This window comes from Bidens hawaiensis, unplaced genomic scaffold, assembly GCF_021521415.1.
Source record: "Bidens hawaiensis isolate Kalapana, Puna unplaced genomic scaffold, B.hawaiensis_p1.1 tig00001087_1, whole genome shotgun sequence".
Taxonomy (NCBI): Eukaryota; Viridiplantae; Streptophyta; class Magnoliopsida; order Asterales; family Asteraceae; genus Bidens; species Bidens hawaiensis.
Genome location: NW_027491062.1, coordinates 2,233,762 through 2,305,850, shown reverse-complemented (window position 1 = coordinate 2,305,850; position 72,089 = coordinate 2,233,762). Strand labels below are relative to the sequence as shown.

Here is a 72,089-nt window from a genome sequence, read left to right as displayed (position 1 = left end):
AGCAAATAAAGGGTGCATCATTATCGAATAATTTGGATTTGTATGGTAAACTACAAATTGTTTTTTAAACTGGGATTCGAGCAACAATGCGTAATTTAAATTCAGGAAAATGCGTTTTTTCTTAATTTTCTCCAAACGTTTTGTATAAATATTGTAAACATGGAGAATACTATTATATATATCTTGTTGTTTAGCATTAAATTATTAAAGTTGATTATGATAATTATAATCTATATGTATACCGATTCACTATATATCATGTCATTTTATTTATATAATTTTTTTTGCTTAGTATAAAGGGTTTTAGCAATAAGAAAATCAATATTTAGTTTTCAATATTTTCATCTAAAACTCAGACCAAAATACTTACGAAACATATATATTCACATTAATATAAAAAAATAGTTGACCCGGTTAAAAATCATTTACCATGCTTCCAACAAATCTGAAATCTCTGTTTTTTTTTTCTATAAGCTATTAAAATATACATTTCGATTAATTAAATCTTCCAACAACTCCCATAATGTTAACTAATAACACAGGATTAGAATTTAAAATTTAAACAAATCTTATCCAATACTTTCAACTATTCTAATGAAGAATTAAGAAATTCACTTTATGTAACTTTAAATCTTCTAATATCATGCTAACTTAGAATAATCAATTTCATATGAACATGGCTTTAAGGTCAGTATTTTTTATTTTTTTTTTCATTTTCCACTAACATGAAATGAAAAAAAAAAATAAGTTATATTTTAATTTCCGGTTTTATATGTTGTTTGATTATATAATTATTAATTGTCAAATATAAATCAAGTAAAAATCTGTCATACACAGAATATTAATGACACAAAATTTATCATGATCAATCAGTTTCAAATTACAAAGTTTATAAGGATGACTATATCATCAAAGTTCAGGTAATCTGTTTTTTTTTATAATCATGTTTTTGAAATAAACATGAGTAAATGATCTCAAATGACATTAATTGATTAAAATGTATGGTATTTTTATGTGTATGAATATTTTTTGTGGTAGTTTTATGGATATTTTATTATTTATCTAGGGTTGGTATGTACTTGAAGAATTTTATTTGTCACACTCACAACTATATGTAGCTATATCAAGAGTTACAAGTAGGCATAGACTAAAGATTTTGATATGTGATAAACAATATATACCAACCAATACAATCACAAATATAGTGTACATGAGAGGTTTTACTTATTTATAACATATTTGTGTAATCTTAGTTATATAATTTTTGTAATTTTAATATAAATTGTAACTGTATAAAATATATGATCATTTTATTAACTATATTTCAATTAATGGTTAAAACATAAAACTTTTAACAATTACTCGTATAATACACGGGTATCAGATAAGTTATTTATAACAATTACTTACACCCCCAAAACCCTTTTAACACCACCACCTAAAACCCTAAACACCACAAAACCCTCAATCCCTGTAACAAGAAGCCAAATTGCAATGGTTGGTGCCGACAAAGGTAAGAAGCCCAAGGCCGGAGAAGAGGATGTGGGTGTGCAAATTGAACCCGAGCTTCTTCAATCCATTGAAAAACTTCAGGAGATCCAAGATCAACTCGAAAAGGTCCAAATTTTATCATAAAGTTGTTGTTTTTCCTAACACTTCATAAATTACAATCAAACTCCAATTTTTAAATTTGTATCGCCTTTTCGTTTGTGAGAATTAGATTGCGGTTAGGGATGTAAATGAGCTCGAGCTCGTATTGTTTTGAGCTATTTTTTAAAGCTCGGCTCGTGAGTTGCTTTGTTTAATAATTAATTTATATACAATTTTATATATATATATATATATAATTTGAGAAAAACCTTAATGAGCCTAAGCTCGGCCCGAGCTCTAGGGGTGCAAATGAGCCGAGCTGCTCGAGATCCGCTCGTTAAAAAGCTCGATCGAGCCGAGCTTCATCGAGTCCGAGCTCGAGCCTAAAGATAAGCTTGCTTAATAACCGAGCCCAAGCCCGAGCTTCGCTTATAGAGCTCAAGCCGGCTTGCGAGCCTAACCGAGCCTGTGATTTATATAATTTTTTTAAAATATATATTTAATAATTATTAATAATATATATTATTTTATACATAAAATTATAAAAGAAATAAACATATAAAATAGTTGTAATTATTTAATATAATTGATAAATAGTAAACGAGCCGAGCCCGAGCTGAGCTCGAGCTTCAAAATCCATTCAGGAGCCAAGCTCGAGCTTTGAAAATAGAGCTCGAAACGAGCCGAGCTCAAGCTCTGTGTAAGTTAAACTAGCCGAGCTCGAGCCTAGTCGAGCTTGTGCTTGGCTCGGCTCGTTTGCACCCCTACCGAGCTCGTGTGCAGCACCTTAAATGGGCCATAGCTTGGCTCCAGCTCGGCTGTGTAATGTAAGATTAATACATAATTACAAAAGAGTTGAAACTTTAAAATACACAGGGCTCGATGAGCTTAAACAATCTTTCAATTCAAGGCTTGAGCTTAGGCTTGATAACTATGCAAGCTTTTATTTTAAGGGTCGAGCTCGCTAAGTCTCAGATAATTTCGAGCGTTTTATCGATCCGATACTGAGTAGCTCGCGAGCAGCTCATCTCGTTTGCAGCCGTAGTTGTGGAAAGTTCTTAATAATTGTTTTTCGTAACACTTTCTATGGTCATATGCCGTAATTAATCACTGCCAAACTTCAATTTGATTGTATTTTATCTGGTGTTTTGGTTTTTAAATTCTGTTTAGCAACGTTACATGATTAAGAGAATTTGATGCAGGTTGAGCGTTTTTAGTGTTTTGTATTTGCTAACTACACTTGCAATAAAAAGCTGATTTTGTCGAGATTTAATTGAAAATACTTAGTAAAGCATCTTTTATTTTCAATCCAGATCAATGAGGAGGCAAGTGATAAGGTATTAGAAATCGAACAGAAGTACAATGAGATTCGGAAGCCTGTGTACGATAAACGTAGTGATATTATTAAATCAATTCCTGACTTTTGGTTGACTGCTGTAAGTTGTCAATAATATCTTGTTTTATCACCGTTTTATAATTATAATTTTATACAATTTTGATATAAATTTGGACTTGTTTGCAGTTCTTGAGTCACCCTGCTCTTTCTGATCTTCTAAACGAAGAAGACCAAAAGGTTATTTTTATAAATCATGAAAACATATTTACACGCCAAGTTATGTTTTGTTTTGTGACATACTGACATGTATCTTTGATTATAGATATTCAAGCATTTAACATCACTTGAAGTTGAAGATATGAAAGATGTGAAGTCGGGTTACTCTATCACATTTGTAAGTATTCCATTTATTTGATTGATTCAATTGCATGATAAAATATTATTGATCTCGATTTCATTCTTATTTCAGAACTTCAGTCCCAACCCGTATTTTGAAGACACAAAGCTCACAAAAACCATCACATTTCTTGATGAGGGATCTACAAAAACTACCGCTACATCGATCAAGTGGAAAGAGGGCATGGTAACATTTTGCTTGTTTTTATTTATGTCTAATACGTGTTTTTATAGCAGGGCTGTTCAAAAAGCTCACAGGTCGAAGCTCGGGCACATGGCTCGCTCGATAAAAGCTCGAATAAAACTAGCTAAAAAAACTTGATTTGAAACAACCTGAGCTGAGTTGGCTCATTTTTGTAAACGAGCCAAAATCGACCATGGCTCGGCTTGTTGGCTCGATCTTAGGCTCGTTTAACTTCAAAATCGAGCTCAAGCCTTGCTGAGCTAAATCGTTTAATTTCGAGCTCAAGCTCAAAATCACCTTAACTCGACTCGAGCTCGATTCGTGAACATCCCTATTTTATAGTTATATAATCGTGGGTCCTTCATTTTTTTGGTTTAGGGACTTTCTAATGGAGTTTCGCATGACAAGAACGAAAAGAACGGAAAGAAACGGCCTCATGAGGATGACAGGTTAATAAATCAATCAATCAATCAATCATACCCAGTAAAATCCCACCGACAGCAAAGCTATAGGTAGGGTTTGGGGAGGGTGGGATGTAGGCACACCGTACCTCTATCCAAAGGAATAAAGAGGTGGCTTCCAGAGAGACCCTCGGCTCTAAGTACATGTGTATGAAGCAAAATAAAGGAAATCAAAGTTTAACAGTTATATAAAAACTACTACTAATTATAATAATATTAATAATAAGGTCACAGTTTAACAGCTATATAAAAGCTAATAATAATAATAATATATGTAAGGGAAATACCATTATGGTATGTGACCTAAATAAGTCAAGTCTAAGCCCTAAGATATTCAATTCTCTCTAAAAATCCTTAACTTTAATTCTACTTCTCCACGAATTCCTATCCTCAACCATGTCCTCGGAGAGGTTTAGGTCTATCAAATCATGCCTAATCCTCTCATCCCAAGTCAATTTCGGTCGTCCTCTACCCCTCCTCCCCTCTATAGTAATGTTTTCTACGGATCTAACAGGATTCGTCGTCTGTCTTCTCTTTACATGTCCAAACCATCTCAATCTCCACTCTCTTATCTTGTCTGCTATGTTCGCCACCCCTAATCTCTCGCGAAACACAACGTTTCTTATTCGGTCTAGCCTTGTGTGCCCACACATCCAACGTAGCATTCTCATTTCGGCTACCTCCATCTTCCGCACTTGTGCCTTCTTGATGGCCCAACAATCTGTTCCATATAGCATTGCAGGTCTAACTGCCACTCTATAGAATTTTCCCTTTAGTTTAGTCTGGAAACTCTTGTCGCACAATATACCTGTGGCTGCTTTCCATCTACACCATCCTACCTGAACTCGGTGGGTCACATCACTGTCTAATTCCCCATCGCTCTGTACAAATGATCCTAAATACTTGAACTTCGTTACCTGCGGGACCACCTGCCCTTCAATTGTGATGTGTGCGTCTTCATTGTCGTTTATCCCACCAAAATCACAGTGTAGGTACTCCGTCTTAGATCGGCTAATCTTTAAACCTTTTGTCTCTAAGGTTGTTCGCCACTCCTCAAGCCTCATGTTTAGATCTTGTTTTTTCTCAGCAAGTAACACAATATCGTCTGCGAACATCATGCACCACGGGAGAGCCCCCTGAATCGACTTTGACAACTCATCCAAGACTACTGCAAAAAGAAACGGGCTCAACGCTGACCCCTGGTGAAGACCTACCTCTACAGGAAAGAAATCAGTATCCCCCACTGGCGCACGGACACTTGTTTCACTCCTGGTATACATATCCATAATTATCTCTATGTATTTCCTGGGCACTCTTCTACCCTCCAAGCATTCCCAGAGCACCTGTCGTGGCACACTGTCGTAGGCCTTTTCTAGGTCAATAAACACCATATGTAGATCACGCTTCTTCTCCCTATACTTTTCCATTAATCTTCTTATAAGGTGTATTGCCTCTGTGGTGGAACGCCCCGGCATGAAGCCAAATTGGTTGACCGTAACCTGAGTTTCTCGTCTAAGTCTAACCTCAATCACTCTTTCCCATAGCTTCATAGTATGACTTAGTAGTTTGATTCCTCGGTAGTTACCACAACATTGGGCGTCTCCTTTGTTCTTATAGATAGGAACTACAACGCTGCTCCTCCACTGGTCTGGCATCTTACCTGATTTGAGAATACTATTGAACAGAGTAGTTAACCACATGACTCCTTCCTCCCCCAGACACTTTCACACCTCGATGGGTATGTTGTCTGGGCCAACCGCCTTAGACCTTCCCATCCTCCTAAGTGCGTCCTTCACCTCTTCTCGTGTGATCCGTCGGCAGTAGCAGTTATTCGATTGTTGTCGTTGAAAGTTTGTGTTGTCATGTTCTTCTTGGTAAGCTCTCCCATTGTTAAAAAGATTGTGGAAGTAGGTTTGCCATCTTAGCTTGACAGGTTAATAAATATGATTTTATTTTTTTCTATGTGTTTTTAACGCCTGTGATTTATGTTTTGATGAACGTTTTAAATGCAGCTTCTTTAGCTGGTTTAGTGGGACCCAACCGAACGATGATGCCATTTTGGGTGAAATTCACGATGGAGTACGTTCGTTCACGTTATCTTTTGATTGCACTTACAGCGAACCGTTTTTGACTTACAGTGTTTAATCATGTTTTGCAGGCTGCTGAGATGATTAAAGAGGATTTATGGGTTAATCCTCTTTCATATTTCAACAATGTAATCTTTTTATTTTCTTTTGAAATTTTCATCTTTTATATAATTTCTACTGATCTTTTTATAAAATTTCTTGATTAATAGGACGCTGATGAAGAGGACTTTGGTGACAATGATGATGAAGAGGTAAACAATAATCAAGATAAACACATGAGTAACCGCGTTCAAGATTTATTTTTAAGGTTTTAGGTATCGATTTGATTGGGGTTACTTTTGCAGGATATTGGTACAGATGACACCGATGAAGATGAGGAGTGGTAAGTGAACTGAATGTGTGCAACATTTAACCGATTTACCAGTCGGTAGGTTAATAGTTAAATTTGCTGTTTTGAAGTTTTTAATCTATTTTAAAATATTTCTGTCAAACTATGTTCATCCGTTGAATCAAATCTTTAAGCATTGAAGTGATTAGCATTTCATTTATCCGATAACAGTTGGCTTTTATACACCTTAAATTATATACGTCTGATGAGAATTGATCATTTTCTATTGACGGTTAGAGTGGAGTGTATTCGGTTGTTTATGGTTAAGCGAACTCTTTTTAGTTGTGGAGTGTATTCGGTTTGTTAATACATCTGTATTGCTTTCATATGGCAATCGTCCCTATGCTATGTTAAAGTTCAACCGTTTTCCAAAGCAAAAAATCAGAAAGTTAATAATAGTTATAAACTTAGTTATGTCATTCACGCCTTTGTTAAATCTAGCTCATCGCCAGTTACATGTGAACTTTGACAGCTCGTCCTCGATCAGTAAACCTTTTTAACCTTGTAATAGATTATCTTCATCCGGTCTCATCTTCTAACCACCAAGCATGGTGACGAGCCATGCCACTGCCACCTAGGCACCGACTTGGGGTTTATTGCTAGGTTGTCTATATCCATTTCCAGTTCTAAAGTTAAATAGAACTTGGGGTCTGTTGGCTTGTTTGTGGATAAAATTAGTTGCCCAGAAAACATGATGAATACTGGTTTTCGTTAAGATAAAGAGTATTCTCATTTGGAAAAACGATAGGCGTAAGTATATAAAAAAAAAGCAAACAATTTTAATACCTGAGTACTAAATGTGAATTATTTACATACCATAAAGATGATTATATAAATTATCTTTTTATTGTTCTTGAAATATCTAGTGTGAATTGTTTGGTATAGCTTATTGAGGAACGATTAAATAAAAAGAGAAAATTTTATGGAAGTGTCACACTATAGATAATTGATTACACTAATTTTATAAAGTGTCACCATGGGACACCACTTGATGTGAAACATGACGTACATATCTTGATACCGTCTGACTAGAAGCCATTTAGTATTTATTTAATATATGAAATTACGACAGTAGTTGTATCGTAAAGGACGAACTTAAATTATATATCGAAGTGAAAAAAAAAATCAGTCGTGACATTTTTTTCATTTTAAATCCAGTTTCACAATTTGTTATTTTTTTGGTGGTGTTTGTATATTTAGTTCACTATTAAATAAAACATAAACAAATATAGTTAAATTAAAATCTGTATTTACTTTTATTTGTGTATATACACCTTAAAGTATATGCTCGGTGACAAAACATTCGAAGCGAAAGCCATGACCTTAAAGGAAAGGGTTATTAGTAATGTGGAGGAAGGTGTTAGTGTGAAATAATCATGCATACAATAGGGTTGTGCAAGTGTAACATATAATGGCATAGTGATGTTAAATATCATGCTTTTACCATACATCATGTTTTTGAGTTTAGCTCAGTAAAATGTCATATGAACAACACAAGTCATGATTTACTTGATTTTGTTGGTTAAAATGGCATTAACGGGTGTTTTCAAGCGGTTCTAAGTGATACATGACCACTTTCAATAATTTATTTTTTTTTCAAATCAGTATTATAAAACTGAAAAGCAGTGATTACATCAAAACAGAAGCCAATCGAACAACAAGCTGTGTAGCATTTGTCTTTAAATGGCTAGGAGTCGTCTATCATAGTTCAACAAGCCCGACAAGGATCTCGTTCGTTTCTAGCACTCCATATAGAGTATCCATGCATCGGTTGGGTCCTTGAGGTTTAAGTGCTAGCTCGTCCGAGTGTCCTAACCAGAACTCAGCTAAATAAATTTAATATCGTAAGTGATACCCTTTTCTCATTAGAATTCAAGCAAGTCACAAATTTCTAGTTTAGTTAGTTTAAGTTATATGCTCAATTAAATCATCCTCCAAGTTACTAGCTAGATGAAACATTGATAAATGTCTAGTATTAGTAGCTGGACACACGGTATCATTGAATCGATATTTGGTTCTCATCCTAACTATATTACACTGTAATTGGTGCCCTTTTGCCTATACGTGTTGTTAGTTGGTTAATTATCATGTTAAAAAATTCTAACACGACTACGCATTATTTGCTATAATCTTATGTACCATCCAACACACATCAAATTTTTGGCACTGTTGCGAGGATACTTTAGGCATTGCTTAGTTTTAAGTATAAACAACAAAAAAAAATCCCAAAAATATTTTCCTTTTAGTTTAGTACCTTGTGTTCGCCCGTCCTACTGGTGATCTTGTTCATCCAATTACGATTCTGAGAGCGAGAGAATTTGAAGTTGAGATGGAAGCTGATAGAGCAACCCCAAGCTTCTTGACAAGACTACTACGAGGAGGACTAGCACGATGACAATGCAACACCCACCGTGGGTGGTGTACAACCGACGGGCATGGTTAGGCCTACCATCCACGCTAACAATTTTGAGATCAAGTCGGGCACAATATGACAATGGAAAATGTAGCTCATTTTGATGGAGCAACCGACGACATAAAGAAGAACTACACAAATATCGGTTGACATCATGCATCTATATATCAAACTACAATGCATTTCAAAATGTTATAGATGATAATAATTTACATTACATTAATTTGCAGTTGTGATATTTAGAACTTTATACAACACCAACGTACTTGCGCAATTTATTTACTATTTGAATAATATCCAAAACTTCTTGTCATATTTCAATCTGTTATAATGACTCGCTAACGTGTTCTCTCGACAGATTATGTATATACCACGCCCAATAATTTGACATTTATAGGTTTATTATTTCTGACGTGTACAATGTTGGCTATTTATAGAAAATTAACACTTGTCTTTGTTTGCGGATTTTAGAAACAAACTAAGATTGATATTAACATAGGACATTACTGGTGTAATTTCCGATGGATTTCCGTTGAAAAATGTTAAATAACAAATAATAGGAATAGTTTTGGAACAAGTTAACTTTCTGTGGGTGATTGTGTTTTTTGGTAAGTGTTCAGTCTCCGTTTAATTATCTGTCATACACAATTATGGGACAGTTGATCAGGAATCAAACCTAGAAAAAGGCGGACAAAGACAATTGTTGGCTTCTTATTATCGACGGACTATCAAATCGTTGTAGATTTCTGATGGATCACCGACGACTCATTATAAATTAAAATAAAGTTAGTAATGAATTTTTACGATATCCGTTCGGTAATATCAGATGAGTGTTTTTTTTTGTATTGTGTTGTAGTGACCTGCTTTTGTCTTGATTTCCCTTGTGTTTTGGGATGCTTTGGATTTTTGTTATCTTTTTTTGTTTGAAATAAGTTGACTTATTTAAAAAAAAAGGAATGTACATGTAATACGAAGAAGGATAATAGCGAACAGAACACTTCAGGCAACAAATACATGTCAGGACACTGGCATGGGGCAAGTTATGCCTAGAGAGTAACATGGTTTCATTTAAATATGATTACTGCATGTTATTGGAAAACTTACGAGACCCATCAATACCCTGCTTAACGAAATTGGATAAAGTTGCAACTTTGTTGGATATGTGGCCTTAAAAAGGTTATACAATCAAGATTTGAACCAACGACCTCTGTTAAAAGTTAAAAGGGAATCAAGTGCGTTCCAATGCTATCCTCAAAGGTTAACGGGGTTCCTTTTTAAGGTTTAATGATTCAAAATTCTTAACACACAGTTAAAATTTCTGTTGGGTTAATCGGGTTTTTAACGTGTTCACGGGTTACTAGGTTAACGGGTCATGGACTCATGGTTCAACGGGACTCAAATTGGTTGCTGGAGTTGGGATAATTTTAACACATTTATTTTATGTTTTACTGGGCCATGAATCATTCATGGGATGTATTTACTAGTTTGTAATATAAAAGGTAAAAAAAGAAAATTCTTGCTTGTTACAGGTTTCAAACTCGTGACCTACCACTTAGCAACAATCAAGTTTGTCACCAAAACCAGTACATAACTTTAAGCCTAAAGCCATTGCTTGATTTCGCTTTCGCTAGCCCCTAGTAGAGTGGTAAGTGAGTTCCAGTAAACAATCTTCTATCGTTTATATCTATCTATCTTGTTATTGGAGCTTACCCCTAACAATTTCATCACTCCGTGGGCCAGCATAATGCAAAGGCTTTAGGCTCACACTTAATTAAGCTGGCCTCTAAATAAAAAAAATCATTATATATTAATATATTATAATGGACAAAGTAAACTTAAAATTTATTTATTGTCCTGGTGACAAGCTTGATTGTTGCTAAATTGTCAGTCCCAAGTTCTAAACTTGTAGTTAGCGTTTTTTATTTAATTTTTTCACAATGATCATTAAAGAGCCATAAATTTCATTTCGATTTAGGCCTCCAAACTCGTTGAGCCGGTCCTATACATCGGTCACCTCCACATTAAACTTCTATGAATATTTGTTTTAGATAATAGTTAGTTTTAGATAGGTTAAAAAAATGAAGCCATATAGTGTCGATCTTTCACCTAAATCGGCTACAGAAAGAACCTCCAATCCTTCTAACTGTTGATGTCAATATTCAACATGGGAACAATAACAACGAAGGTAACTGTACGCTTTTGATGTATGTTATCCGTTGTTAGTTTGTGTATTGAGAGTCCTTTGTTGCATGATTGTTCTCGAATCTGAAGCTGATTGTTGTAATTTGTGATGGTTTTTGTGTATTATATTAGAGCTATGCAAGTTAGAAGATTTATCCAAATTAAGAATCCTTTTGGGGACTACAAATATCAAGAATGCTGCTAAGAAACATAAGGGAAATTCTTGCATATGGTGAGGATCTTCATTGATTCAAATTGACGACCCTAAAAAACTAAGGTAACAAATTGTCCCAAATTTCATGTAACTCATGAAGATTTGTCGTAATATGTATTTAGTTTCAAGTTTTGAATGATATAAGTTATTGCTGATAGTTGAATATGATTAAGAATGGATATTGTTTATTATCAATATCCACTACAACTAATATATATATCTTCATGCAGACAACTCTCCTCCTAAATCTTAGTTATCAAAGGGTTTGACAAGCACCGTCGTCGGTTCCTTTTCTCCTCAGATCGTGGTCACGTGTTAAATAATTCAGAGTTGTTTAATGGATTGATTGAGCTAAGATGTAAGATGTTCAGGTGAGTCATTTTTTTATTTACTAATTACTAATTGTTCCTCTTTAAAGCGGGTATATAATAAATTATCCTCAGTTTGTTAATAGGTTAACATTGTTGTTCTGATTCTACTATGCGCAACTGTTATATCTTTTTGACATTTTCTTTATTTTCAAGTACCTTTAATAACTACATTTAATAGATTTAACGGGCACAACTAAGTTTTGTTCATTGCTGGATTTCATGTCAGTTCCTTTTGTAATGTGTACGTGTTGCAACTTTATTCCATAAACATAATAAAACATCCATGTAAATAGAGGAGATGTGTTATTACTACCATGTGTTATTGCAAAAATAGGTTTCTTGCTGACATTTTTCTTTCTATTGACCGCCTCTCTCTAATCGAATGCAATGGTGAATATTAGGATATGTTGAATTATTATTTTCGTTTTTGTTTGCAGCTTTACATTATCTATGGTTAATATTGAATTTGCTATCTTTTAGTTTTCCTAGAGTGACATGCACCTATGAGAGTGCAAACATGCAAGCAATCATGTTTTAGGGGAATGCAGGAGATAATATAATTGTTGTGTTCACAAAAATGATTTTATACTCTTGAAACTAACACTGTCATTGTTACCTTTTTCAAAAGAAAACAGGCAATGAGCTCTAAAAAACTTCTGACATTAAACGAGGAGAAACTGTAGAGCCACTCGAAGTTCAGAGTCATTAGAAAGTGGAATCAGTATGCCCACAAACAACTATTTATCGTGTTAAAAGACATGCATGCAAATTTAAATCTAAGTCATCTTCTGCCGACAAATCAACAATTCGTCGAGAACCAACATACAAAAAGAAACAAATTACGTGGTGAGAGAATGTGATCAGTTAAGTGTGTTCAATATATAGTTATAATCGTGTGATGCGTCGTAAAAGTTGTAGCTATAACTGTGTGATGCGTGGAAAAAGTTGTACAGACTTTCTACTAGATTTGTAGACACTTGCTACTAAAATTTAACCATGTTTATTTGTTATTATTATTCTTATTACAAGACCCACGCGTTATTCATATTACGAGACCTCACAACTAGTTGCCATTTAATGTTGATGGAGCAAGCAACTAAAACCATATGGCCCATAATCTGTTATCTATATCTATATATATATATATATATATATATATATATATATATATATATATATATACTACACATAATACAATACTACACATAATACATGAGTAAATAACCTCTTAAATTAAATATAGAGCATTTACATTTCATCCATCATGTTTACCTTATAATTTAACTAACATTCATATTTTTCAAAATTTAATACTTATTTTAAAAAATCTCTCACAACCCATCCACCATTTTTATATATCTTTATCTTACTCATAAACAATTATTTTAAAATATTTCTCAGTTTTATACACACTCAATATTTAAAGAATGATGAATAGTAATTGTTTATATATAAAAAGTTGCTATAACAACTTTTTATAATTTAGGGTTGGGGTAAACGTATAGTGGACATGATGAGGTTAGTTTTTAGTAGATTTTTTTTATAAAATTAAAGATGGTGGAAAAGATGATGGATGAGACTAGAATACTCTAATACACGAATGAGAGACCTCAGAAATTATAAGTATAAAGTTCAATGCAAAAAGTGTAACTACATGCTCAAGATTAATAAAGTTTATGGGTCATATTGTCTTTAGTCATATACTTAGCTTTAATTTCTTAAAAAGATTGTTACAAATTTGGTTCTTTGATTTTAATCAACTTATGGTGATTTCTAAAATAGTTACACATTTACCCCTTTATTCAAAGCTAAATACGCCACAACTTTTTAATGGTTATAACCTTCTCACACATTAATAATGTTGTTAAATTTTAATATAAAAGTTACTCCATAAAAACGAACATTTTGTTCTCATCAATTTGAGTATGGTATAGTTATATTTTTTTAATTTTAAAATAGTAAAATATTATGCGATTACTAGTTAGGATCGGCAACATGTCGGGTCGGTCGAGCTCATGTCATACGTAAGACTGGATTAGGATCGTAACGAGTCGATATAAAAAAATATTGATTGGGTTTGGGTCGAGTTGGTACTGGTTCGAGTCAAAATAAGTCGTATCATAACATGTTTCAAGTTAGAGCGATACCAAGTATCGCGTATACTTCGTTGCATCATGCTAACACCCAAGTCGAATTATATAGAGAGTGGATGATGTTAATTTCAAACATACTCTCATATAATTTAAGAACTTTAGAACTCCAAAGTCCCATATGATCATATTACTTATTATTTTTATATGTTTAATATTATTTTAGGGTAATATAAGATTTTGAATCAAATATAAATGATTTTTATTGTGAGAATTGTACAGATAACTAGAGTAATTATATTAACACTAGAGTAATTATTATTACACTACCGTATTGTTTTTATAACAAAATTACTTTAGTTCAAAACTGTAATTTACTTTAGTTATTTGTATATTTAGTATGTTAATTTTAGTTGCATCGGATCTCACTCCTATGTAGTTTTATGATTATATAAATTTTTTATTACACATATATGCAACTTGGTTATTGTTACGTATGTGTAAACTGATGATCACATATATACAATCACAAAATTACATATAATACATGATAAAATTATTAGAAGAGATATATTTGAATAAATATACTACCTAAAACTACCTTTGTATATTATCTACAAAAATAAATAAATAAAATTATCGATTGTTACGAGTTTTCTAAAGTTCTTAAAATTTACAAAAACCGACTGTATAGTATTTAAGTGATAACGTTTCAACCACCAACATATGAAAGGTATAGAATAAATCAAACAAACGAGCGACAACAGAATTCTATTTATGTATAGAATAGGAGTTAACACAAGACTGACATGGATGATGTAAAAACTCTAATGGCACTACAACAAATCTGCCCTATTTTGACAACAATTTCCATACTTTTCCTGACAACATGTAGTTGGTATAAATCTAAATTTTTTATCCTGACGACATGTGGTCGGGATAGGTGTCGTCGGAGTAGCCTCGTCCCGAAAAAAAAAATGTTTCCCAACAACATGTCGTCGGCATAAGTAATGCAAAAACATTTTTAAGAAAATGTTTTATTCTTTATTAAAATGAAAAAAAATATATTTTAAATAAAATATTAAAATCTTATCCCGACAACATGTCGTCGACATAGTGATATGAATAAAATATTATTAAAATCTTATCCCTACAATATGTTGTCGGGATAGTTAACTGAATATAATAATATTAAAACCATATCCCGACAATATGTTGTCAGGATAGAGTTTTAATATTATTATATTCCCATGTATGTATGTATGTATGTATGTATATATGTTTGTACGTATGTATGTATGCAACCATATGTATGGATGTATGTATGTATGTAACCATCTCTAAAATGATTTTAAAGAAAAGAAAAATTAAAATATAAAGTTTATCCCGACAATATGTCGTTGGGATAGGGTAGTTATTTTTTATTATTTTATTTTAATTTAAGATGATTTTAAAGAAAAGAAAAAATAAAATATAAAGTCTCTGTCCCGACAATATGTCGTTGGGATAGGGTAGTTATTTTTTATTATTTTATTTTAATTTAAGATGATTTTAAAGAAAAGAAAAAATAAAATATAAAGTCACTGTCCCGACAATATGTCGTTGGGATAGGGTAGTTAATTTTTTATTTTTTTATTCTAATTCAAGATGATTTTAGAGAAAAAGAAAAATAAAATATAAACACTCTATCCCGACAACATGTCGTTGGGATTGGGTAGTTACTTTTTTATTATTTGATTCTAATTTTTAAGATGCTTTTAAAGAAAAGGAAAAATAATATAAACACTCTATCCCGACAACATGTCGTTGGCAAAATAATTGAGTCAAAATTTGGTTTGGTCAAAGTTGGTCTCGCGAATTAACGATTGACACTTGTAACGAATTCTAGGATTTTCTATCCCGACAACAAGTCGTTGGGATAGAGTTAGCTATACCGACAACATCATGTTGTCGGGATAGGTTTCGTCACAAAAAGACCAAATTCTTGTAGTGTGGTTTCTATATTCCTAATCTTAGAAATAATGTTCTTAGAATGCAACAATTAGTATTTCAAGGTTACAATTAAAACTAATATTGAAGGAGGTGTTTGTGATATGACAAACAAACATTTGGTGAATCACAGAATGTTTGCATTTGAATTTAGTAAAGGTGACACTACAAAAGTATATGTAAAAGAAAATGTTAATGAGTAGTTGGTTAATCTAGAAAATGGGTCACACCTTTTATTAAAAACATATTAAATATTAACAAAACTAAAAAAGATATTCTTTTGTATATTTGGAAAATTGTAGTATATGTGTCGTATACAAATCTAAACGAAAATAACACAAAATACAACATATATAAATACATTGATCCAAACCATGGTCTTCAACAAGAACTTGAATCGCTTCCTTTAGTATGATCTTTTGTGTAGTCTTCAACAAGAGCTTGAATCACATCTTCTTGTATGATCCTTTGTGTAGCCTTCATCTAGAACATAAAACCGTGTTTTCTTGTACGATCCTTTGCTACAAGAAAGAATAAACGAAATGTTAACAGTTGTGGTTGAGAATTCATGTTAACCACGGGCCCTTAAAACAGTTTATGGTCTCTACTAAAGAGTCGCGATCTCCCAAGGTAAAACAACCGAAGTAGTAGGTACCGCCGGAAGAGGTCACGCCCCCAAGGTTACACCGGATTAAGTTGAAGTGATTGAACTTGTAGAAAAGATTAGGATGTGAAGGTTAAATCGAATAGAGAGTACGTACTTCACTTTATGTAGTTCTCAACACATGAAGTGTTTACCTCTTCTCAAAGAATTCTTGTATCTATCATCTATTATCTATTCTTGTAACACCCCAGCCCTTTAGGGCTGACGTGTCATTAGATACGGTAAATAAAAATAAAAATTTAAAATATTCAATACCAAAAAGGTTCAATATCATTGACAACAAAAATAAAAAAAAAGATAATTAACTCAAAAGAAATTATTTAAGTCATCATTTCCAAATTCGAGACTTTTACTTTTACTTTTACTCTCTTATCACACGTTCCCCTGATCCCCTTAAGTACCTGTAACAAAGAAAAGAAAACAGAAAACAAAGAAACACGACTTAGCAAAAAATTGCCCAGTAACGGAGGAAACAATAGTAGTAACAATATACGATTGAAAACGACACGATGAATAATCAAGGAAGAAGCGATTATAGTTTGTTAAGGAACACCTACGATTTCAGTTTACCGATAACAAAGACACTATACGCTGAACTATCAATTATGAATATGAATAAGTGCAATAACAATCTATCAATGGAAATACCCATGGGATCCAACAACAATAACAATAACAGTATGTACATTAGCTCTAGACTAATGCGCCAATAATTATGTGAGATAGGAATGTGGGCACACACACCTAACCACCTCACTCTAGCAACAATTTACCTAGGATTGATCCATACGCCTCTAAGTAATCAGTTAATGCTCTCATCACACAACAATACAGAGACGTTGTGGACTAACCGCTCTCCCACAGATAGAACACTTCAAAAGTTCCTCAATTGACTCCCTATGTCCCCATAGGTGGATAAATGCTCGGGTATTGAGGTCAAATAAAAGACAATAACAATGGTCAATATCAATATAATATGTCTTAATAACAATCAGTCAATGCCACACCCCTGACTTAGGGCCTAGACGTAAATATATTAGAGTTGCGGGTTATTTAGCAGAAGACTTTGTTTATATTAAAATATTAATATATTTTGAAAACTTCTCGGATAATAATACCCGAGTGGTTGATTTACAAATCATGTTTAAATCTTGTTTATAATATTTTTATAATTTAAAATTGAGCCATCTCTACCTTGCGAGTATCTAACTCATGAATGGCTATAATTCCTTGCTACTTGTGCTAATCTGTTTCCCTGAAATGTGTGTGGGTGTGTGTGTGTGGGGGGGGGGGGGGGATACGTGAGCGATGTGTTGGTGAATCTTTGACTAACTGACAAATAGTTTTCTTGAACAATCTCAGCAGAAACGTCTCTTATTTATGGGATTTGTACCACTTGCCATACACACACAATTACGGCTCTCCGGAAACTGATACCCATTAGAGAACTTTTATTATGATTTCTTGTCTGCGGCCACGTAGCCTTGATTGATAGACTAGACAAATTATGTTTGGATCCAGACACATGTGTACTCGGTATGAGTTGCTTTTATTTTCCACCTTGTAATTTAATAGGGATCACGTAATCCCTTAAATCTTTATATGTTTGAGATCACGTAATCTCATATAAATATTTGAGTGACTTGTTAAGATAAAAAAAACTGTTTATATTAATGACTGATAAAAAGTTTGAACGTATTCACCTTTTGGCGACTTGCTCAATTAACAACTTCTATGTATTTGATGAACGATTACCTCGGACCTACAGTTCGAGAATAATAATTTAATAATTTATCTAGATCAAATGATCTAGCTTCCTGGTTAAATAGCTTTAAACTTTGATTGAATATTTTATTGTTAAAATATTACTTTAGACCTTTGGTATATAAAATTATACTTTTTAATACTGACGTTTCTTCCTGCAGAAGAAATCATGTAAATTATAAGTTTCTTCCTCTAGAAGAAATTGTGCTTTAAAAAACTTTTATGTTTCCTCCTTTAGAAGAAACATTATTTTATTCAAAATTGTTACTTTGATTACTTAAAACCGTTTAGTTTATATGACTTTTGATGTAACATGTTTTGGCCTAATAGAATTGAACACTCTCATCAAGTTCTCCAAGAAAGTAAATGGGTCCCGCGGTTGATTGAGATTTATACGAATTACTTACCTTAGACAAGAGACCCGACTACCACTATTGTCACCCTTCCGGTTATTACATGCCCGTCACATTTTTTTATTAATTATTTACAATTATCTTATATATATATATATAAATTAACGTTTATTCCTTTAGAAAAACGTTAATTGACATTTAACTTTGTATGTAAAACTTTATGTTTTTTATTGATAAAGAAACGTCTATTTTTGTATACATTTATATATAAAAAGCTTAAATATACTATAAACTTTCCAAGGTTTAGGCCATACCCTCGACTAAGATCTAAGCTATGAGGTGAAATATCTTAAACATAACTCTTACCTTAAAATGGGTATAACGCTTAAGGACGAACGAGTAATACTTTGACTATACGTAGGGTGTCGGGGTATGGAACGTCGAATTCTAGAGTGACATCGGGACTTCAACTAGGTGGCACAAACTTCGAGAAAGTGACAGTGGTTTGGTGTTTGGATGCCACAATTGATGAGCCCATGTTCACTATTTATAGCCATCCTCGGTCGGACCGTCACTCATCACCATGCGACATGTGCCATTCTTGATGATGAGCCATGCCATAAGGTGTTGACATGTGGCATTCATTTTGATTAGTCACTAGACACATGTCAATTTGTGTGGGTATGAGTTGTTATGTGTTGACATGTGTCCTTTGTGTTGCCACCATGTGACATGTGTCTTCTCAAAGTGATGAGTCATAGGACACGCGTCGTTTAGCAAAATTACTAACTAGTCCTTCAACTTCCTAAATTGACAAAATTGGTATGGATATTTTCGGGATGTTACAGTCAATTCACAATGGACTATTAGAAACATGCAATAATGAGTGCAATAAAATATATTATATCGCATGCATGACAATTTAACAATAACAATCTAACAATTTGCAATGAATAAAGAACGAAACTAATTAATAACGGTGACACGATACTATGAAACAACTTAATAATTATAACGTGATTAACGATTTAAAGACCAATATATTATGAGAGCGAAGACACGGTTTGACGCTATAAGTGAAAGGCCACGAAGTCCGTACACTATGAGATCGATGAAAACAATATTACGCTACAATTTAAATACCACATATTCCGTCCCTTATAAGCAAATGGCAATTTATATAGAGTTTTACCCAATTACAAATAAATTAACAACAAAAGCTTATGTTCAAAACGTTAAGAATAAGAAACATGTTTGAGATAAAGTTTAACTATTTTATATGAAACTTTTATTTTGATGATCAGGAGCTTCTATAGGAACAATTTAAAAGAAAATAACTACAACGGACTAAACGCCATTTGTTTGTTTTGTTTTGAAAACATCACAACTCCCTAAAAACATAACTTATTTGTTTCCATTTATTGGATCAATTGTTCAAATAGAAACAAAACTTCAAGCATGAATAGATCTTGTGTTTCCTTCATTGGTGGCTACGGCGGCACCAGAGATAGCAGATAGCAGTTAATGGAATTTGAACAAAAGACGGAACGACAAGGAGTCCTCGATTCTGGCAGCATTAGCTCTTAATCGGGTAGCAGAGAGCTGCGGTGGATAGCTTCGGCTCCGGCGAATAGGGCGACTTCTCTTCAAACAACTAACAACGCTAGCGGTGGTTTCCGGCAACTTATAGGGCGGCTGCGGTGTGAATATTGCAGGGAGATATAGATATAGATGGTTTTTGAAAGAAATAATAATCGTTTGTTATATTTATATTAGTCGAAACACCCCTCAATTGACGATGTTAGCCAACAGTTTGTTGTTGAGTCTACCACTATCTCGTCGGAAAAGTAGGGAAGAAGATGTGCACGGTTTTCAATTTTACTTCCGTTAATTAGCAAGAATAGCCCTTCACTTTATTTATTTTTTATAATATTTTAGTGTTTTAGATTTTTCATATATTTCAATTCTTTTGTTTATTCTTATCTTTTACTTTTATAAATGAAGAAACACTAATCGACCCCGGGCAGATTACGGATAATCTGGGGGTTAAATAGATGTTTCCCACGAGGGGTTAGACCCGGCAAAAATGGTTCTTCTGATAACCTGCAAAACAGACACCGTGAGCTCGTCACTGAGAAGGGGGGGTACCTCCTTGTGACCACCCTCCGGCGTGAGAATCAGACTAGATTGCTCTTGAATATAAGTGTATATTAAGAGATTGCTAGAGCAGATATCAGGTATAAGATGTAAGATACAAGATAAGATGAGATGATCATACCATTTGGGGTATTTATAGCCGAAGGTAGGTTTCCAAGAGGGTATAGCCGGTTGAATAGTATTCCTGTTCTACCAACTGTGGCCTACGCACGTGCCATGCTGGTAGTTGGTGGGTAGGCAGCGGCTGACAGTGACCAGGCCTGCTGTGTACTATTCCTTTTCCACCAACTGCAGGCTATGCACGTGGTATGACAGGAGTTGGTGAGTAGGTAGCGGCTAATAGTGACATACAGTACAAGAGCATGCTGCTCGCCATATTGTTGTCAATGGGCTGTCGTATCTCTGGTCAGATCTTTTGCCCATACCTCGTCAGGTACAGTACAAAAGATCTTCCAGTATCGTACGGACTGGCTCATTTGGGCGGGAGTATTCCCCCTCCCGCCTTTGTGCGGGATTGTTCCCGGCTTTGCTCATTCCTTCAGGTGACTACTGAATTATTGAGAGCTAAGTGCCTTGTGCGTGTAGCCTTGCTGCGCGGGTGGCCTTCCCTGATGGCTTGTATCCGCAGCTGCGGGAACCGGCGGAGTACTTCACCATTGGGAGGCATTTCCTGCGGGAACAGCTTGCGTACTGCGCGTAAGGACGTCACGTCTCTGAGCATGGTGGGTCATGCGGATCCAGTTGGTTTCTGCGCAGACGTCTCTCTTCAAGGTGAGTCCTGTGGGTCCAACTGGGCTCTGCTGGGACCTACCTCTTCAAGTCCCCCCAGTCCAATGTTCTTCTCATGAGTGTTTAATAAGTGAGGTGAACTTTTGGACTTAAGCAAAGGGTTTTTGAAAAGGGTTTAGTTTTAAGGTTTTCCATGGGGATTCTTCCCGCGGAAGTCCTTATGTCACTTGCAGAAATTCCTGACTTTCCTGCTTGATCTTTGGGTATGATGCGGGTAGGTCTGTAACCTCCTCGCAAGTCAGGAGCGTTGAGTCACATTTGTGTGGATTCTCCATGAGGTTTTGGTAGTTTTGAACATAGTGATCAATTATGTTAAAACCACCAATTCCATCTTGAAGCTTCAAACAATGTAGTTCTCGACGTTCCCGCTATGCGGGGATGTTATTCCCGTTTCCGCAAGCATTGCCCAGAAGATCCTTCTTGGTTTCAATTCCCTGCGGAGCGCTAGGTATGTGAAGGGTTTTGCCTTGACACTGTACCCGCACTCGTCTTACGGTTACTTTACTTCCAAGGTATTCCTGGCGTCAATTCCCTGCGGGTGCTAAGTATGTGAAGGGTTTTGCCTTAACACTGTACCCGCACCCGTCTTATAGTTACTTGGTCGCCGAGGTATTCTTGGCTTCAATTCCCTGCAGGTGCTAAGTATGTGAAGGGTTTTGCCTTAACACTGTACTCGCACCTGTCTTACAGTTACTTGGTTGCCAAGGTAAGGGGTATTTTCCCGCTTACTTTTGAATCTTTTTGAAATTTTGAAATTCGAAGAGTTGGTGAAAGGATAAGAACAGTCCAAACTGTTGAAACGTCGTCCGACGGTTTCTTCTGACTGTGTCAGGACGTGCAGGAAGTTATGGTGACGTGACAGTACATGGTCATTCCAGATGCTTTTTCAGACGCGTGGGAGCGATTTTTCGGGCGCGTGGCCGCGAAATTAATGGCACGCGTCCTTTCAACAGCTGTTGCCAGCTTGCACTTTGCCACGTGTCATAGTTTCATTGCACCTGCGATTTCTTTCTCTTCCGCATTAAATTCATCGCATTAATTGCGATGAGTATATAAAGGGGGAGAGGGTCTCTTGTAATTCACACTTTCACTCTTCTCTTCTTGTAAACGATTTCCGGCGAATACTTTCTGCCAAGCATTCTCCTGAAATCACTCTTCTTTACCTCCAAACCATGTCTTCTACCTACGATTTTGAAGCTGCTGCCGAAGAATCTGACGTGCACGTCGAGATCCCGACGTCTACGTCTGATAAAGACGATAAGAGCACTGCTGGCGAATGCCAGTGTGCTCTTCCGGCCGACCTCTATCGGTACGTCGTCCGGAAGTTCATGCTCGAGTCGTTCGAGCCTGAGTTTCCGGAGCCACACCAGACGGTGTACGATGCCCCCCAGGGCAAGATAGGGGTGTACGCTGCATTCTTCGTTTATGGGAATCTCAGGTTCCCATTGACGAAGTTTGTATACCGTGTCTTGGAGAGGCACAGCGTGCATCTGACGGAGGTACACCCGATGGCGATCGCCAAGATCCGCCACTTTGAGTGGGTGTGCCTCATTCTGGGCGTGGAGCCCCATGCTGACCGGTTGATGACCTTCTATTCTTGGAGGTGCATCCAGGGGTGGTACACCTTGGTCAATCGGATCAAGGGTTGAAGATCTACGCTACCGAGCGCAGTCTTCGGTCGTGGAAGCGTGAGTTTTTTTATATCTCCGCTCGCGTCATCCCCCTTGCGATGACCTTTAAGAATGGGAGAGCACTCCCCGCCCTTCACACCCTCAACTACCAGGAGGCGGAGTGGTTCGCCAAGATCTCCCGGGTCCAGACTCCGGTATACCGCTTTGCGGAGTCTGGGATGGTGATGCTTGGGATGAGCCGGGGGTGGAAGGAGGCGTCACAGGTTCCCATCGTCCTCGAATACGGTTTGAACTCTGTCCCTTACGGTATGCTCTGTCTTCTTTGTTTATATAGGTTTGTCTTCTAACTGTTTTTCTTTTATTTCAGAGGGGAACGACTTGCAGTCGCTCCTGCATCCGCGGGAGGCTGATAGTCCCGCTCGGATGGGTACTCGTGCTCTAGATGAGAACGAGTTGCCCATCCTTGAACAGACGGCGGATCGGTTCGTGGAGGTCTACCCGCCAGGCCACGAGATCCTGAGCGCCAGGCGGCCAGGTAAGGAGTTATTCAACCCTCGATCCCTCAATGCTGAAACCTCTGCTGGAATTCCTCTAATCTTGTGTTCTGATGAGGAATCCGCAGATGGTCCTCCGTTGGTGCAGAAGAAGAAGGCTGCCGGCGGGAAGGGGAAGGCGAAGGTTGCCTCCACTGCCGATCCGGTGCCTCGGTCTGATTCAGAGACTGAGAGCGAGGAGGTGGCGGGGAACCCTGGTGGTGATAAGACCACTGCTCCGGAGGCTGAGACGACCGTCACCTCCGAGCAGCCCAGGACAACGACGGTGAGCGGCGTGAAGAGGCCGGCTCCATCGGGTTCGTCCCCGCCTGTTCGCACTTTTAGGCTCAAGAAAACCTGTAAGTACAAACTTCCTTTACTTTTTAACTTCATATCTTTCCGCCATTATACTTATATCTTCTTTCAGGCGTGGATGCTACCGCATTCCAGGGTGGAGCGGGGAGGAGCACCTCCGGACCCATGACGGTAGGTTTGGTCAACCTACCTGAGGCGATGACCCAGGCGGCTGCGCCTGCTTCAGTTGTTGGTTCAGTTGCTCACCCAGTTGAGCCAACTGTTCCAACTGCGATGACATCTCCGCCGGCTGTCAGTGCCATATTTACTGAATCTGTTACTGATCCGGCGGTGACTATTCCTGCAGGTACTTCCGCAGCGGCGACCACGGTTGTGAGTTCACCTCCGTTGGTTTCTACCGCGGCGGCCTCCATGCCTCCTCCGACGTCGGCAGCTACGGCCGATCCTTCAGGTATGCTTGGGGCTTCTCGCCAACCTCTGCCTCCTTCCCATCTGCCTGACCTCTTGGATGGATTTCCCTTGGGTTCAGGTGATGGGTTTGGCGGCTATCGGCCTGTTGTCGACCCTACATGTGCGTAGGGTTCTTTTGGCCCTTTTTTTTTATATATCATCTTTTCCTAACTGCTTTTTGTTTTTTGCAGTGTCGGATTCCAATGAAGTGTATGTTCCACGATGGAACATCCGCCGAGGAACAACCCTTCGCACGCCTGTGGAGTGCGTGGAGTGGGCTCGTCACGCAGCTCCCAGTGGTGCGTTGGGGGAAGCCATGGCTAGCTACCAGGAGGGTAGGCTAACCAATGAGCTTCGGGTTCTCCTGGCCCGGATGCAGCCGCGCGTCGAGCTGCTTTGTCGTGAAAACGACAAGTTAAAAGCAGCTCGCATCCAAGAAGTAGCTCAGGCGCGGGCTGTCCGGGAGGAGAATAGGAGGCTTACCGCAGTGGCTGCGGAAAAGGAGAAGGCCTTCAAGGCCCTCGAGGTTGAAGTTCAGGCCCGGCTCGAGGCCCGTTCCAAGGCTGCCCAAGCTGTTAACGAACAGCTTCGGCTGGCTAAGGAAACTGCACGGAACGCAACCGAGAGGGCCACCAAGGCTGAAGCTGTTGCTGAGCCTTTACGCCTCGAGAATGAGGAACTTAAAGCCAAACTAGAGGCGCTCCAACAGGCTCATGATGCCTTGGAGATGGAAGACGCCAAGAAGCTCCAAGAGATCTTGGACCAGAGGGGGGTGCTTGACCATACTGAGCGGAAGCTAAAGGGCGTTGAAGAGGCTGCGGCTAAAGAAGTGTTGCTTGCCAACCTTAACAAAAGTGAAGCCGAACGCGCCCGTAACCAAGCTCAAGCTGCCCTCCAGGAAGCTCTGGTTACCAAGGAATGGCTTCTTCGAGAAGCGTTGTCTCAGGTAAGCTTAGCTTCATAATGTCTTCACGCTTTTCTTTGTAAATAGAAAAGGTTTTGATACTTGTATATTTTTTTTGTAGGTTGTGCATCGAGTCTTCACGGACACATCATACGACGATGCCATGAGCGCAGCCCTCAACGCTTCTCATGAGGATAGGGAAAAGGCCGGCTTCCTGCTTGGTCTAGGGTTCGTTGAGAAAGGCATCCCGCCTTCCAACTTCCCTTTGTATGATGTGGATACTGAAGCTGTTTATGACCAAGCAGTGAATCAGTATGCCGCCTTCCCGCATCCGGTGGTGGAGAAGGTGAACGAAGTTGCTGCTGCTGATGATGGGCTAGCTATCCTTAAAGCTTTCCTTGAACCGCCACGCTCTACTGATGGTGCTGGTCCAAGTGGAAGTGGTCCTGAAGCTTGATCCTGAAGATCCCTTCCCACTGTTAGGATAGGTTTAGCTTGTATAGATTTATATTCTTGTAGGCGGGTAGTTACCCGGCCATTCTTGTAATGAATATTATGAAATATAAATCTTTGTGCGGGTAAGACCGCTACTTTCACTGGATGACTTGCTTTATAAACGTTATATGACTTGCTCATGCATACTTTAGTTTAAATTAGCAATTTTCCAAGTGTTTAGAATAAGTTAACCTTTGAACGTGGTAGATAATAGGTTGAAGTTTTGCTTCCTCCTTCGTGATTGTGCGGGTAGGACCGTCACTTGCACTTAGTAGGATGGCTAAACTTTACCTATATCTGACCTGCGTGGAGGTTTTCCTCATCTTTTTAGAAATTTTCTAAGTGTTTAGAATAAGTTAACCTTTGAACGTGGTATATAATAGGTTGAAGTTTTGCTTCCTCTTTCGTGATTGTGCGGGTAGGACCGTCACTTGCACTTAGTAGGATGGCTAAACTTTACCTACATCTAACCTGCGTGGAGGTTTTCCTCATCCTTCTGTTAGAAATTTTCTAAAGTATTTTGAATAAGTTAACCGTTCGACGCGCGGTTGTCAATAGGTTCGGTTTCCTCTCATGATTTGTGCGGTTAGGACCGGCACTTTCATTTAGTGGGATGACCAAAGTTTACCTATGACTGACCTGCGTGAAGGTTTGCCGTTTTTTGGGTTTATGCGGGTTTTGCCGCCTTCCCCACGCAACGACTTTCCACGTAATTATGCGGTGAGTACCGGCATCAGTGTTGAATAAATTAACCGTTCGACGCGTGGTTGTTAATAGGTTAGTGTTCAGTTTCCTCTATCATGATTCGTGCGGATAGACCGGCACTTTCATTTAGTGGGATGACTGAACTTTACCTTTAACTGACCTGCGTGAAGGTTTGCCGTTTTTTGGGTTTATGCGGGTTTTGCCGCCTTCCCCACGCAACGACTTTCCACGTAATTATGCGGTGAAAACCGGCATATCAGTGTTGAATAAATTAACCGTTCGACGCGCGGTTGTTAATAGGTTAGTGTTCAGTTTCCTCTATCATGATTCGTGCGGATAGACCGGCACTTTCATTTAGTGGGATGACTGAACTTTACCTTTAACTGACCTGCGTGAAGGTTTGCCGTTTTTTGGGTTTATGCGGGTTTTTCCGCCTTCCCCACGCAACGACTTCTTTCACACTTATGTATGCGGTGAAGACCGGCATATCCGTGTGGAAAGTTCACAAGTATAAATGTAAAATCATCAGCGTCGATGTTCTAAGGAGAATCATTTCCATTAGAAGTGGCTCTAGGCCTTTTCTTTACAAATTTGGAATTGATCTACATGCAAACTGTGTAATTGAGCTCCCTTCCATGTTGTTGGGATGGGAGTGCCATCGAGCCGATATGCACCTGGTTCGGGATCTCGTTGTTTACGCAGTATGTAGTCTCCGGCATTGAAGCTGCAATTTTATTCGTGTTTTCCCCAGCTGGGGTTCTACACGCATCAGCCTGCTCAGCGTTCGTTACGCCACGAGGTGTGCGAGCGTCCCATCTCTGACAAATGCTTCGACGATGTCCTTTACGTCTGTGCATTCTTCAGTGTTGTGGCCTTTTGTCCTGTGAAAGTCACAGTATTTGCTCCGATCAGCATTGTGACGATGTCGGATTATTGGAGCCTTTGGCCATGGGAGCTCCTCAGTGGCGAATATCTCGGTGACGCTTTTGGTGAGTGGCGTCCATCTGGAGTTCTGGTTCGACTGTACGTTATCCCTTCCGCCTAACCGATGTTGCAAGCCGGATGAGGTGTCAAAGTTTACCCTTGACTGCCAAATGCCTAGCTTCCGCTTTTTGTTTAGTCGGGCGGTAAGGACGTTGTCTTCTCTTGTTTTCTGGGTGTAGAGGTTTGTGCTCTGGGGGAGATCTCTACCCAGTTGCTTCTCCGTTTCCGCAAAGCGTTTAGCTGCTGTCATGATGGCATCCCATGTGGATGGCATGCCATCTTTACCCGTTAAGGTGCGGATGAGCTCTGGGTCGTTCGCGCCCTGGATGAAAGCAGCGCGAACAAGATCTTCGCTAATATTACCCAGACTTAGCTTCTTTGAGTTGAAGCGAGTGATGAAGTCTGGCAAAGATTCATCTTCCTCTCGAATGCATTTGAGGATTGTCCATTGCTCTTCGGTATACTTTCTTTGTTGGCTGAAGTGTTGGCTAAATTTCTGCTGGAAGTCTTCTCAATCGTAGATGTGGTGGACCGGTAGACGATCGAACCACGCTCTAGCTGCCCCAACAAGCGTCATTTGGAACATGTAACACCACGTAGGTTCCGTCCAACTACTGACGGTTGCCCCCGCTATGAACCTGTTCAAATGATCGTCTGGATCAGATATACCATCGTAAGTGCCGATGTTGGACATCTGTTTGGCACTTTTCGGGACGATTGCTTCCGCAATGTCCCTTGCAAATTTGGACGTTCCCGCCTTTGCAGCAGTTGGTGTAAATGTTTTGGAGAAGTCACGTGGATTTCCACCTGCGTTTTTTGGTTTGAAGGTTTCTCCAAAACGCCTTCTCGGTTGGGAGTCCGTTTCCTTACGCTTCCCTTTCGCCCTATGACGAGGGTTTGCGTCACTATCGGATTCCTCCGAATCATTGTCCCAGTACTCTCCGAATTCCTCAGGCTGTTGGAGTGAACGTAAGCGTTCATCCAACTCAGCTTGGAATTCTTTTTGACGTGCTTCCGCCCACGCTTTAACTTCATCGAGTGTTTGGCGGGGGAGCCTCGTTCGTTGTCTCTCTAACTGGGTATCGGTGAATCCCAGTGAGCGATTATTTACTGCACTTGCCCCAGCTTGGGTAACTGGGGTAGTGTTCGTAAAATTTACTGCACTTGCCCCGGCTTGGGTAACCGGGGTAGTGTTCGTAAAAACTGTGTAGTCGCCGGTATTCCCCTCAGTAGCTGGGGTTGTGGTTACCGGAGTTTCTTTAACCATCTTTCCAGAAGTTTGAAAAAACTGAAAAGAAATGAAGTTCTAGCTTTTATGCACGGATGGCGCCAATGAAGAAACACTAATCGACCCCGGGCAGATTACGGATAATCTGGGGGTTAAATAGATGTTTCCCACGAGGGGTTAGACCCGGCAAAGATGGTTCTTCTGATAACCTGCAAAACAGACACCGTGAGCTCGTCACTGAGAAGAGGGGGGGTACCTCCTTGTGACCACCCTCCGGCGTGAGAATCAGACTAGATTGCTCTTGAATATAAGTGTATATTAAGAGATTGCTAGAGCAGATATCAGGTATAAGATGTAAGATACAAGATAAGATGAGATGATCATACCATTTGGGGTATTTATAGCCGAAGGTAGGTTTCCAAGAGGGTATAGCCGGTTGAATAGTATTCCTGTTCTACCAACTGTGGCCTACGCACGTGCCATGCTGGTAGTTGGTGGGTAGGCAGCGGCTGACAGTGACCAGGCCTGCTGTGTACTATTCCTTTTCTACCAACTGCAGGCTATGCCCGTGGTATGACAGGAGTTGGTGAGTAGGTAACGGCTAATAGTGACATACAGTACAAGAGTATGCTGCTCGCCATACTGTTGTCAATGGGCTGTCGTATCTCTGGTCAGATCTTTTGCCCATACCACGTCAGGTACAGTACAAAAGATCTTCCAGTATCGTACGGACTGGCTCATTTGGGCGGGAGTATTCCCCCTCCCGCCTTTGTGCGGGATTGTTCCCGGCTTTGCTCATTCCTTCAGGTGACTACTGAATTATTGAGAGCTAAGTGCCTTGTGCGTGTAGCCTTGCTGCGCGGGTGGCCTTCCCTGATGGCTTGTATCCGCAGCTGCGGGAACAGGCGGAGTACTTCACCATTGGGAGGCATTTCCTGCGGGAACAGCTTGCGTACTGCGCGTAAGGAAGTCACGTCTCTGAGCATGGTGGGTCCTGCGGATCCAGTTGGTTTCTGCGCAGACGTCTCTCTTCAAGGTGAGTCATGTGGGTCCAACTGGGCTCTGCTGGGACCTACCTCTTCAAGTCTTGAATAAGTAAATCGTCCAACTTATTTGAGGATTTAACACTCTAATAAAGCCAATCAAGTATCATAACGGAAACTGTACTTATAAGTTTATCTTTAATTCACAATATGAAAAGTCTCATTAATAAGGTCATGACTCATGAGGTATACATTCATCATTGTTAATTTTACTTAGGCATCATATCACCTATTTTTTCTATTTCACTCCATCTCACACTATAAAAATTGTTTAACCCCAGTTTATCTTCATTTATTTAATGTAAAATTGATTATTAAATTATTGTGCGTGTGTGTTGTAGAGGGTTTTAAAACTCGTTAACCTTTTAACCCACCTTGCATTTCACGCCCTTTAACCCAAGAAGGGAGTGGCATGACACTCGATAACTTTTATCAACTCAACTTTAACAGCCAGGGCGTTAAAGTATACCCCTAGACCTAAGGTTAAAAGAATTCAATACTGAAAAACAAAAACATGAAAGCCTCTCCTAAAGTTAAATCCTCATATAAAAGTCTAGTGTAATTAGAGGGTTATATTAAATATTTATAAATATACTTTTATGATATATAAGTGTTTTAAATATGCCACAATAATAGTGACATAATAAATTTGAGTCGGTCTGTAAGGTGGTAACAGTTATCAACATCTTCAATCTTCATCACTTAAAATTTATTTATAAAAACTTAGTCTTTTGTTTGTGTAAATATTAACTTATTAACTTAATAAGATTATTGTCTCTTTTCAATCAGTTAAATAAAACCGTGGAATTCAGAGACACTAAGAACAAACAAAAATTGTATATTTTGAGGTCATATTTTTCCCAACAAGGACAACTTTGATTAAAAAAAATTATTCTTCATTATCATCAACATCATACTCAGTATATCTCACCAATAGCAAAGCTATGTTAGGGTCTGAGAGGGTAAAATGTAGACAACCTTACCTCTACCCTTTAAGAATAGAGAGACTGCTTTCAGTGAGACCCCCGGCTCGATAGTAGTTTTGCATCAAGCATTGGACATAAGACACATAACACTCAACCATTGGGACACCGCCGATTGGTGCATATACCTTGTCTTTCGGCTATCAACGCCATCACATGATGCCTGATTAACCTTCCGCCACTTTTAACGTTATTTTCACAAAATTAACAAAATAACGTCAAAATTAGTGCAATTTCACTTTTGCCCATCGCAAGCAAGGCAACTTGATTAAAAAAAATTAATAATTAAATATATGCAACATTATTTCTGTCTATATAAACAATGCCAATGAGTCATAGTAGCTCACAAGAAAACTTCACCTAGAATTAATCATGGCAAAACCTCATGTTCTAATAATACCTTATCCCGCGCAAGGTCATGTGATCCCTACACTGGAGCTTGCTCAACGCTTAGCCAAGCAAGGAATCAAAGTTACATTTATTAACACCGAGGTTAACAACAAGCTCGTGACAAGCAATTGGCTAGACAAAGATAGTTTTGGGGATCTTATATTGATGGTCTCGATCCCTGATGGTTTAGAACCATGGAAGGACAGGAGTGACCTTTGTAAGTTGACCTTGTCAATATTACAAACCATGCCTAACAAGCTTGAAGAGCTAGTAGAGAAAATTAACAAAGAAGACAACAATAAGGTTACTTGTGTTATTGCTGATGATTGCATGGGATGGGCTATACGAGTTGCGAAGAAGATGGGAATTAGAAGAGCAGCCTTCTGGCCTGCCTCAGTTGCTACATTGGCATCCATATTGTCCTTTCAGAAGTTGATTGATGATGGGATTATAAACAATAAAGGTGAGACATGCATGTATATTTATATATAGGTGACAATTTTAACTAGCTTACCTTGGAAGATGAATTACTAGACATTTTTCTTTTGTTTTTTATTATGAACGGCAAACTTCATTCAAACAAATAGTGAGACGTTAAAAACCAACAAATGCAACGAAAGTTACATAGAGAAATTATACGTATCTTCACATACAACGCTTTTTAAACGTTGAACGATTTTTTATCCAAAGTTAATCCGGTTATTTTATACAATATAAACTACACACAGTACAAATACTACATATCAAAACTGGTGGTGTACATGCTAGTTGTTAACATAATTAACAATCTATTATTGAAAAGAATCGAAAGAGTTAGTAGTTTAACTAAACCTAAATTGTGTGTTCATGACCGATTTCAATCTGAACCAGTTATCCAACCCGCTCAACATGTGTGTTGGCACGGTCAATATGTTACATCAAGTAAGAGTACTACTCTAGATGTTAATTAATTTTTTCTTAACTTTTTATGTAGGCTTACCTCTAAAAGGAGAGACAATTCAACTGTCGGAAACCATGCCTCCTATAAAATCTGAGAACCTCGGATGGGTGTGTTTTAAGGACGTGGCTACCGTAGAAGCCACCTTCAAGCTTGTACAAGAAGCCGAAGAGGCTTTTAAAATGACCGAATGGTTTATATGCAACTCAACTACAGAGCTAAAGGCTGCGGCATTTAGCATGTACCCGAAAGTATTGCCGATAGGCCCTCTGCTTCCAAGCAATCGACTTGCTGACCAGGCAGGTCACTTTTGGCAAGAAGACTCGACTTTCTTAACATGGCTAGATCAACAACAACCATGTTCCGTCATTTATATTGCGTTTGGGAGCTTCACTATATTCAACCAAACGCAGTTCGAAGAATTGGCACTTGGTCTTGAACATACCAATAGGCCTTTCTTATGGCTGGTTCGAGCAGGTATGCATTGGCGGACCTACACCTTTGGTGTATGTGTCGGCCGACCATGTGAAAATATTCTTTTAAACGTATATATATGTTAAAATCACGATAGACCCCTATAAAATCTTGACACTGACCCTCTTCCGACCCTTGTGAATTTTTTCCTGGGTCCTCCACTGTTGGTATGACCAAGGAGACTACAACCGAATACCCGAATGGATTTATGGAAAGAGTAGGATCTCGTGGAAGAATCGTGAACTGGGCACCACAAAAGAAGGTCTTGGCTCACACTTCCGTAGCATGTTTCATGAGTCACTGTGGTTGGAACTCTACTTTAGAAGGTACCACTAACGGCGTCCCATTTTTATGTTAGCCATACTTTGCTGATCAGTATCACTATGAGAGTTACATTTGTGACATTTGGAAGACCGGGTTACATATAGAAAATAATGAATCTGGTATCATTACTCGGGGAGAAATAACAAGTAAGGTGGACGAGCTTCTTAGTGACAAAACATTCCGAGCAAAGGCGTTGGATTTTAAAGAAAAAGTTACGACTAGTGTAAGAGAAGGAGGTTGCTCACATGGAAAATTTAGCAATTTTATTGAATGGATTAAAGAGATATGAAGACGATTATCGTATGTGATATGTCTTATTACTGTCAAACCACGAAGCTTTCTGTTCTCTTGTTTAAGTGCTAATAAGTAATAAGTTCCAACTTCTATCACAAGATGTTTATAAGGCATGGTGATGCCATTAGTTGTGATAATGTTATGTTGGTATTGAATAATTGTTGATGTACTGTTTTTCCTATTTCTGGATGTTGTTTCTGTTTAAAATTAATAAATAAATTGTAGTTGATCACTAAAAGAAAGGGAAAATAATATAGACATTTTAATTCACTTTTTTTAAACACAAAGATATCACCCCAAATAAGCTCTCCCAACTAAATTTAACCCGTCCGGAGAATACAAACAAGTACTATGACTCCACAAAATAAACATTCAAATCACCACTGTCACCATCGACCCCAGTGTTGCCGCCACCATTATTATAGCCACCACTAGGGGTGTTTAAAAAATCCAAATCTGAATCTATATTCGAAATATCCAAAAATCTGAATGTGAATTATTAGTCAAAATCTCATAAATTTGAATTTTTGGATTCGGATTCGGATTCGCGTAGTGATTTTGAAAATTTTTGGATAGTTTGGATATTCGAACCATCTGAAATATATTTTTTAATTATTAAATAATAAATATTATTTATAAATTTCGGATACTTTTGGATAATTCGGATAATTTTTGGATATTTTGGATACTTTTATGATATTTCGGATATTTTGGGTAATTTTTCGGATATTTCGGATAACTTTAGGATATTTCGGATACTTTGGATAATTTTTTGAATATTTTAGACAATTTTGTGAATATTTCGGATATCATAAATATTTTTAAAAGTAGTTCTTAATTTTTTTTTATAATTATTAATTTTTCGGATATTCAATTCACTATCGGATATCTGAAATTTCGAATTCAGATATTGATATTCATTATCCAAAAGGTCCAAATATCCAAAGTCCGAATATCCGACTTTGAACACCTCTAGCCACCACCACCATTGTTACTAATATGTGTCTTACATGGGGTGATCATTTGCAACCCGTCACCAGTAAATATTTTGAATTTCAAGGGTCTCATGAACGCTACCTCAGCATCCCCAATATTGACCCTCCCTTATGCATACCACTGATACCAGTATACCACTATACCCCATGGCCTTACATGGAATATAGGCATTGATAGGGTTTTGAAATCGTAATGAATGGTACTTCAATATCGAATGATGGAGTAATTATTTTGTGTGAAAAGAAAACTGTCTTATATTGCAATAAATTTTTAAGTCATATGAAGCTGACTTCCCCTAGCTTTTCAGTTCATTTTTAAGCCAATTTATAAAAGACATATTTTACTTAATAAAAACTCTTATTATTGTTAGGGATGGCAAAAATCCCCGAATTCGACGGGGAAACCCGAAAACCGGCTTATTTCGGGTCGGGTCGGGTTTTGTTTTTTCGGTTTCGGGTCGGGTTTCGGAGATTGTTTCGGGGATTGTTTCGGGTTCGGGTTCGGGTTCGGGTTCAGGTACCCCCGCCCCGACCCGCCCCGATATAATATATATAAATATAAATATAAATAATATATATATATATATATATATATATATATATATATATTAAAAACCTACATCCAGTTTCAATTTCATATCTGCATATTGCCCCGCCGCCCCCGATTGTGTGATTCACACTTCTCTCCGGCCGACGCGGCCGTGAATCCAGCTCTCCGGCAATCCAGCTCTCCGGCCCACTTCTCTCCAGCCGACGCGGCCCACTTTGGATGATTTGGTTTGATTTGGTATTTAGATTTGGTCGCAAGTTTGTAGTTTGTGTATTTGGCATGATTTTTCGGCCATGTAGACTTGGTTTTATTTCCTTTGTAACACATTGTTTCAGCTTTCATGTGTGTAATGCAGAAGTTTATTTCGATAAATGTTCAGTTATGTGATGAACCAATTTCGGGTCGGGTCGGATCGGTTTCGGGTTTTCGGGTTCGGGGACGGGGCGGGTCGGGGGGTACAAAAAACCAAACGGGGAATCCCCGAATTAAACCCGACGGGTAATGGGGCGGGTACGGGGATGGTTTTTGGTTTCGGGTTCGGGTTCGGGTTAAGCAAAACCCGCCCCAAACCCGCCCCGTTGCCATTCCTAATTATTGTAACAACTTTGAGGTTTAAAGCAAACATCCGTTAACTTTTCTGTTAACTAGAAATGAACTGAAGATTATTGAGAGACTATTTGTGTATATTTGCTTAAAAGACTATATTTTGCTAAACCATCACTTTTGATTGACTAATTTTGAAATATACCTTAGTTATAATAATAATAATAATAATAATAATAATATTATTATTATTATGATTATTATTATTATTATAAAGTATTTTTTTTAGAATGATGACTATGAAAAAGAAGTTAGTAAATCAAAATTGATGACGGGGGTAGTCCAAAGTCTGGTAAAATGGGTTTCACACATTAACGCTAAAAAGGTTAGAAGGTTAAAATGTTCGTTTCCCGCCCAAATAAGGAAAACAAGTACGTGAACAGTAAGCACGTGCAACAACACCACGTCAAATCACTGTTCACATCATCCCTCTGCAACAGTACATAAAAGAGGGGACACGTTCAGAAAAAGTAATATTATTATAATCATTAACCGAAGGTCAAAAACTTCCCGCACATAAATGGTCAACCCTCTACCAAACTGGAGGTTCATTAGTTTATCCATTAGACAAAAGGTTTGCATTCATCTCTCTATAAAAGGAATACAACTCAGTCATAATAAACACACCAGATTGGAGAGTTAACATATACTCTCTGATCTTCTCTTCTTCATTGAGAAACTTGCACTTTGCTTGTTTCTTTCTTACTTCAAGAACATCATAGCTTCACCAAGAACTTCATCCAAAAACCGGTTCCAAACATCTCGGCCTTGGATCTTCGGTGAACTATAACAAATAACAACAAACTAGTGAACCTCTCTCTACATTTTGCAAACGTAGAGGGACACCACGACCTGCGTTAGGTTAACCGGAACCCTTGAAGCCTGTTAGCCTAACCAGTCCATTCACTATCATTAGTCTTATAATTGTTGTAGCAACAAGTTGGCGCCCACCGTGGGACTACGCCTCTTACTTTATCTTAAAGACCAGTAGTGTAGCTCCATTTTCATCAAAATCATCATGTCGGAAAGTGAATCTCCCGAAGAAGTTGATCAAGTGTCAAGAACGGCGACACCAAATGCCGACCGGCAAACTCCGGCCGCCACCACGCCTTTTTCCACTCCAGGAAGTACTCGGACGGGACCTTCGTTCCTCAAGTTTTCACTTTTCCAAACTCCAACCCCTTCACGATCCGGAGTTCCTTTTCCTCACGTAGGAACCTTGAACATCCCTGAGCGAGTTGACTTGACACCGGATGGAGTATCACGACATTTCTTACAACTAAGATCTCTTCTTAACCAACATGTGAGTCAAGAAAGAGAAAAAGGGATACGATTAAGGCTGGATTATGAAGATCCAGAAGCCTCACTATCGCTCGGACGTCTGCCTTCCCCTTTGGCAAGCTCACGACCAGCTGCTTCTCATTTTGAAGCTGGCCCAAGCGTAACCTGCCAACCTTTTAACCCATCTCCTTATACCTACGGGAGACCAAGCCCAACGGCTTTCCCTTTGTTCACTTCACAACCTCTTGGGCATGAAACCACTCTTGAACAAATATGGCAGTCACCAGCTTCACGTGTTCCTCCTCCTACAGCCACTACATGGGAGCAAGCCATGTAGGTTTTGCCCTTGGCTCGGAGTGCAGCAATGAACACCTCCATGGGAACAAACCAAACAGCAACAACCACTGAAAGCCTTCAAGGTTTTTACCTTATGCCTGAGATGATAGATCAAATGATGGCACATTTCCCTTGGACCCAGCTCATCAACCAAGCACTGAGCACCCACCAAGGAACAACAAGTCATAATCCTGCTACAAGGCTAGATGAAGACCTTGCAAAACCTTACAAGCCCGGTAACCTATCTTGTTTCTCTCAACAAATCGTCGATTATGACTTTCAGACAAAAATCAAGATGCCACCACATATAAAAACATATGATGGGACCGAGGATCCCGAAGACCACCTCTAGATCTTTACCGGTGTTGCCAGAATTGAAAAGTGGTCCCACGCTGAATGTTGTTTGATGTTCATGCAAACACTTGTTGGATCAGCCAGGATATGGTTCAACGATCTTCCTGCCCAAAGCGTTCGAAGCTTTGATGATCTGAGCAAAGGATTATTGGCCAACTTTTCACAACAAAGGAGGTACGTCAAGGATGCCACGGTAATTTTTCAGATAAAACAAAAAGATGATGAAAACCTTCGAGAGTTCATCGAAAGATATAAGAAGGAAGGGTTGACATATGTGGGGGTCGATGAAAAAATGAGGGTGGTTGGCTTCATGAACGCCATCACCTCCAAACACCTCACAAGGGACTTTAACAAGTGCCTGCCTAAAACCCTTGAAGAAGCTCTCGAACGAGCTGAAGCTCATATCCGAGGCGAGGAGGCCGTTGATTTCAAAGAACAAAGAAAAAGAGCTCCTAGTTGGCGAGGCAACAGCCCCAACTGAAAAAGAGGGAACTTCAGTCCTTATGATAGACATCCAAGGAGCTCATATCAACGAAGGCCTGAAGGTCGGAACCCTCCAAGCAGGGAAAAGACTGTGAACTTTACAACTCTAACCAAAATCCCTCAGGAGATCCTTGTCATCGAATAAGTGAAACACAACTTCCGACCTCCTCGATCCTTGCCCAAAAGCAAGAAGAACGAAAGCTCCACCCAGTTCTGTGAGTTCCACGAAGAAAAAGGTCATCACATAAACGATTGCTTTCAACTCAAGAAAAGAATTGAGGAAGCTGTTAAGTCTGGAGAATTGGCCCATTTGGTAAAAGGGGTCAAAGACAAGATTGTCGAAAGAAAAAGCAAAGAAGTGAATATGGTGAATATAGACCAAGGTGTTCCCCACAAACGACAACGCTTGGAGGCTTGGGAGCTTCAATGCATCTGCTTCCCACCACCTCAAGGTGACTTACTCTCAAATCCTTTGACGGTAGAAGCGAACGTGGGAACACTCAAAACAAACAAAGCCTACATTGACACAACGGCGGCCACAGAGATCATGTATGAAAGGTTCTTCGACCGACTAAGTAAAGAAGAACGTTCAAGGCTTCAACCCTCTGGAACATCTATAAAAGGTATCGCCAATATACCCTTGAAGCCTTTGGGCCAACTAACCCTTGATGTCTGTTTTAGTGAAGGCAAGATGAAGAAAACCAAACCGCTCACTTTTATGGTTATCAACACACCTTCCAACTATGATGTAATCATAGGAAGGCCAGGACAATGTGTGTTCAACATGGCTGTCTCAGTTGGTCAAGGTACTGTAAAGTTTCCCACCGACAGGGGAATTGCAACCCTTCAACCTACCCAAGAGGTTTACACGGTTGAAGTGGAAAGTTCAAAAAACAAAGACGAGGAACAAGGCTTGATTATAAACCTCAAGTATCCTGAACAAAAGGTACAGGTAAACACAAGCCTTTCCAAAGAAACTCTCTCACACCTTGAAAAGCTGTTGATACACTATAGCGATGTCTTTGTTTGGTGCCCGGAAGACATGACAGGCATCCCTCGAAGCATTGTAGAGCATGATCTTAGAATATCTCCCGATGTCAAGCCTGTTGTCCAAAAGAAATGGAGCCTAGCTCCGAATAGGAGCTTGGCAGCATACCAAGAAGTTGAAAAGCTTGTCCTAACTGGGATCCTGCGTGAGGTCAAATATCAATCTTGGGTGGCTAATCCTGTCATTGTTCGAAAACCTGACAAGTCTTGGAGGATGTGCATCGACTTCATAGACTTGAACAAAGCATGTCTGAAGGATTTCTACCCCTTACCCGAGATGGACCTCAAGGTTGACTCTTTAACCGACCATCCCTTTAAGTGTTTTCTCGACGCTTACAAGGGTTATCATCAAATTCTCATGAAAGTGGAATATGAAGAAAAAACTGCATTCCACACAGACAAAGGTATTTTTTGTTATCAAAAGATGCCTTTTGGCCTACGAAATGCCGGGGCAACCTATCGACGTTTGATTGACAAAGCATTTGCCAGCCAAATTAGCAGAAACCTGGAAGCTTATGTCGATGATATGGCAATCAAAAGCAAGACCGAGCATCAAATGCTTGATGACATACAAGAAACCTTCCAAAACCTAAGGAAGATCAACATGAAACTCAATCCCAGAAAATGTTCATTCGGGTTCGAAGAAGGCAAGTTTTTGGGACACATCGTGGGGAAACAAAGCATAAAAGCTAATCCCAACAAAGTCAGGGCTGTTCTTGAAACTAAATCTCCACAAAGCAAAAAAGAAGTGGAAAGTCTGAACGGAAGGCTTGCAGCCTTGAAGCGTTTTACCTCCAAGCTCGCTGAGAAATCCCTACCCTTTTACAAAACACTAAAGGGTTGCACCAATAAGAAAGATTTCAGGTGGACGGAAGAAGCGGAAGAAGCCTTCAGTCAAATAAAGCAACACTTGGCTTCACTTCCAGCTATTGCAGCCCCCGAAACAGGAGAACTAATCTCTGTCTATCTCTCAGTAGCTGAAGAAGCGTTAAGCGCGGTCCTAACCATCGAACGAAACAAAGTTCTGGTACCCGTTTATTTCTTTAGTAAAACGTTAAAACTGGCAAAGATCAAATATCCTCCTTTGGAAAAACTTGCTCTGGCTTTAATTCAAATTGCCAGAAGGCTTCGAAGGTACTTTCAAGCACACCCTATACAAGTGGTCACTGACCAACCCATCAAGAGTGTGCTTGAAAAACCAGAAAATTCAGGCCGATTGGCCAAATGGGCTGTGAAGCTAGGTGAGCATAACATCACCTAAGTCCCAAGAAAAGCTGTCAAAGCCCAAGTCTTGGCGGATTTCATTGTAGAAATCCCAAAGCAAGTCGTTCCTGAAATACATACAACTGCCAATGAACCTTCTGACCCTGAAGCCTGGAAGCTTTTTACCGATGGAGCTTCCAACATTGAAGGGTCAGGAGCTGGGCTTATTTTAATCAACCCCCAAGGATTATAATTTACATATGCTCTCCGACTTGAATTTCAGACCACCAACAACGAAGCTGAATATGAAGCATTGATCGCTGGTCTGAAAATTGCCAAAGATGAAGATCCAAAATCTACAAGTCTTCACAGACTCGTTGCTTGTTTCAAGTTAAGTCAATGATAGCTATATAGCAAAAGAACCCAACATGAAGAAGTATCGTGACAAGGCAAAGGAATTGATGAACAGGTTTCAAGAATGCACCATCAAACAAGTCCCAAGATCACAAAACAAAAGATCCGATGCCCTGAGCAAACTAGCATCCCTCACATTTGCTCACCTCACCAAGAAAGTATTGGTAGAAGTGTTGAAAACTCCTTCAATTCAAGAATTGGAGGTTCAAGATGTAATCACTGAAGAAGGTCCCAATTGGATGACTCCCATAGAAAAGTTCCTCAAAAATGGTGAGTTACCTCTGGACCAAACGGAGGCTGAAAGGGTTCGAATCAAATCCAGACAGTATGTGTTGCAAGGAGAAACCCTTTATAAAAAAAAGCTTACCTTGCACCACTAGTAAGATGTGTGGGCCCTGAACAAAGTCAATATCTGATCAAAGAGGTTCACGAGGGGATATGTGGAGCTCATTTTGGGCCAAGAACGGTGGTTGCAAAATTGATGAACCTCGGATACTTCTGGCCCACGATGCACCGAGATGCAACAGAACAACTCAAGAAATGTGAAGCTTGTCAAATTCATGTGCCTGTTCTCAAAAGCCCAAAACACGATCTAGTCCCCATCTCCTTGGCTTGGCCATTTCACAAATGGGGAATGGATATCGTTGGTCCATTTCCACCAGCCAAGGGTGGGGTAAAATTTCTGTTAGTAGCTGTAGACTACTTCACCAAGTTGCCTGAAGTCAAACCACTTGCAAAAATAACGGGCAAACAAGTCATCGACTTTGTATGGGAAAACATCATTTGCCGTTATGGGCTGCCAGGAGTGTTGGTCACGGATAATGGGAAACAATTTGCTGAGAAGCCTTTTAGCACATGGTGCAAAGAATTCAGAATTACTCAAGTTTTCAGCTCAGTCGCATACCCACAATCCAATGGCCAAGTTGAAAGAACAAACATAACCATTGTGGAAGGAATCAAGCAAGGCTGCGAAGACACAACAACAATTGGCTTGAAGAACTCCCAAATGTTCTATGGGCAATAAGAACGATCGAGATAACAAGTCACAAACGAACACCTTACAACTTAGTGTTCGGATCAGAAGATGTAATCCCAGCAGAAGTCGGAGTTGTGACTCAAAGAATACTCAACATGGATCTCGACTCAAACAACAACGAGACCATGTTGAATTTGCAACTCCTTGAAGAAATTCGAGACCAAGCCGCAGTACAAGAGGCTAAGTACAAGCAAAAAATGGAAGCTTATTACAACGCAAGAGTGAAACATGAACGTTTCAGGCCAGGAGATCTTGTACTCCGAAACAACGAGGCCAGCAAGAAAGAAAACCAAGGAAAACTCGGCCCAAAGTGGGAAGGACCATACACAATCCTTGAAGCTCACAAGGGTGGATCCTACAAACTGGCCGACGCAGAAGGCAAAAAGCTTCCAAGACACTGGAACGGCAAAACCCATAAAAGATTCCATGCGTAGTCAAGATCTTAAAAAGTATTTCAAGAGATGTATAGCTCTCCTTTTTGTAAACAACAACCTCTTGAATGAATGATGAAGTCTTTATCATAACTTGTCTTTACTATACTATAATCAGGTTGAGAACCTAGCAACAAACTCCATGGCAAGGGCCATGTAAGGGGATGAGCTCCCAGGCCACATCGCTCAATAGGTTTAAGGGTTAAATGAACCTATATAAGGGGTGAGTTCCTATATCAATCCGACTCCATGAGACTTAGAAAATTTTTTCAAACAAAACTTGTCTCATAGACGGGTCTGAACAACCTACATCAATTCGTTCCTTAAGCTTTGAAAATGTTTACGAAAAAAATATACACTAAGTAATGATACAAAGGATAGCCAACCTGTGCTTTTTACCTAATGAAGCCTTGAAGCTAAAGCGACTGCAGCACTAAAACTTCTTAAGGAAATTTAGTTAAAAACGCATCAAACAAACAAGACAAACAACAAAAATACAAAACATCGAATATTACTATTCATAAAAGGGCCTTTAAAGGCCATAATAAGCAACATCCATAATAGCCAAACAAGGAAATCATAAAGATTCCCATAAAAAGTGTTCAAACGGCCAACAAGGCCAACAACAACCATAAAGCAGAAACCTTAAGGGTTTCATGCCAAACCTAAATTGTTCGAAGTACATAACATTGTTTAAGAGTGCTAAGAAAGCTACGAATCAATTGTTTAAACATCAGAAAAAGGCTTTGAAGTACTAGCCTCACCACTCTTGCCCTTCTTGGATTTCCTCGCCTTCAAATCACCAACGACAGCTGAACCCTCAAGACTGGCCGCTTGAGACCCACCACTATCTCCGAACAAAGTCTCTTCACTGTCACCTGAGCGATAACGCTTCTTGGATAACGCCTGAAGCACCTCAGAGCAAATTTTCTCATCAAGCCCAGCCGGCTTTAAACCCTGCAAAATGGAAAGAGGTTTACTGAAACAAGATGAAAATTCACCCAAGTAGGGGTAAGTAAGCCTTTCCATCGCATGAACGGAATCAGAATAGAGCTTGGAAGCTTCACGGTTGAACATTGGCGACTGCTCCAAGGGTTGACCAGCTTCATGATGTTTGAAGCCAGCAACCAAACCCAAGTGTTTCCCATAATTCAGCAGCTTCGTGTAAACACCACCCAACACTGAGTTAAATTCGGAGGAATGAAGCAGGTAAGTCACAACCTGATGAAACCCATCCTCAATCAGCCACCGGTTGTCGTTAATAGCTTGGGTGACTGAAGCCTTCAAGCCTTCTTTCTCCATATCAAAGGATTTCTTCTGAACCTTAAAGGCTTCCCTATCAGCTTCCAGCTTAACCCTATCAGCTTCCATCTTTTTCTTCAACCCGGCAACCTCAATCTCATGGCTACGAGAAAGCTCATCAATCTTCTTCACATAATCCTCCCCTTTCTTTGAAAAACCATCAACATCTTTTTTCATCGCCGCCATAGAAGCCTTCATCTTCTCCTTATTCTTGGAAAATTTTTCATACTCTTGCATCCCTTTCTGAAAGTGAGTAACGCCCTCAGCTAAAAGGGCAGAAAGGTTGCCAGAGCTGAGAATCAACCTTGAAAGCATGGTATCACCCTCCATCTCAGAAATGGCATTACGAACTCCAGGTGGAGCAAAGTTAGCCAACACATCAGCGCAAACCTCTGGATCTTTAAAGCTATCACTAACCTTAACATTCCACCCAGGGACAAAAACCTCATCTCCACTCAACCCTTGAACGGTGGACGCTGCAACCTTTTTACCAACCGATTTCTTCTTCTTGGAAACAACCAAACCCTGCTCCTTCTCTGGCTCTACACTCGGACCTTGATCCTCAGCAACTTGAACATCATCGCTAACATCCACTGGTTCATGTGAAGAGGATGGACCAAAGACTTCAACAAACGCCGATTGGAACGGTGAGTAGAAACCTTAGGAGCAGTAGACTTAGAGAAGCCTTTAACGTTCGGAACTCCAACATATCCAGAACCTTCGAACCTACTCTCTTTTCCTCGAACCACAACGGTTTTCCCAACAGTAGCCGCAGCATCCCCGAGTCCAACATCGGAAGTAACGTCACTCTTCAAGAAATCCAAAGCCGACATAACTACAAAAACAAAAGAAATCTATCAATAGGCATATCATGGAAACAAAATGAATGCAAGATAAGCAAACGCATACCCTTATCATCTCTTATAAGCACGGGATCCCGATTAGGCTTATCCCACAACTTGCTAATTCCTAACAAAACAATAAGATGTTCGGGAAGAGGACGAAGACGTGACGAACACTTCCTAATAGATTTCAAAAACACATCGCTCAACTCCGATTCAGCCGGCTCCGGCTCATTCAAAACGGCCTCGGGTTGTCTCCAAACGGGTTTGAAAGGAAGAATGGAATCGGAAACAAAGAAAAAGCGATCCTTCCAAGAACCAAGGGTCGTAACCGTCGAAGATATCAGGCAAGTATCAACCTGAGTATGCTCAAAGGTATACCAATCGCTGTTCTTCGCTAGACGGAAGAAACGGCGAAAACTTAACAACGACAGATCATACCCTAAAGCCCTACATAAAACCTCAAAATGCAAAACCCTAGAAAGCCCTAAGGGGTGAATCTAACCAAAAGACACACGATAATACTCTAACACTTTCAAAACAAAAACCGAAAACGGATGGCGAATGTTCGAAAACTCAAAATGGCGACAATAAAGGGCAATCGAAACCGCCGGACAACGGTCGATCGAAGCGTCGGCCGGCGGAGCAACCGTTTAAACTCTAAACCTATACCCTAATCGAGGCAGAACGATTCAACCTCCTCTTGGGTTAATCGGGAATAACTCACCGATAGATCCTTACGAGCACCCATAATTTCGAAAGAAAATGGAAGGATTTAAACTAACCTGGTGAAAGATTGAAAGGAACTTGATGAGTGTTTGAAGAATATTGTGAAACTTTAAAAGAAAAACTGAAGAAAATGAACAGTTATTACTATTAATAAGAGCAGTTATTGGAAACCGCAACCTGCAATAACCATCACATCAACTGTCTTATCAGAAATTCAAAAGTAAGCAAAACCGTTCGAAGCCTCCAAGCCTTTAAGTAATAAAAAAATGTGTGCAAAAGTCAGAAGCCTTTGAGCTTATTTCTCAAAAACCTCTGACTTGGGGGGCTGATGACGGGGGTAGCCCAAAGTCTGGTAAAATGGGTTTCACACATTAACGCTAAAAATGTTAGAAGGTTAAAAGGTTCGTTTCCCGCCCAAATAAGGAAAACAAGTACGTGAACAGTAAGCACGTGCAACAACACCACGTCAAATCACTGTTCACATCATCCCTCTGCAACAGTACATAAAAGAGGGGACACGTTCAGAAAAAGTAATATTATTATAATCATTAACCGAAGGTCAAAAGCTTCCCGCCCATAAATGGTCAACCCTCTACCAAACTGGAGATTCATTAGTTTATCCATTGGACTAAAGGCTTGCATTCCTCTCTCTATAAAAGGAATACAACTTAGCCATAACAAACACACCAGATTGGAGAGTTAACATATACTCTCTGATCTTCTCTTCTTCCTTGAGAAACTTGCACTTTGCTTGTTTCTTTCTTACTTCAAGAACATCATAGCTTCACCAAGAACTTCATCCAAAGACCGGTTCCAAACATCTCGGCCTTGGATCTTCGGTGAACAAATAACAACAAACTAGTAAACCTCTCTCTACGTTTTGCAAACGTAGAGGGACACCACGACATGCGTTAGGTTAACCGAAACCCTTGAAGCTTGTTAGCCTAACCAGTCCATTCACTATCATTAGTCTTATAATTGTTGTAGCAACAATAATATATGCTAAAAAATGACTTTTGTCATCCTATAAAAGATTGCTATGTTTTATTCAATTTATAGTTTCATCAAGTATCAATAAAAGAAGGAATATATAGTAGCAAAATCTCTAGCCGGCTGGATAGATAATAATAATAATAATAATAATAATAATAATAATAATAATAATAATAATATCAACGGATTTAACTGTAATGATTAGTGAACAAGGAAACAAACAAACAATTTAAACAACCAACATATGTCAGGACGCCAGCATAGAGTCTTGAAACTGACCTTGTTCTTTTCAAGATTTAGGATCAACATTCTAAACATACTGACAATAATAATTCACCACTCACTTCCACATCCTAACTTTATGTTAAGATCATATAGTTTAGCCAAAGATATATAGACAATATTACCATATGGAACAAACATATAAATACAATTTAAAAAATAAAAGAGCACCCATATGGGCATATGTCATAGTAACCAAGGATCGCATCGATAAGGTGTTTTGTATAAGTTAGCTTAGCTAGGTTAAAAATGAAACCCGGTAGAAACTATGACGTGATGAAACCCTAAGCGTCATATGCTATTACCGTAGACCAAATATTTTTAATTATATACAAAGTATATCGTTTTAGCTCGAAATTTTTCAGAAACTTTAAATATTATTAGTTTAACTATTAATGTAAAAAAAACTACATAGAACGAAAATTTATTGCAGGTTTGGCCATCTCTTACATATACGATTGTAAGTAGGAACAGTGGGCGGTGTACTTATGGTTTTTCTTTATTGGGATCGGTTTTGATGCCGAGATGGCGAGATGTCTTTTAACTTGACATCTTGATGTTCGAATGGAGTCACATAAATAATGATAATTTGTCATTGCAAGCGGTAACTAAACTAAGCGTTGCAATGAGATTTTGAGGTGACCATGATCATGTAAATGTAATCTTTCCTTCAATCACCTTTTCTAAAGAAAAACAGAAAAATTTAACTGAATTTGGAATTTATATTTTCTTCCATCGTATCATATCGTTTTGTGTGTGTGTGTGACTGTAATTGATTGAAACAAGATAAGTTGTTTCCGAATTTAAGATGCACACGGTTTGTAAGAACAATATATATTAAAATGGGTCATGATCAAATCATTAAGCATAAAATGTAGTCTAGAATAGAAACTAGAAAGATACAATATTAACAATATTTACATGTTATGTGGTCTAGTAATAAAAAGCATCGTGACACTGAGAAGAGACAAAAATAAGTTGAGATCCGGTTAATGTCAACAAGGCCGCAAGATAATGAAACACTAACACGCCATACATGACAAAACAAACTCAAATTATCTATTATCTATCTAGTATATATAAATTAGAAGTTTGGTGCCGCTAAGTCGCCATTGGGCCACTTGGCGGCACCTTACTTGTCCACAGTATTTTGATTTTTTTTTCATTTCGGTATCGTAACGAACATAACAGAAGTTGACCGAACGAAAATTTTGTTTTGTTTGTTTGTTTTAATTCCGATATCGTAAAAAGCGTCACCAAAACCAACCGAATTCGCATAGACTTACCACCTCAACGCTCCGGTATACCAATTAACGTCTGAGTTTACCGACCGACACTACCCAATTAGTCCACTCATTTTTTATATTTCCCCTTTTCTTAGCTCCGATACTGTAACGAATGAACCCGAAACCGATTGAGTTCGTGTCCAGTTATCGCCTCAATGCCCGGGACCGACAACGTTTGGGTTTTTACCACCGCCCGGGTTTGCTGACCAAACAAACGTCATTTTAAATAATTTGTTTTTGTATATGCTAATTTAACGAATATGTTTTTTGGGTTTAACGTTAAGGTTTTACAAATGGTGTCTATACCATAGCGAGCGTAATTGATACTGACCGAATTCGTGTTGACTCAAACACTCGGTTTCAACGTTGAGATTTTACCAACTGCCAAAAGAAAATTTAAAATTCTACAAGGCTGTTGCTGCCTATAAATAATGAACAATATTCAAGTACATACAAGCATCAACCATCACAAGTTCTTAAGAACTCCCTAGAAAACTATACTTCAAAATCATGGCAAAAGCTCATGTTCTAGTAATACCATATCCGGCGCAAGGCCATGTAATTCCTATAATGGAGCTTGCTCAACGGCTAGTCAAGCACGAAATCAAAGTTACATTTGTTAACACCGAGATTAACCACAAGCTCGTGACGAGCAATTGGTTAGACAAAGATAGTTTTGGGGATCTTATGCGTATGGTCTCGATCCCTGACGGGTTATAACCATGGGAGGACAGGAGTGATCTTTGTAAGTTGACCTTGTCAATATTACAAACCATGCCTCACAAGCTTGAGGAACTAATAGAGACGATTAATAAAGAAGACAATATAATGTTACTTGTGTTATTGCTAATGATGTCATGGGATGGGCTATGCAAGTAGCTAAGAAGATGGGAATTAGAAGAGCTGCCTTTTGGCCTGCCTCAGTTGCTACATTGGCCTCCATATTGTCTTATCAGAAATTGATTGATGATGGCACCATAAACAAATATGGTGAGAATACATGCATATATATATCACACAATATCATTTTTGTTTTAGTGAATTGTTATTTCCGTCCATGTTGTTTGTTCAAATTTGTTATTTCAGTTCATAAGTTTAGTATTTTCTATTTTCGTTCCTAAGGTTTCATTTTCATTGCAATTTTCGTCCTTTTCATTAATATATTTTGGACTGAAATAGAAAATTTTAACAAACCACATGGACGAAAATCGCAATGAAAACGAAACCTTATGGACAAAAATTGCAACGTAAATGAATCCTTAAGAACAAAAATAGCAAATTTTAAACTTTTGGACTTGAACAGACCACAGTGATGAAAACCACAGTTCTTTCTTTTTGTTTTGATAAAACTTTTGTTGTAATCATTCATATATAATTTGAACCCGTTACCCAATCCGCGCAACGTTTAATATCATTCTTTAATGAATGGTAAAATCACCAAATGAGCATGTTGTGCAAAAATATTAACAAAACGAACATTGAGTTTTAAATTTATCAAAAGAGACAAAAGCGTCGTCTAAGGCAGATAAAATTTAATTAGTTTGCGATGTGGTTTCTTTTATTGGCCTTAAGGTTGAAAATTTAGCATGCTCTTTTATTAGTAGGATAAAATTTGGCCTATACTTTTTTAGATGACGGCTAAAAAGGTAGGCTAAATTTTAGAGCTAAACTTAGCCCACACTTGACATGTGTAAAATTTTAATTGGATTGTTTACTTTTCATGTTTTTTTGTGAGGCTAAAATTTAACGCACCCTCTACCATCTTAGCCAGTGGTACTCATTTGTCCACTCCATATTGGTCTTTTCTTTACTCTTTTTTTTATGTGTAGTTGTGCAAATGATCATTTAAATGTCTATTTTGGTGAGTAAGGTGGTAAACTTGTTTAGTTTGGTAATTTTCGTTAATGAATTTGTACTATGATAACTTTCATTTAATCTTTCTTGACCCATTTATTGTAGGCATGCCTCTAAATAGTAAGATAATTCAATTATATGAAACCATGCCACCCATAAAACCCGGTAACCTCGCATGGGCGTGCTTTGAGGACTCAGCTACGATAGAAGTTTTCTTTCGTGTCGTAGTGCAAGCTGTAGAGGCTTCAAGGTTGACAAAATGGTTTATATGTAACTCAAGTCCTGAGCTAGAGACTGCAGCATTTAGCATGTACCCACAACTATTGCCTATTGGACCTCTATTGGCAAGCAACCGACACGCTAACCAGGTAGGCCATTTTTGGCAAGAAGACGACGCCTGCTTAGCATGGCTTGATCAACAACCAATGTGTTCATGAATTTATATTGCATTTGGAAGCTTCACTATTTTCAACCAAACTCAATTCGAAAAATTGGCCCTTGGTTAGCAATAGGCCATTCTTGTGGGTGGTGTGACCAGGTATGACCAAGGAGACTACAACTAATTATCCGGATGGATATATGGAAAGAGTAGGTTCTCGTGGAAGAATCGTGAGTTGGGCACCACAACAAAAGGTGTTGGCCCACCCTTCGGTAGCATGTTTCACGAGTCACTGTGGTTGGAACTCTACTTTAGAAGGTGTCACAAACGGGATGCCTTTTTTGTGTTGGCCTTACTTTTCTAATCAGTTTCACAATGCAACTTATGTTTGTGACATCTGGAGGACTGGCTTAGGGTTTGAAAAAGATGAAACGGGAATCATCACTCGGAGAGAAATAAAATGTAAGGTGGATCAACTGCTAAGTGACGCAACATACAAAGCTAACGCGTTGGATGTTAAAGAAAAGGTAACAATTAGCGTAAGTAATTAAAGGGGGGCGCTCACACAAAAACTTAAAACAATTTTATTCAATGGATACAAGAGAGTGATGCAAATGCCAAGGACCCAATCTAACAATGAGAACCTGAGTTTTGTAAAACATGTCCAACTTTGAAAGAGGGGTGTTTATTACTATAAACATTGTCTTTTTGTTTCTATTCTCAGTTTGGTTGGAATTAAGATATTTCATATGTTTCACTTCTTTATGCAATCTTTGGGTTGTGTTGGATATTAATAATACTTGCTATTTAACAACCCCACAAGGCATTGAGGCATCATATATTCATATCCAAATTCTTATGATAATAAATTTCCGTATGTGACTTAGAGCACCCATAACAGGGATTTGAAAGACGTCCCAGGAACTAGTGACAAAAAATGGACGGGGTCATTGAACTAGTCGATAAAAAATCAAGTGGCGATAAAATAATATGAAACGATTTCATACATCTTAAACTCTATACTTCATTAAATGTGGCATTGCAAAATAAATCTTACACTTATCTTCTATGTGTTTTTATTTTATAAAAGCGCTCAACTATTAACAAGATTGATGAAATATGTGCTCTTAGAAAACATTCAAGACAAAAAAAAAATTCTCACAACAATACTAGAGGGCCTCCAAACCTTTACAAACACAGTTTCAAGAATTCTTCCACACACATGGAATCTATCATAAAATTACTATACTTTACACCCCAACAAAACAAAGGTTGCTGAAAGGAAAAGCAGAACTATCCTATAATACTATTAAAATTTATAAGTATCATAATAAAATCACTTAAACCTTTTATTTATTTTTAAGTCATTCAACTAACTACTTGCGTTTAACATTATGAAAGTTATGAGTGTTATTATTCATATTGCTAGTATGGATTATAATTGACTAATGGATCATAGTTTGGTGTCATTTATAAAAGTAATCACTACAGATACATATATTTCATTCATGTCACTTAATTTAAATGGTTTAGTAAAACATTTCAGAAAGAATTACTATTCACATATTTTTTTCAAAAATATTACTCCCTCCGTCCCATTATAAGTGTCATACTTTGATTTTTCAAGTCTTTCTTATTTAACTTTGACCGGCAATATTTTTGTTTGTGTTATATAATACTTGATGTAAAATATATGAATGGATTGGGTTTTAAATGTATTTTACATTGATATAATTTTCATCAAGTATTATATGACACGGACAAAAAAATTTACGGTTAAAGTTGCAAAACAAAGACTTGAAAAGTCAAAATATGACACTTATAATGGGACGGAGGGAGTATAATTCAGACTACTAATTTTTTCAAAAATATAATTAGCATGTCCATAGATGATTTTTCTTGGGTGAAGTCACCTTTCTAGTAACGAGTCAAATTTGTCAATGCTAGTTGTGTGACACATGACATTAATAGCAGTAATAAAGACATTGTGAAGTGTCAACATAATATTATCACTAGAGGCTGAGAAACCATGAAGCCTTAAAAATGAGCTCAAAATCAATAACACAAAACACAAGTATAATCATGACAAAACCTCATGTTTTAGTAATGCCTTGTCCTATACAAGGCCATGTAATCCCAATGATGGAGCTTGCACAATGTTTAGTCACACAATGAGTCAAAGTTACATTTATTAACACATAGGCTAGTCATAAGCTTGTGACAAGCAATTGTTTAGATAAAGATGGTTTAGGGGATATGCGTATGGTCTCGGTTCTGGATGGTTTAGAGCCATGGGAGGACAGGAGTGACCAGTGGCGAAGCTTGAACTAAGATACCGGGGGCGGACTCAAAATGAATTAAAAAGTTTCACAAACGAGGGGGGCAGACTCAAATTTTTGGTTGAAAACGGCTAAATTTACACCACGTATAAAAATTTTCGGCCGAAAACGTGTAAATTTACACTATTGCGCAAAAAAACACGGGTCCGGCCCCCTCGGGCGCTAAGTAAGCTTCGTCAATGGGAGTGACCTATGTAAGTTGGGTTTGTCAACACTACAAACCATGCCCAACAAGCTTGAAGAACTAATAGATAAGATTAACAAAAAAGACCAAAGTAGAGTTGCATGTATTGTTGTTGATGATTCGCTTAGATGGGCCGTAGAAGTGGCCAAGAAGATGGGAATCAAAAGAGCTGTCTTCCTCGGTTGCTACATTGGTTTATATATTGTCATATCAGAAACTTATTGATGATGGGATCATAAACAAGAATGGTAATATTGATACTTGTAATATATTTTGTTAATGAATACAAATAGGGGCGGAATCATGGGAGGATCATTAAACCCGGGGTGTTCTCTGGCCACCCTTGTTTTTTCGCTTGGTAGTGTAAATTTTGACGCTTTTGTCCAAAAAATTTTATAGGTATTGAGTCTGGTCATCCTTGAATACTTTGGCCACCCTTATGATTTAGCCCAAGCTTCGCCACTGCCACTGGTCACCTGAATCTATCAATTCTTTTTATAGCCAATTGTATTTAAGAAAAAACGTAAGTTGGACCCTAGTAGTTGAAAGAGAGGAGAACTTTGTGATGACCCTCTAACTAAAATGTTCTAGTTCTGCCATTGAATACATTCTTGATCCTTTCATTGTAGGCGTACATCTAAGTGATGAGATGATTCGTCTGTCTGAAACCATGCCGCTTATAAAACCTCATCACCTCCCATGGGAGTGCATTGAAGATTCAGCTACAACAAAAGCTATTTTTCAGTTTATAGTACAAAAGGCGGAAGCTGCTAGATCGACATAATGGTTTGTATGTAATTCGTATTCTAAGTTGGAGTCCGCGACATTTAGCCTATACTCGCAACTATTGCCAATAGGCCCTCTCATAGCAAGAAACCGAGAAGCTGATCAAGTCAGCAACTTTTGGCAAGAAGACACTGCATGCTTAGCATGGCTTGATCAACAACCACCATGTTCAAATCGTTCTTGTGGATGGTACGACGAGGTATGACTAAAAAGACTACAGCGAATTATCCGGATGGATATATGGAAAGAGTAGGTTCTCGTGGAAGAATCGTGAGTTGGGCACCACAACAGAAGGTCATGGCTCATCCTTCCGTTGCATGTTTCATGAGTCACAGTGGTTGGAACTCTACTTTAGAAGGTGTCACAAACGGAGTGCCTTTTTTGTGTTGGCCACACTTTCGTGATCAATTTCACAATGCAACGTACGCTTGTGACGTCTGGAGGACTGGCATAGGGTTTGAAAAGGATGAAGCGGGTATCATCACTCGAGACGAGATACAAAGTAAGGGGGAACAACTGCTCAGCGACGAAACACGCAAAGTTAAGGCGTTGGAGATTAAAGAAATGGTTATAAGTAGCATTAGTAAAGATGGGTGTTCATATAGAAATTTATATAGTTTTATTGAATTAGATGCTAATTAAGATATGGTTTTACTACAGATTATGCTATGAAATTTAGCTACTTATTTTACTATGAATTGTATTATATTTTTCTAACTAGCTACAGATTTTATGAAGTGTTGGTTGCATTTTTTGCTGCGTATTTGTTCATAACTTTTTAAAACTACAAGGTTTATGTTGTAGACTTTGCAAGGTTTTTGTTATAAAACATATTTAAAACGATGTGTAGTCAGTAGGTTAACCTGGGTGTTGCAATAACGAGGTGACACGAATTCGGTCGGTTTCGTTTATGTTCGTTATAGTACCGAAACTAAAACAAAAAATTCGCATGTTTAAAGCTGAATAAAACTATTAAAATAAAAAAACGATTTTGTGCTTCGTCGACCATCAATATTTGTCTTATTACTTTAATCCGCACTTTGATCCGAGTACAAAAGGGGGCACAACAACTTGTTTATTGATTCTTTCAGTGGTTAGGCTCTATATTTTGGGTTAAGGTTGGTCTAGTTAAAACGTCACGTCACTACCATGTAGACAATGAAGTTTTTAACTAGTTCATCCTACACTATCGTGTTATGGATAAATTTGGTTTTAATTAATATTTAATAACATACGAATATGTATGTGTGCATGTATGATTGTTGAGTTTGAAGTGGACCCCACCTACCAAAACATGGTGTGGCGTTAAGAGGATGGCGTCAGAACAGAGGGTAAACTGGGTTAATGACACATGCATGGAGCGGTTGTGTTTCCGTTTAGTGATAGCTTTCGCGAATGAGTTGTATTTTGACTCTCTTTTGACTAGGAATGAGATCGGTACAGTATCGGTACCGAAAATCCCGATCCCGAATATCGCAAATTCATGGTACCGGTATTTAAGGTAAAAATTCAGGAATTACCGGTACCGATTTCAGTACTGATACTGAATTTGCTCATCCCTACTCGTGGTGCCTTTACAACCGGGAGCCTTATAGTGAAACTTTTAAAAGTTAAGGGGCATAAATATAATATACACATAAACCCAGGCATGTTTATGCAATTTAACACACAAATATGAAATACCCAATTGTTCATTAATCCTGTACCAGATAAACCAACAACAATATTATTATTATTATTATTATTATTATTATTATTATTATTATTATTATTATTATTATTATTATTATTATTATCCTTCAATCCAGCATGACAGAAGACGATCGATCCAGGGTTTCAATCCATGAATCAACCCATGATTCATCCAACACCAAACAAAGGTAAATTTGAATACAATTAATCCCAATGTTATCAAGATTTCACCTTTTTATGGTTTTGAAGTTGAATTCATGAAAAAAATGATATTATTTGATAACCCTTTTCTCAAATTCTCAATCTAATTTGAATACAATCAATCATAATGTTACCAATTTATTATTATCATTAGGTTTATTTTTATAAGTGTTTGCTATTATTTTTTGTTTGTTTATGTTAATTTTTTATTATGAGAAGTTATAAGTATTTTCTGATTTATATTTTGTTGTTATTATCACTTTAAGTTAAATCAAAATCTGTATTTATGTTTTATTTGTGTAAAACATAAACAAATAAATTAACTTTTTATTGTTCTTGAAATATCTTATTAAGTGTGAATTGTTTGGTATATAGAGGAACGATTAAATAAAAAGAGAAAATTTTATGGAAGTCTCACACAAACTAAGTAATCACTAATCACTAATTTTTATAATTAATATTTTATAAAGTCTCGCCGCTTTATGGTGCGGTCCCTTTAAAACTAGTTCTTTTAACCAATTTACCTAGAGATTGTTCTTTGATCGCACTAATTTTATAAAGTGTCACCATGGGACTCCACTTGATGTGAAATATGACGTACATATCTTGATACCGTCTGACTAGAAGCCATTTAGTATTTATTTAATAGATGAAATTATGACAGTAGTTGTATCGTAAAGGACGAACTTAAATTATATATTGAAGTAAAATAAAATAAAACAATCGTGTCATTTTTTTCATTTTAAATCTAGTTTCACATTTTGTTATTTTTTTGGTGGTGTTTTTATATTTAGTTCACTATTTAATAAAACATAAACATATATAGTTAAATCAAAATATGTATTTACTTTTATCAGGGGCGGACCCACAGTTGTGGCAGAGGTGTCGGCCGTCCCTGTGAAACTTTTATTTTTAATAGAATATATGTATTAGTATTCATACCGACCCGTGTAAAATTATTATTGATAGAAAGAGAGTATTTGAGATGAAAAGGAGAATAAGGAAACTATGAGACCAATTTTTTTCCGACCAGCATCATACTCTATGAATCTATGATAAAGAACCATAGCAGTTTAAGAAATAAAGAAGAAGACCTAAGTGTAATAGGATATTATCTGTTTAGAAGCTATTGGGCTTTCTTTAAATTAAGTGTGGCCCAGTATTCCAAATTTTTTATTCGTTCTAACTTCAAAATAAAATACAATGTGATGAAAGTCCATGTGAATAAAAATAATTCAATATATAATATTTTACTAAAAAATTTTAAGAAAATAGTTTTAACCCTTTATTAATCTCTTTGTTAATTTATCGAAAACCTAATACATGTAGAAAATATTTTTAATTTATTTTACTCATATTTTATTATTTACTAGTTTTTTGTTGGCTGAATTTTTCTTAATGGGATACACTTCCTTCACAAAAAAGAAAAATTTTATTATTTATCAACTTCTAATTACTACTTAAAGTAACTTTAAAAGAAATCAACATTATTTATTCGGATTTAACCTAACCAAGAGAACTGAAGCGGGCTAGAAAAAAATTATATACAATTTTGATCTGATTTGAACAGCTGAACCGAACCGAAAATATTTTATGCCAGTAGTTAACCGACCAAAAAATTTTCCGACCCCTGTAAGAAATTTTCTGGATCCGCCACTACTTTTATTTGTGTATAATGTGCCATACTTGTAACTTTCTTTTGATATTATATAACTATTTACACATATATTCCTAAAAACGATTACCAATCTATATTTACCCAATCTAAACAATAATAACAATAATATAGTATTAACAATAATAAAAATAAATAAAGGTATTTAGGATATAATTTTTCATGTTAAAATAAAGTTAAGAGAAAGATGCCTTGTAATCCTGAGCGTGTTAAAAACTTTTAAGTATCCAAAAGTAGACTACCACTTTGTGTTGACAAAATGGCCCTACTAAAATTCCCTCATCACCAATCACGAGCTGCCACGGTAGAATACAAGATTTCAATAAATATTTATACTTTTATCGTATCACATTACCTGCCGCCGTCAACGTCATATTTGACAACGGAAAAGTGAACAAGGGGTGTTACGCGTTTGTTATACATGAAAGAAGTGATAAGATCGGGATCGTGCCCATACATTTACTCATATCTGTACCAGAAAGTACCCGTATTTAAAACCAGTGAATCTTGGTACTCATACCCGTATCCAAATTATTTGGTACGGATACAGGTACAGATACAGGTACGGGTACTTTGGGTACGGTAATCGCTTTGGCACCCCTTTGTTTTTTTTTAAATCTCCACTAAACTAGGTAACAGTACGATATTGACAATCAAATACCTATAATACCAAAACCGTAATATCATAACGAGAACCATAATACCGCAACCAAAACATAACACCAAAACTAAAAATGAAGCAAATCAACCATAATATAAAATCAATTCTTTTTTCTATTTCTTTGTTTATTGCTTCCTTAATTTTTATAGAAAAACAAGAGAGAAAATTAATACATGTTATTTAATAATATACACAATTACACATACATGAAATAAAAATATACGAATACACAATATATGAATACACACATATAGATTGAGAATGAAGTTATTCAACTAATATATATATGTTTTGAAAATTCCGCTTAAAAGTTAAGTTATGAATGTTGGAAACCTAATAAAAGTCCCTACATATTCTAAACGGGCACCAATACCCGTACGTGTACCCGTACTTATAATCAGTAAATCTAGGTACCAATACCCGTACCCAATAGACATGTACGGGTACAAGTACGGGTACGGGTATTTGGGAAAACATTCTCATCTCTACGTGAAACCGATTAAAACTACGTTATTTTGATTAAGAGATTCTAATAAGTCGATTTTATTCTTTTAACTCCTATTTCCTTTCATTAATTTAGAAAATTTTGATTACATCCCTGATTAATCGATCATCTTTGGACAAATCATCTTCATAAAAAAACAAAAATACCAATTGCAAATCATCCTCATCATTATCTATCATCGAAATCACAATCGATCATATTATTAAACTTAGGCCATGGGGTATGCTTTAACTTCTACATAGGTTAAAGTGACATGACACGTTAAAGATGGATTAAACCGTTCCCCACTTGTGTTAAGTGTGTTAAAATGGTTCATGGGTTATGCTTTTAACGGGTTAAAAGGAACAATATGCATTAATTATGTATTAATTACTAATTGATTTGTTATATTAATTATGTGTTAAATGGGTTAAGTCATTTCCTTTGGATGACATAGAGTGGAAAATAAAAGTTGAGGGATGTGAAGCTTATATGAAATTAAGCTGGGTTAGAATATCCCCATGGCCTTATTTGTTTATCGGCATTCTAATTCCACTTTCTAGAAAGGTGTGTGATTAAATTCGACTAAACTAAAGTTGTTTCATTTGGAACATGAATCTTCAGAAAAGAAAGTGATCCCATTTGTTGGAATTTCATTAATCAATTTTGTTATTTTTTTCCATTTGAAATATGTAATCGAAAATGAATTTCATTTGTCAAAGACTGAATTAATAAACAAATATTCAAGCCGATGTGGACTTTTAGTCGCATCAATATGTAGTGAAACTGATCAATATAACAGGAATAAAATTAATATCTATTTTGATTTAGTCAAAACGACGTTGTTTGATAGGTTTCACATGTAAGTTAGACGCGTAACAGCCCCATATTCACTTTCCCCATTTGAGAAATACTATGGTAATAAAAAGAGTAAACTGTTGTTCTCGTTGATATGGTTTACGAGCGAGATCATATTGAGTCTCTATTTGAAATATTACAATTTGAAATATTATTATTTGAAATCCACGTCCTCGATGTTTAGTAGCAGTTTGAGTCCCTCATCCTAACTTCTGTTTGTTTTATCGTCCAAAATTTGGTTAAATTATCACTCAGAATTGGAGCCATATTGTACATCTGTTCACTTCGATCGATACATCTGCAATCTCGTGTACTTTTTGATGATTGAGGAACTATTGATCATCATTCCCACTGGATTCGAGCCCTATCCAATATGTCACAACTCTCATCTTCTTCATATACGAGATCAAGGCCACATACGAACGATGTATCATATTTGATTTACTCTTGTTGTGTAGCTATGTGCTATCAGATTTCCAGGATGGATGCAAACGTTGGTCGACGATTCTTGTGCTATGTAAATCTTTCAATCCTCAAATTCTGATGATTAATATCGGATAGGGGGCGGGTCTTGGACGTGGATTAATTGAGATGGGTTAAATGAGAATGGGATTTCAGGGATATAAATACCCCCAAAATCCCAAAATATCTTCATTTTCACCAAACTCCCTAACACCCCAAAACACACACACACCACACACATACCGCCGCCGGCCGGCCGAGCCAAGGGAAGAGTCGGGCAGGTCCGAGAGAGAGAGATTAGTGTACTAGCAAGTAAACGAGATCCAAACAAGCCCAAAAAGGTATGATTCTTAATCTTTGAAGTTTAAAGATCCAAGCTTTTTAGTGTATAAGCGACCGAAAATGGTCGGGAAGCGTAGTGGGTGACATTGAACCATAGCAAGGGTGTTAAAATCGCTCAAAATGCTGGAAAGAAACCGAACAGCGGCTGTCTGGGCAACTTCGCCTTCAAAGCGATGAACTTCGCCTGCAAGCCAAGTTCGCCTGATGAACTTCGCCTGCAAGCTAAGTTCGCCTGATGGCAACTTCGCCTAAAGCTAAGTTCGCCTGATGACAACTTCGCCTGAGGCCAAGTTCGCCTAATTGATAACTTCGCTTACGGCCAAGTTCGCCTGATGACAACTTCGCCTAAAGCCAAGTTCGCCTGATGACAACTTCGCCTAAAGCCAAGTTCGCCTGATGACAACTTCGCCTAAAGCTAAGTTCGGCTGATGACAACTTCGCCTAAAGCTAAGTTCGCCTAAGGTTTAACTTCGCCTAAAGCTAAGTTCCCCTAAGGTTTAACTTCGCCTAAAGCTAAGTTCGCCTAAGGTTTAACTTCGCCTAAAGCCAAGTTCGATTAGAAAATAAATTAAAAACCTAATGAAAAATGTGTTAAGACAGTTAATGGAAATAAAATTTTTCCAAGCTGACCTGGCAGCTCGACCCCAGCCAGGGGCTCTGCCCCTTGGACCCTGCTAGGGGCTGCCGCCCCTAGACCCCGCTGCCAGGGGCGCTGCCCCCGGACCCCCGTTCGTTGTGGGTCATATAAAGATAGAAATACATTATGAGAAGTGATAGTTAATTGATACGTATACTTGTTATACAGTCAGCCGTGCACAACTGAAGAAAGGGATTACGATTAACGGTGAACGTAACCGTGTTCAGGTGAGTTTCTAGCCCCATTTATGTGTTATGTTTTCAGGGCTGTGTGCATACTCGATATGTTTGTTAATACGCTTATCCTAAGAGATAAGTGTATGCCTTATGTGAATGATATGATATGTAGGAATGATTGCTTGATGGTACGTGAACGATCTTCGGATATTGCACGTACTGTCAGGTTGTAACGCTATGTGTAAGGTAAGTATGATATGTATGCTTATGTGTATGAACGTGATAAAGTTAATAAAAGAAGGAAATGACGGTTGCATGGTTGTATGGTTACGAAAAGGGTACCGAGCCCTAATAATACTCGAGGTATGATGTATGGTCGTATGGTAACGAAGAGGGAATCGAACCCTACTAATATTCGAGAACTAGGGAACCGAACCCTACTAATATTCGAGGAAAGAGGGAAACCGAGCCCTAATAATACTCGTGGAAAGAGGGAAACCGAGCCCTAATAATACTCGAGGAAGGAGGGTACCGAGCCCTAATAATACTCGAGGAAGGAGGGTACCGAGCCCTAATAATACTCGAGGAAGGAGGGTACCGAGCCCTAATAATACTCGAGGAATGTAGGGCGTAATGCTCTTTATAACGTAAGATATGAAGGTAAGTTAATACAAAAGAAAGTAAGAAAGTAAGAAAGTATGAAAGTATGAAAGTAAGAAAGTATGAAAGTATGAAAGTATGAATGAAAGAATATAATGTTATGTGAATGGTATGATTATGTGATTATCTAGAACTCACTCAGCGTAGCTGACTTTTAGTATGCACGCATGTGAGTAGGATGAGGCAGCTCGCTTGAGGAGACACATGGCACTGAACAAGAGTCTGGCATCTGAAGACTTATGATGTTTTAATTTTAAAATTCAGATAATCAGGGTTAGTAATAATTGTTTATGTTCATTTTGGATGATATAGTTTAAGGATTAAAGGTTGTTGAATGTTTAAATTCGGTTAATGTTTTAGGATCGTAGGTTGTAGATTGTTATAGTTGAATGTATTAATTCAGTTTATTTTTTAGTTTTATTAGAGAATGGGAGTTTGTGAATGGCTAAGGTGGGTTGATACATGTCCCATATATGAAAGGATACCTGCTTTGGTCAAACTATCAACAAGAAAGACGAAGTTGAAAAAACAAAGCTATGAAAGTCACGGAATTAAAAATTATATTAGAAATTAGTTGGATGTATGTGTTGATAAGTTCTTCATGTAAGTAACAGAAAACATGAATAACAATAAACCTGTGACATTCGTCAATTTCGGTTCTCGAATTGTATTCGTTTTGTAATATTTTATCGTGTAAACCGACCCGTTTTGTATACTGAAGCTTATGTTATAATCAAAATGATGGATTTTAAGTTAAGATATTGTTTTACACTTTTTGGGTCTTGAAAACATCATTTTCGGTCCTTAAAACGCCTTAAAAATGACTTAAAACAAACATTGGGGACTATTATTGTCATTTACTAAAAACTTGTTTGACCATTTCAACCATCACATGCATTTTTGCCTTATTTGAATGAACCATACTCTTACTACTATAAAAGCAAGGCTCCATACACTAGTTTGTTTGTTCATCTTCTCCAAAATCTCTCTCAAATCCAAGTATTCATCTTCAACATTTTGCTATTTTGACTACTTAAGGTCAAACTAAAGCTAACATTGTTCTAACTAATTCTTATTACTTGAAGCTTGATGTTGCAACATATATATAATACACACCCCTTGTTACCTTTGATAGTTGCTTCTCCGACTCCGGTTCGTTAAGCTTCGGACTTCGTAAGACAATGCTTCATGTAGGACTTTTAGGGTCCTTGATATATATATACACTTATATAACTTGTTTGCACATATTAATCTTGTTTAACTTCTGCTTTTTTTAGTTTGTTTGTCATATTTATGAAGTTCCATGGTGTGGGTTTGTAGAGACTAACCTTGGTTTAACCGTAAATAGTCCAAACCGTAAACCAAACTTGTTACTAGTTTTGTTAAATACTTGTTTAAACATGTTTAATGTTAGATTTAAGTTTTTTTAAAATCATTTTCACAAGTTCTTTAATATTTGGGCATGTGGAAACCATCAAGGAACATATTGTGAGATGGAAACCGAACCAAGCTGAACTTTTGTTTAAAGACTTTGTTATTAACTTTTTGGTTGTAAAACTTAAGTATTTTCATTTGTACATTATTATACAAGTTCCTGGTTATTTGGACATGTGGAAACCATCAAGGAACGTATAGTGAGATGAAAACCGAACCAATCCGACTTTTACTCGCTTAAGACACACAAGTGTGTTTTTAGCTATCAAGACTTGTATATTTATTTAAACATAGTTTACAAACTAATTTTAATTATTTTCTTAAGTACTTGGAAATGTTGGATCCAACTTGATCTCATAACATAGTTTGGACCGACAAAACCGAACACTCGCTTAACGTGCGTTGTTAGTTCTAAAATAATAGAACTTCATACTTGGTTAAGTCTTACTTGATTTTTATGAGTTATCTCATAACATTTAATATTTTGGAAAGCAGACTTTGGGTTTGACCAATTATCAAGACCCGAACCAACAACCCAAACACTCGTTAAAGACCCGTTTTAGTATCATTATCCCAAAGGAATTTGCATTTTTGCATTTTTCCCACCTTATTACTTAACATAGGTTAAGTAAATATTAGGGATAGATACTTTAACCCGGTTTCGAGCAAACTTACATTTTAAAGGACTATTGTTATAAATTCTTAATTATTTACATTTTAAATCTTAAACTTTAAATTGTTTGCATTTCTCATTATTTATTTTTTACTTAAAGACTTTCAAGACAATATTTCTAATTCAAGACTTCCGTTTATTTAGGCCTTGTTCGTTAAACTCGCCGTTCCGGCAAATCTCCAAATTATCATCTTTCAAGTTTATTACTTGAACATGAGTACTTTCATACCCCGTTTTCAATCTTTGTTTTGGGGGTGACATTTCATCTTATCTAAACTAAATGTTTTATACTTGAGTCTTAAACCACAAACGTTATTGTATACCTTACTTAAATAAATGCTCAATTTGGGGTTTTGTGATTATATGCCTATGTGTTTATCTCTTTTGGTTGGTTGATTTATAAAATCCTAGACTATTTAGCATCCCCTTATAGCAAGGTGTCGTTAACGTAATGCAATTAACGATAACTATAAAATCTTAGACTATTTGGCATCCCCTCATAGCAAGGTGTCGCTAACGTAATTCTATTAGCGATCTTATCTATTTATCCAAGTTATTGCTCTTATTTATTGTTTTGTATACAAGTTTTGTGGCTTTTCTTACTACACACTTATATGTTCAAACTTATGAATTGCTCACCAACCTTTGTGTTGATAAACTTTATTTTATGAAATGTTACAGGTTTGCATTTTGGTTGATTGTGGAGCTTGAAGAAAACGTCACAAATACCTCTAGGATATTAGCAAAAATGGACAATATTTGATTTGCTATATTTTGTTATATGTTGTTCTATTGACTTATGAATATTGTTATGTGAAATGAAACGAGTTTGTTAAATATTATCGCTTTAAATAGTGTCATGCGCTTATGAGCAATCGTTGCACCCCGGCATTAACCGCTGCCTTTGGTCGGGGTGTGACAGATTGGTATCAGAGCCTTGACAATAGGATAGGTGGTTAGACGTAACGACCTGTAAGTCCCGAATCTGGATGACAACAATTATGATATCAATAAACAAGTATTGGTGCGGAAATCCAATACTTGGTGACTTAAGAACACAAATAAACACAAGAATGTAACACGGGATTGCTTCAAAACACATGTATGTTTATTATATGTCGGGTGCTTAAGCACATACAATACTCGCACGTCTAGTAACTCATAGACGGCTAAAACACAATACAAGTGGGTAAATTAACAACAAACACTCTATACAATACATGCACTATATATAGGGAACCAAAAATTAAAGCCCATATGAACCAAAAGCCCACCGAGATCTCTAAAGAGATCTCGGCTTACATGATAAATCCGTAGCCCAGCCCACTTAGTGTAGACTAAGTATAAACCATACAAAACTAGGCCCAACAATCTCCCCCTTGGTTTGTAGCTTTGTCTTCAATCATGCTCCATGTAGTCAACATCTGCATCCTTTAACGCACCTAGCCAAAACTTGCACCTGATAATAGATGCAACCATGTTCGTTTATTCTTTGGCGGCCATTCCAAAGATCGGTTCAGCAATAATCTGGAATGTGCTAAAATTGTGAATGTCCTTTTCTCCAAACTTGAACAAATCCTTTGGATCAACAAATCTATACTGCCCTTTGCCCTTCTGAAGTTTGACAACAGCGGTGGCACTTGCACTGTCATAGATCCAGAATATCATGTTGTCCAGAGTACCATCTGGAATTGCATCAGGTAGAGGATTGTGGGTGGCTTTTGTTGTAGCAAGCCACATGACATTGACCATTGTTTTCCTTGTCTTTGGATCTACCACCCCCTTGGCTTTCTTTAAGAATGGCTCAGCTGTTGTCATATTTGGGAAGCCTCTATCAACCTGACTTCTCAAAAAGTTCCAAAAGTCTCTACCACGTTTATCATTTGACGAATTGGTGAAGGGAGAATTTATCAGGTCACTCAGATCCACCTTAGTCCAGGAACCGAAATCCTTCATCTTTTTGTAATATTCCCAGACTTTCTCTTAACCCACCACATACTTTTATCAGCATCAAATCCCCATGACACAATTCCCGAACGATCGCCATATTTATCTGAGAAGTTTTTCTGAAAGGTCATGATGAACCTGTCTGGATGATCTGATGATTCAACATTCTGGTTTGAGTTTTTCATCACCATCAGCTTTTTCTGAACTCGATCTGACTTCTCCTTGGTGATTAGTGGTGCATCCATATACTGTTTCAAAGTCTCAGACTCATAAATGTTGTCGGCTGGGCGAATAGGAGAGCCTTTACCTTGATCAACTGTGGGTGTTTGAGAAGCCACATCATCGTTGCTTTTAAACTCATCTCCAAACTTTTGAAATAGCTTTTGTTGGAGGTCAAGATACATTGCTGTTAAACCTCCCATACCAGACTGCAACTCCTTTATCTTGGCACCCTTTTCAGAGTTGCTCGCTTCCAGTTCTTGAATGCAGACATCCTTGACTACCGAATCTTGTTCGAGTTCAAAGACTCGACGTTGTAACGCATGAATGTCAACAGGAGCATCTTCAAGAACAATTTCCTTACCCTTGTTCTGAAAGTAAGTTTCTTGCATGGCAAGAATTTGGGCAATCTTGTCTGATGTACCTGAGCTTGACTGACCCTGAACAGCTGGGCCAGATGAACCTGAGGGAATATCTGTAGTATCGGTGTACGGAATATTTGTCTCAAAGTCAAAATCACTAGCAAAATCACTAGACAACAGATCTTGAAATGACGGCTCTGCATTAGATGTATCTTGTTCAGCTTGTGTTTCTGGAGCATGTGACTCAGGTTGAGCAGTTTGTTGTTGTGGGCTGGTGGTTGTTGTTTGTGTTGGTGTTGTGGTTGTTGCTTCAGCTTCACTGTCCAACTCGCTGGATCTCGGATCAATCCTTTTCCGTTTACGAGGGATGAGATTAGCGGTTGGTTCTTCACTCAAGTCTTCTTCAATGTTTTAAGTAACTGTCTGAGGAGGTTTCAGCGCAATTGACTGTAATAAAGCTTTGGCAGCTTCAAGAGCACTTAATTTCTCAGCACTTGGAGGGGTATCTGTCTGACGGTGTACTGTCTCATCTTCTTCATCATAAGAGATTTCAAAAGCTGCAGCACGTGGTTGAACTGGTTCCGCATGCTCATCAGCAACCTGAGCTATGACTAGCTCAGCTTCTATCTCAGCAAATCGTCCAAATTTCATCAGGGCATTTAGGCCCCGATATACAACCTTGGACCCTTTTCTGGACTGTTTCATTAACCCAAAGGTGTTGGGTCCCATTGACTTCATATCCAAGGTGTTAACGGTTTTGACGAGATCGGTGTGGTGAAAATCAAAAATCATATGCAAGAATCTTGGATACATGAGGAACATCTCTTTCTTCTTCCCTTTCAGATTGCTCATCATTTCATTGAAGACGAACTTGGAATAGTTGTAATTCCAATCCATGATCAAAGCAACCACGGCAGACATTTGAGTATGGCTAATTTCGTCTGATCCTCCCTTTCTCCCGGACACACAAGTAAAGAACGTGTGTATTAAGAATCTCCAGTATGGGTGAAACAGTTTCTTGATTGCTGGAGGATAGGTACCCTCGTAACCCAACCTGGTGAGAATCTCAGAGACAGCTGTATGAGAGTATTCAGTTGGGTAATCTGGTTGATCACCAAACATCAGCACCTCTCTGATGATAGCTTCGGTGACTGTCACTGGCTTCTCTCGTACTTTGGAGTCTATTGACATATCTCCACCCGCTCCTTGTTGATTGATTTTTGCATTCTTTCAGAAGTCGGTGATCATCGTCTTGCATATAACAGGATTTTCTCGTAGTGCGTGAGAAATCCTGCAGGTGTTGAGGGCAACAATCATAGACTTGAATTCTTTGTGAGTCATGGGTGGATCAAATAGATGTCCAGCAATATTATGAGTATCCACAAATTTTAATGTAGCCTGATCAGCCATTTCTAGAAGAACACATGCCTCATAGAGGTTAGATCAAGTCCTTTTTGCGCAATTACCTATGAAATAATCAATAGGTACCAAAAAGTTAATGGATTTAATTAACATTATGCAAGAAAGGTTTCGGTTGCCGGAGAAGGTTTAGAGAGATGGAGAAGTGGAGCAGTAATAATGAGAAGGGTAGAAGATAAAAAGTTTTTGGGGTTTTACTTATAATCCACCCAACATGGGCCGAGAACCCACAGTGGGCTCAAAAACATTCATTCAGCCCAGATTCAAGTTGACCCAAAATTAGTCAGCCCAACACCCTTCTAAAAACCTATATTAAGAACAAACTCAGTCAATTCAAACGTTCCGAGGGGAGTAGATTCGAGATAAAAATACAACAAAATAATAAAAAAAACAAAAAACATTAACATACAAAGAAACTCCCTTAATTTTTAAAAGATTGGCTCTCGCTTAAAATTAAGATTGGCTCTGATACCAATTGTAAGTCCCGAATCTGGATCTCTACAATATGATATCAACCCGAACACGATGTTAGTGCGGAATCCTAACACAGTGGTGATTCAAGAATGAGAATACGAAATAATATCAATATGATGAACACGATAATACTCCAAATGCACACAATTATATTAATAAATTGTCTGGTACATGAGTTTGCTCTCTTGATGGTGGCTAATATTGATTTACAGTTTCTCTCAATGTAAACAACCAAAAACTGAACTAGCAACTTAGAACCCTGTACAATGCATTATATATATAGGGTACTCAATACACAAGCCCAACCATAGCCCAAAGCCCACCGAGATCCATAATGAATCTCGGTTTACATACATAACCCAACACGAAACCCAATAAACATATAATTAAGTACAAACCACCAAATATGGACCCAACAATCTCCCCCTTGGTTGTAGCTTCGTTCTTGATTATTTCACTTCAAACTAGCCTAACCGAAATCCATAGGGATTTCGGTATTACACCAATGTAGTTCTTCAACTCGTCTTCGTTTACATCACTTTAGTCTTGACCATGTCGTGGCCTTTCGATATGCGTCAGTCTAACCAATTTATGACCCAACAATCTCCACCTTAGACTGATGCTTTCAAAACCTTCAGAATCTTTACTTGAACATGATCAGCAACTTCAGCATCTGCATCCAATACTCTACCATCTCCCCCTTTTTGATAGCATCATCCAATTTGAATCTCATATACTTCATATGCTTCCGTTGCAAGAAATCAGTCTTGAAAGAACAATCAACTTTGATAGAAAGATCAACCAAAATATTTTGAAAACAATTAAATAAAACAAAATAAGACAAACATATTTTTAATTTTTAATTTTTCTGATTTTTATGTTTTTCTTGAAAAGACTTGAAATGAGATCATACCAGCTAAACCAACTATAACACAATAACCGATATCAGATTTCATGAGCTGTAAATTCCAAAACGATTTCTTAACATGTTTGTTTCGACAAGAGTAATCAAGAAGTAAAAATAAAATAAATGAAATAAAATAAAACTAAAAACAACAGATAAAACAAATTTAATCACCTGGCCTTCTTGTAATTTAGCAAAAATTTGGGATCAAATTTCAGTTTTTGATAAAAACGCCTCCTTTTAAGAAAAGATTCGAACATGGAATCATATTGTTTAAGGTGCTATCACAAAGATTCATGTTAAACGTTATTATGACATGAAGAGACAGGTTGATAGCAGGTATAACGAACTTAGCATGAATTTCATTGCATCAGTGATATGAATTAGGTTCAGTTCGGCATAAATCTTAGATGGACATCACTCATAGACCTGTGATGCCTCCTATCTCTTCTCAAAGCGTATTTGGCTTTCCCCAGATCACCCCAATTTGACTCCAACCCCCTAGTGCTTGATCAAAAGATTTTTATAGATAAACAAACAATAATTTATGCTTTAAGGTTGAACGTTGGACTTACAAGCCATCCGGACTTACAGGCCTTTCATTCGAGACATGACAGTACTTACTTTTATGCCCCCATCTCTGTAGTTCTAGTTTGACCCTTTAAGATTTTGAAATACGAAAATTTTTTTTAATAACACAATAATCCCCTTTTTTATTTTTTATTTATTTATTTATTTTTTATTACACATAATTTTTTTATAGCTTAAGCAAGAACTTAGAAACATAATATTTTTGGTGATCAAGACACTAACGGGCTAGTGTATGACTGGGTAATTGCCTATTATTCGGAGAGGTGTATATGGAAACATGCACATGTCTTCAAAATGACTCTCCACAGTAAGTTCAACATATTTAGTTTATATCACTTCAACTTTTACGCATCATGGAAAGCTACCATACAAATCAATGACTGTTCTAGAGCCTTTTAAGCTTAATAACTTCACCCGTTAGGCACACAGAAACAATTTATCTATCACTTTCCAAAGTTTGGATCAATTTTCATTTGAAAATACTTTAAAGCTTCTCAAAAGCTGTTAACTGAATAATGATATCACTTCCTAGAAGACACACATGTTAAGAACTCAGTTACCCCGTTCACTCTTCAGTTTTCAAGTAAATAGCTATCTCGTATGACCACTAGTGGTTAACAGGACCAAAACACATATGAAAATACGTGTCCCTCCAACTTGGAATTACCGAAATAATTTTAAGTGAAAGAATTCAAAACACAAAAGCACATCACAATCGCCCCGGATGCTTTAAGTTTTTAGATGAATGGCTATCCTGTGGATCTACAAGTAGATCACCGGACCAGACATATTCAAGTATATGTTCTTCAAACTTGAACAACCGACATAATTTTAAGCGAGAGTGAATCTTGAAAAACATTATCAAAACTTTTATTTTTTTTATTTATTAAAAACACACACTCTTTTTTAATTTTTTTTATTTTCTCCCCCTAAATTTGTGCAAAAATTTTGACAGAAATAAAAACTTTTATATACAAATTTAACCTCAAAAAGACTCAATCTTCGAAATGTAGTATTTAATAAAAACTTTGATGAAGTGTGATAGTCAGTCAACTGATGTACTATCATTTCTCATGCACATTCAAGTCATTTTCTCATTTTTGGAAAACAAAATACACCATACTTAAAAACTATACGTGAACATATTTTTGAATTTTTCTTAAAATTTAAAAATTTAAAATCTTTTTGACTGATCAATCTTTCATACCAAAGTGATACGGTTACCTTTTATCTTCAAGACATTATTTTTCCATTTGTGAGAATCTCCCGTTAAGAATAACCTTGTTTTGAGATTATGCATCCTTGCGAGTTGAATGTCTGGAACAAACCTTTTAATATGCAAATGTATTCCATGATTTGTTCCTACACACTTAGAGAGCATATTAAAAACGTTCTATCACCCAAAAATCCCGTCCAGGCAACAAATAATTCATTTTATGGTTTAAAGATTTAGAAAAATGGATATTCACTCTGTCATGTGCCTGAAACAACCCATTTAATAAACAATGAATTTGTGGTTGTTCCTACATGCATAGCGGGATCAGTTGGACATAGGAACCCAAGTCATAAATGTCATGGGGTTCCCTTGAGCATCAACATATGTGACATCTTGCCAACTCATATATTTCCCATTTTTAATAGAATCATTTGTTAATATAGATTCTGGTTGCTGAGTTTTAAGTTTCCAAGTCTGTCTTGGTTTAGTGAAATTTGAAAGAACAGACTTTGGAGTGGAGCATTTCGAATTCGAATTCTTAGAACTCTCAACACTCTTTGATTTCTGAAAATTTATTTTTCTTTTAATAGTTTCTAAATCATTTGAGTTTAAACCTGTCATATTAACTTTGAATCCTTGAGTATCTGTGATCCGTTGTACAGATACTCGTGGTTATGTAAAATAAGCATTTTGTTTAACCACTGGATTCGGTTGAAACCTATTACCTTTCACCTGAGGAGCTTGTCTATTAACAGGACGGTAGTAACACTCCTTTGCCAAATGCCCGCCTTTCCCGCAGATGAAACATGCCTGCATCCTTCTTCTAATGTCAACGTAAGCACTTGCTTCATGTTGGAATTCCTTCTTATGAAAGGTTTTTCCATTCTTCTTGCCCCTTGGCGCAGTCTTCTGATTTTGCTTGTAATAAGGAACATATAAACAATGAACACAATTTCTGGCTATATGTCCTGGCGTGCCACAGTGGTAACATGTTTGCCTCTTAATATAAATATCACTCACTGATTTATCAGCACATGGAGATCCGGAGGATCTATGAGGATGAGATTGTCCTTGTTGTGCTCATTTTTTTTGTGCCTTCCCTTTGTTGCCACAACACTGTGTATTATTATTAGTACAACTTTGTGTTGTGGTGTCATCTGAGTTTGATGACACGTTAGAAAAAGATTCATTTTCACTAGTCTGAACCCCTTTACTATAAGAAGAAACATCATTTACTATATCTGCACATGAAGTAGAAGTATCAAAATTGTTTACACATTTAAAAACAGGCTTGATTTCCTCTAGGGATCCTGATCCAACAATTTTAGATTGAATCTGTTTACCATACTTCATGTCTTTTACCTTTTCTTCCTGCTCTTTGGTAAGAGAAAGACTAGTATAGTTGTCATTGTATGGTGGGGGAACTTGACTGTATCCTATTCCCTCACCTTCATTTCCCTTCCACCACAATTGGTTTTCAATCATTGAGTTAACTACTTTACTGGAACCATCGAATTTTTTAAAATCAAGTTCAGCCTTTTCAAACTTACTAGTTAGATTCAAGATCTCTAACTTGGAGGCCTCCAGTTTAGCAGTTAACTCAGCAATTTCTTGATTGGCATCTAGGTAATGACAACTTTTTATACTAAAATTAGATTTGAGCTTAGAAATGTCCTTCTTCTGTGCTTCTATTTTGTCTAGAAAACCCTTCTCATTTTACTTAAGTTTAAAGTTTTCAGCTTTTATTATCTCCACATCTCTAGTTAGGTTATCTTTATGAAGCTTATATAATTCTACTTTTTCAACACAATTTAAGGAACATGGTTGAAAACGTACCTCAAACGAACTCTGAGATACTACTTGTGAGGGAACAGACTGATTAAGAGTGATTCCAAATATTGAGAAGGTTTGTGGAGACGAACCTGAATTTCCTGCCAAAATTTTTCAAAAAAAAATATGATCGCCAAAATTCTCAAGAACGATGTCCCACTCAAAAGAAGCGTCTAGGAAAAATTTTGTTCAAGACAAATTTTTCGATTTTCCCGCCAAAAATTCACCGAAAATCACCCGATGTTTTCGCCAAAATTTTCGAAAATGATTTTTTTTCCTTCAATACTCCTTGACCGAGAACATATATTGACCGAGAACCCTTCCTTTTGACCTAAAACTCCTTTGA

The 72,089-nt window shown here is 37.6% G+C and overlaps 2 protein-coding genes and 1 pseudogene across 3 annotated transcripts; all 3 read left to right on the top strand.

The window, feature by feature from the left end:
* The first annotated feature begins 1,430 nt into the window (after positions 1-1,430).
* LOC143557264 (NAP1-related protein 2-like) lies at positions 1,431-6,712 on the top strand. Of its 2 annotated transcripts, XM_077046385.1 has the most exons (10): positions 1,431-1,617; positions 2,904-3,026; positions 3,113-3,163; positions 3,249-3,320; positions 3,396-3,509; positions 3,885-3,955; positions 5,980-6,046; positions 6,126-6,182; positions 6,264-6,305; positions 6,399-6,711. In XM_077046385.1, the coding sequence occupies exons 1-10, from the start codon at positions 1,495-1,497 to the stop codon at positions 6,438-6,440; spliced, it is 762 nt and encodes a 253-aa protein (XP_076902500.1). In that variant the 5' UTR covers positions 1,431-1,494; the 3' UTR covers positions 6,441-6,711. The 2 variants fall into 2 exon arrangements, with proteins under 2 accessions (XP_076902500.1, XP_076902494.1); XM_077046379.1 differs by having other exon boundaries at positions 6,264-6,712.
* Positions 6,713-31,013: 24,301 nt separating this feature from the next.
* Positions 31,014-50,632, top strand: LOC143558574 (UDP-glycosyltransferase 83A1-like). Its single transcript, XM_077047393.1, has 3 exons — positions 31,014-31,551; positions 32,062-32,502; positions 49,677-50,632. The coding sequence occupies exons 1-3, from the start codon at positions 31,071-31,073 to the stop codon at positions 50,066-50,068; spliced, it is 1,314 nt and encodes a 437-aa protein (XP_076903508.1). The 5' UTR covers positions 31,014-31,070; the 3' UTR covers positions 50,069-50,632.
* Positions 50,633-52,654: 2,022 nt separating this feature from the next.
* On the top strand, positions 52,655-53,468 carry LOC143557813 (UDP-glycosyltransferase 83A1 pseudogene; annotated as a pseudogene).
* Positions 53,469-72,089: the final 18,621 nt, after the last annotated feature.

Bases quoted from the DNA above. Each gene is read 5' to 3' on its own strand.
- LOC143557264 (XM_077046379.1), top strand. From the start codon at position 1,495: ATGGTTGGTGCCGACAAAGGTAAGAAGCCCAAGGCCGGAGAAGAGGAT. The intron at 1,618-2,903 runs GTCCAAATTTTA...TTTTCAATCCAG, and splicing joins TCCAAGATCAACTCGAAAAG to ATCAATGAGGAGGCAAGTGA. The intron at 3,321-3,395 runs GTAAGTATTCCA...TTCTTATTTCAG, and splicing joins CGGGTTACTCTATCACATTT to AACTTCAGTCCCAACCCGTA.
- LOC143558574 (XM_077047393.1), top strand. From the start codon at position 31,071: ATGGCAAAACCTCATGTTCTAATAATACCTTATCCCGCGCAAGGTCAT. The intron at 31,552-32,061 runs GTGAGACATGCA...CTTTTTATGTAG, and splicing joins TGGGATTATAAACAATAAAG to GCTTACCTCTAAAAGGAGAG. The intron at 32,503-49,676 runs GTATGCATTGGC...TGGTGTGACCAG, and splicing joins CTTATGGCTGGTTCGAGCAG to GTATGACCAAGGAGACTACA.